The following is a 66,608-nucleotide window of genomic DNA, read 5'->3' as shown; positions in this document are numbered from 1 at the left end:
CTGCGTGACCAATACCAATAAATAATATCAAAAGACTAACAAGAACCTGGGGATGGGAGTATATCTGCAAGTATTACAGTCATATATGATGTTATTTGTTAACTTTTCTATATTAATAAAAATTGTTTTAAAATCTCAATATAAATATTAAAACAAAAAATAAACTTCTACAGATAGTCAGGAATTGGGGTAACTGAACATGGGGAAAGGAGAATGGCACTTTCTGGAAGAAATAAATGTAGCTCAGGAAATTCTCCTAAGCCAATACTGTCCTATCACCCCAAATGGATTTTATACAGTTACCTCCAACTAGGCTATTCTCACTGGTATTGTCTGCATGTTTAATGGGTGGGGCAATGCCGTCCAGTTAGACATGATGATGCCACAGCTATGGTATAAAGAAACTAATAATTGAGGTACTCCTCATTTTGCCATTCCTTTATGGATTGAATCAGACTGAGGCCATCATTTTATAACAGAGATAGATAACCTGCTTTCAAAAATTCTGGGGTACTCCTTAAAATTTCATACCCCATATCATCCTCAATCATTAGGAAAGGTGGAATGTAAAAATCTAGACATAAGAAGGACTTTAGAAAAGATGTTAAGAAACTGGACTTTAAATACCAGAAGCTTTGTCCTTGGCCCTTATAAAGATCCAGAATACTCCAGATAGGAGGCATTGGGTTAACTCCTTTTGAAATAGTTTTTGAACACCCAATGCCTTCTAGCTTCTCTAAACCTTCCATTACTGGATTAAGCAAACATCATGACAATTTAAATAAACAACTTGATACTATGACTGGCTATATACAGGAACTAACTAGTATGTTTGAAACATATCACCAACAGGTAAAAAAGGCATGGCCTCCATCAACTGGCAAGTCTTGTCGTCCCTTTTGACCAGGAGGCCAAGTATACATTAAGGTCTTCAGAAGAGAACATGTGCTGTCTCCTTGATGGGAAGGACCTTCTCAGGCACTGCTAACCACCTACCTTGCCATCAAAAAATTTTTTTAAAATCCTCTTGGATCCATGCAAGCTATGTCAGAGTAGACCCATATCATAGCTCTCAAGACAACTGGGAGGTAGTCCCTATAGGTGACCTTAAACTAAGGATTTCCAGAGTTAATTCTCAGGCCCCAGAAGCAGACAGCAATGCAAAGTAGACAGCTTTTTTCCAAGATCATGATCACCTACCTCTCCCCAACCCAGCCCCTGCTTTTAAAACTCCCTAAATACAGACATTAAAAAAAAAAAAACACCCACACATCTCCTCTTATTAAGGAACAATTTTTTAGAAAGCTGACTGGACAGTGGTCATCTCTATCCTCTCTCTCTCTCTCTCTCTCTCTCTCTCTCTCTCTCTCTCGCTGTCTCTCAGCTTCCACTATGGATTCCATTTCAACCTGTATCTTGCTCTTACTAATTCTCTCTTTTTCAATAGGTATGGCACAGACCAAACACCCCCTTATGCCAGTTTACCAAACCCTGGTTATGTTAACTGATCAATTTAACTATTGGTTATGACAACATCTAGATAGTGCAAAAGAGCCTGAAGTAGTCTTTATTCGGGTCAATGTGAACACCTAGTGAACTGAGTATGGGAGATGAATGAACAAAAGAGTATGGTATCCATGTATCCATGAGAAGACAAACATCAGTCCACTTCTTCTGGTGAGTCATCTGGGCCCCAGAAAAAATCTATAGAAGCTCCAGCGGTGTGGCTCAGTGGTTAAACATCAACCTATGAACCAAAAGGTCACAGCTCAATTCCTGGTCAGGCACATGCCAAGATTGTGGGCTCAATTCCTAGAAGGGGGCATACAGGAGGCAGCTGATTAATGATTCTCTCTCATCATCAATGATTTCTATCTCTCACTCCTTCTCCCTTCCTCTCAGAAATCAATAAAAATATATTTTAAAAAAAAGCTCATAAAGACAAGCAATAGTCCTTTAAATTGAAAACAGACACGACATTGGACCTTCGTGGGTGATATATCAGGGCAATATTGCAATCAAACTCTGCAGTGAGACTCCACAGAAGGTATTTTTAAACCTCTCAAGGAAATTATAAGTGGCTCCAGCACTACTTTTTTTGGCACAAATACCTTCCAAAAAAATGCCCTGGATGGCTCACAAGCCACCCTTGTACAACTTAGGGTATTGCAGCTGTCCCCTGGTTGAGTTGTCCAATACCACAAACTATATATGGGTGGACCGAAAACCTGGACTTACTTGGCTAAGTGACAGAACCAAGCTTTACAACTGCCAAAACCAGACTACAGGCCTCCTGTACCAGCTATTTCACAATCTGTTTTGCACTCACAGATTGACAGGAGCACATGGAAAACAGAGGTGTGTGAATGCTAACAGTACCAGTGGCAAAGGCCAGGGAATACTTCAGAGCCTAGGAATTACAGATTCTACTTTCACCCTGTGTGTAAACCACACTGGCCTTTTCATCTTATGTGGTGACACGGTGTACAAAGGTTCTCACCTAAATAGTCAGGACGATGTGGATTTGGATACCTCACTCCTGTCACCAAACACTCCATCCTAAATGGCAGCCAATAACAAACTTCTTTGCTCATCAAGTTGTGCCACATAAATGTTCTAGGCGGGAAACTGTAAAGAATCCGCTTGTGGCCTTAGCTGGTTTGGCTTAGGGTATAGAGCCTCGGCTTGTGGACTGAAGAGTTCCAGGTTCGATTCCAGTCAAGGGCACATGCTTGGGTTGCAGGCTCGATCCCCAGTAGGGGATGTGCAGGAGGCAGCCGATCAATGATTCTCTCTCATTATTGATGTTTCTATCTCTCTCTCCCTCTCCCTTCTTCTCTAAATTTCAATAAAAATATATTTTTTAAAAAAAGAATCCGCTTGTGTATCACAAATCCGAGGGTTGTGTTTTGTGTGTGTGTTTTCAGCATTAGGGGTCTTAGTCCCAAGCTTTAAAGACTACAAATTGGAAAAAGCAATCTTAAATGTCTCTATGGTAAAGGAATAAGAGTTCAATACCACTCTGTAAACTTTGAAGATACTCTATTCAGAAGTTAACAGCTTAGCCTCTATGGTTCTCCAGAATCATTGTGTCCTAGAAACACAGACTGCCCAACAAGGAGGAACTTGCGCAATCATTGGTGAAGTGTTGTCTCTATATAAAACCAAACAGGATAAGTAGTATCTAACTTAATTCTGTTAAAAGAAAGGACTACTATTTTCCATCTGATAAATGAAGGAAAGGCATTTTATCAGACTGACTTATTGCCAAGAATGGGAAACTGGTTTAAATGGAATGTGGGGATATGCTCTGATTGGTTCTTTTTGGTTTGTCTATCCTCATGCTAACCTATGTTCTTCTTTCTCTTTACAATCTCTTACCACTCAGCTACTAACTCATTTCTTCTCTCCACAGCCACCAGCTCAGATTTTGATGTGGGAAACTTCCAGGGAACTTTCAGAGGCGGGAAATGTGGGGGTCAGGAGAATCTCTCCAGAATGTGCCACCCTAGCATGCAGATTATTTCGAGTTGAAAACAAAGAAAGAGGTGTGTGGTTTTTTTCCTCCCCTTTTCCTGTAAAGAGATTTAGATAGAAAAACCTGCTTCCTAGTATACATGAATTAACTGGCAGACAGAAAGAATCCAAGTAAAAAATCTGTTCACTAGATTTCTCTTTGTATCCCATTGTTTCTGGGTGGGCCTGCAAGATTTTGTTTACCAAATGTTTGCTCTTTCTCATCTATCTGTGAATTGCCTATCTCCCTCTCCTTAGTCCAAAATGACATATATACCTTGGTTTGCCTCTCTGTTTTTGGAATTTCCATGCTTAGGTGATTTCCCCATGTGCACATATTAGAATTTGGTTTGCTGTTAATCCGCTGTATGTCATTTGACTTGTTCGACAAACCAGAAGAACTAAAAGGGTAAGGAGAAAGTTTCCCTAGCCCTGACACTTTGCTAAACCTCATCTGTAAAATGCCCACATGGGAGGCACACCTCGAGCGCCCAGCTTGAGTGATCAGGGAGGCTGTGCCACTGGACCCTACAGAACATCTACTACATTAGGCCACTCTACCAAACCTGGGAGAAGTAGCAGCTCTACTCCATACATTGAAACAAACACAGAAAGGCTGCCAACATGAGGAGACAAACAAACATGTACCACATGAAAGAACAGAACAAAATTCCAGGAAAAGAACTAAATGGAAACAAGCAATCTACTAGAAGCAGAATTCAAAACACTGATTATAAGGATGCTCGATGAACTTAGTGAGAACTCTAACAGCATTAAAAAAAAGGACATGGAAGCCATACAAAAAGGATCAGGCAGAAATGAAGGCTACACTAAATGAAATGAAGAATAGTTAACAGGGAATCAACAGTAGACTAGATGAAACCAAAATTCAAATCAGTAATCCTAATAAAAGGCTAATATGCAAATCAACTGAACAGCGGAACAACTAGTCACTATGATGTGCACTGACGACCAGGGAGCAGGTGCTCAATGCAGGAGGGAGCGCTACTCAGCCAGAAGCCGGGCTCACGGCTGGGGAGTGCAGTGGCAGTGGCAGGAGGCTCTCCCAACCTTGCAGCAACACTAAGGGAGTCTTAGGCCAGGGAGCGGGCCTAAGCTGTCAGTCGGACATCCCCCAAGGGCTTCCGGACTACCAGAGGGTGCTGGCCAGGCTGAAGGACGCCCCCCTCCCGCTACCCCCCCCCCCCCCCCCGCAAGTGCACAAATGTGCACCAGGCCTCTAGTTTGGAATATAAGGAAGCAAAAAACACCCAATCAAAGCAGCAAAAAGAAAAAGAAACCCCCAAAATAAGGGTAGTGTAAGGAGCTTCTGGGACATTTTAAAGCATACAAACATTTGCATCATGGGGGTGCCAGAAGAAGAAGAAGAGAGCAAGGAATTGAAAACCTGTGTAAAAAACTGACGAACTGGCTAGTGTGGCACAGTGGTTGAGTATGTACCTATGAGCCAGGAGGTTATGGTTTGATTCCCAGTCAGGGCTCAATCCCCATAGTGGGTGTGCAGGAGACAGCTGATCAATGATTCTGTCTTATTATTGATGTTTCTATCTCTCTTTCCCTCTCCCTTCCTCCCTGAAATCATTAAAAAAAATATTTTTTTTAAGTGATGGAAAATTTTCTTAACATGGATGGTGAAGGAAATAGACATACAAATCCAGAACGTGCAGATAGTCCTAAACAAGATGAACCCAAAGAGGTCCACACCAAGTTACATCATAATTAAAATTCAAAAGGTTAAAGACAAAGAAAGAATCTTAAAAGCAGCAAGAGAAAAGCAATTAATTACTTACAAGGGAGCTCCCATAAGAACATCAGCTGATTTGTCAACAGAAACTTTGCAGTACAGAAGGGATTGGCAAGAAACACTCAAAATGATGAAAAGGCAACCAAGATAACTCTACCCAGCAAAGCTATAATTTAGAATCGAAGGACATATAAAGAGCTTGCCAGACAAGAAGTAGTTCATCATCACCAAATCAGTATTACATGAAATAAGAAGAAAAAAAGGTTTAAAATATGAACAACAAAATGGCAATAAATACATATCTATCAACAATTGAATCTAAAAAACAAAATAAATAAACAAGTAGAACAGAGACTCATACATACAGAGAATGTTTGACAGTTGCTTGATGGGGTGGGGGTTGGCGGGATGGGTTAAAAATGTGAAGGGATTAAGAAGCACAAATTGGTTGTTACAGAATAGTCATGGGGATATAAAAGTAGGGCATAGGGAATATAGTTAATAATATTCTAAGAGCTATGTATGGTGTCAGGGATGTGTGCAAGATTTATCAGGATGATCACTTAATAAGTTATGAAACCTCTAATCACTGGGGTATACACCTGAAACTAATTTAATAATGTATGTCAACTGTAATTGAAAATAAAAAATGATTTAAAAATTGGGAAAAAAGAAATCAAACATAAAACTAATTTTCAAAGATGACCAATGTAGTGGTCAGATATCTTGCATATCTGACACATAGAGCAGATTATTTTGTTTTTTTTAAAAGCCACCCTAACCCCATTCTATAAGACAAAATTCATTTCAGTGATATCAGAAAAGTGAATAAATAATAATTATGGCCAGTATAAAAATGCAGATGGAGAAAATCTTCTTTTATTTAACTTTATATATATAAGCATGCTGATAAAAATAAAAGTTAAATATTTCAATAAAATAAAGGATAAATGGAAGCACCAATGCTTTTTTATGTATTTTTTGAAAGAAGGGGAAAATACCTACATATTAGTCTGTTTCAGAAATGAATAACATTATGTTTTCCGTTTTTGAGTGTTACTTTGAAAAATTTGTCAATGACAATCAAATTTGACCTTGTTCATATTTTCATATTCGATAGATTGTGTAGCCAGATTTATCACTATATCTTCAGAGCAAGCAACATGTTTTAATAATTTTAACTTGGAAAGGTTCCTTTCACACAAGAGCAATAGACAATAAAGAGTTAGGAAAAGTCTTAAACATGAAGATAAATTTGGCAGTCATAAAAATTGGATTTAACAAGAATTCCAGAAATTGCAATACTTTTCATGTCTATCGTCATGATTGACTTTAGACTTTCAAATGTCTCCACAATAAAAAAAAATTCCATTAAGATGTTAATTTTAGCCAAAACCGGTTTGGCTCAGTGGATAGAGCGTCGGCCTGCGGACTGAAGGGTCCTGGGTTCGATTCTGGTCAAGGGCATGTGCCTGGGTTGCGGGCACATCCCCACTGGGGGGCGTGTAGGAGGCAGCTGATCGATCTCTCTCATTGATGTTTCTAACTCTCTATCCCTCTCCCTTCTTATCTGTAAAAAATCAATAAAATATATATTTTTTAAAAAGATGTTAATTTTAACAGAAATAACTTTTTCTGTAATTTAATAAAAACTTCTTTAGCTTTTCATTTTATTAAAAAAATCTGAGAAAATGACTGAACAATAATAAATATTGGCATATTTTGATTCTTGCTTTAAAATAGGTGTTCATTCTGAAGGGTCCCAGGTTCGATTCTGGTCAAGGGCATGTACCTCGGTTGCAGGCTCAATCCCCAGTAGGGGCCTTACAGAAGGCAGCCAATCAATGATGTTCCTCTCTCATCGATGTTTCTATCTCTCTATCCCTCTCCCTAAAAGTAAATATTAAAATTAAATAAATAAAATAGGTGTCCATTATTTGAAGTTCAGACATTGACTTTTGATTTCTTCTAGCAAGGTAAGGTCTGCACCTTTCATTTTTTTCTCTTGGCATTGTTCTTTGAACTTTTATTGTTCCTTTGTAATGTAAAAGTCCCATTTCCTTGCATTTTTTTTTGTTGTATAACCTTCTCCTCAATTTCTATGTACAGATCTTCAGGGAACAATTTTAAAGTTTGGTGTTCCACCAGACATTATTCAAGTCTGATTCTAGCTCTTTGTAAATATTTTTGTATTTAATTAACCTCATATAAAAATTTCATACATGGAAAAAAAGGTAACTAAAAAGAAAGGTGCTTACATCTATCATTGTTTATTTTGAATCTATTGGTTAAAGATAGAAATATGTAAATTACAGCACTTGGAGGCAAAAACTCCCCAATGACCTAAAATAATTCTAGATCATTATGAACTTATTTTCAAAACAAATGGCATGTAGTTTAATTCTGTTGGGTCAGAGGCCAACAGTATAAGTGGAAATTCTCCAAATTAACTTCCATGTAGCATGCAAAGCTATTAAAGGATTAGTAATGAAAATGTGCTAATTAGAAGTTTATATGTGTATTACTAAAACCCAACAGGTGATGGAAATGTTCTAAATTTAGGTTGTGGTGATGGCGGTGCAATTCTGTGGATATACTAAAAGCCAAAGAATCATATACTTTAAATAGGTGAATTTTATGGTAGGTGAATTATATCACAATAAAGGTGTAAAAAAAAAACTTAAGAGGAACTGCAGGAATAGTTTAGAACTTAAGTCAATGAAAGATTTGGGGGTAGGAGTGTTTTATCACAAACATTGTTTAGAATTACTGGCGGTTTTATATCATTCTTCAGTTCTCTCCAATGATCCCCATATAGTTTTTACCCAGGGCAAACAGCACCCTTAGCTCACCACTGGCTCCATCTGTGTGTCTATAATTCTATTGTTATTACATTTTATTCTTTCAGGCTCTAAACCAGCCGTAGGCAAACTACGGCCCCCGGGCCGGATCAGACCCGTTTGAAATGAATAAAACTATTGAAAAAAAAGACCGTACCCTTTTATATAATGATGTTTACTTTGAATTTATATTAGTTCACACAAACACTCCATCCATGCTTTTGTTCCGGCCCTCCGGTCCAGTTTAAGAACCCACTGTGGCCCTCAGTTTAAGAACCCATTGTGGCCCTCGAGTCAAAAAGTTTGCCCACCCCTGCTCTAAACACAGGGGCAGCTATGTTATGGTGCCTAGATGCTAAACCACACAGTCATCCAGAGGACGGTGGAATCCAGCATTAAATGATCTACTCAGAGATGACTTCACAGTTCCCCTGCCTCTGATACTGAATTGTCTTTGTTGCATTTCCTCTGTCTGTTCTCTCTCGCTCTTTCTCCCTCTCTCCCTTTCCCCTTCCCAGCATTCTGTGTTAGAAATATCTCTGCAAATTATTCCAAGAAGCTTTATGTTCTTAAACTTGTCAGTTGCCTGAGACTTTTTAACACCAACAGAATAAGGTGATTTTTCTTTTTTAAGGTATGAAGTCTACAGCAGCTGTGTAGCTATAACATCTACATTCACACTAATTCTACGGTCTTTTCCTGCAAAGGCAAGAGAAACTTCAGACACCCAGGTTGGCTTTGTTTTAAGGTGGGTGGGATGTTAATGTTAAGGTGTGACTCAGTTGTTTCCCTTCCCCACCAGGGTGGTGGGCTGGAGAGACTTAAGAAATTAACAACATGGCAGTCACTTATGTAAGTGCACCGTTTATGGGATGTTTTTGTCAAAACTTAGAAACTGTGACTTTCTTTACCTTTTCTATTCACTTGCCCTCTCTCCATTTCCCAACAGGCAAGCATCAAAACAGCACAGTTATCCCCTTGCAAAGGGCTTACGCCCAAAGTCTCCTGCTTTTTCTCCCGGTCAAATGTACTTTCTCTTCACGATTCCCAGGCAGCTGTACTCTTTTCACTTTCAAGTTTTACAAGTGGATTGTCCCCCTCATTTCCCATCTCTTCTCATTCCTTCTATCTCCTGATCATCTAAAAGTGTGTCCCTTTCCCCCAGGACAGCAACGGATGGAGTTCTTTGACAAGTAAAAGCCAGAGAGACAGGTGTTCAAAGGGACTGGCTCAGAGTTGAGAGTCACCCATCTGCTCTCTCTGTAATAGAAGGGCTAAGCAGGCGTTTTTGGCCTGACTGTCCAGGGCCCATTAGGGTTGGCAGAGCGATTGTCAAATCTTACCCTCTTAGAGATCGACTATTCTCAAGAGAGGGGGTTATTTGTTGGGGGAGTGTGTATATATATCTACATATCTACATATCTATATCTGTATGTATATGTATATGTATATGTATATGTATATGTATATGTATATGTATATGTATATGTATATATTTAGGAAAAGCATATGATAGTGTTGTAGAAGGCAGTAAAGTACCATAGCTAATAGCATGGCTATTAACTCGGTCATATAGAGGCCATGTGACCTCATGGAATTATTTTTTCTCTTTAAATCTCAGTTACTATATATGTAAAATGGGGATAATAAGTAGAGTTGACCCTTAAACAACATGGGGGTTAGGGGTACCACCTGCTGGGCAGTTGAAAATCAATCCCATATAACTTTGATTCTCCAGAAACTTAATTACTAAAAACCTATGGGCCTTGCCAATAAGTCGATAAACACATATTTTGTATATTATAAGTATTATGTACTGTATTCTTACAATAAAGTAAGCTAGAGAAAAGAAAATGTTATTAAGAAAATCACAAGGAAGGGGAAGTACATTTACAATATTGTGTGTATTTATTGAAAAAATAAAATCTGCGTAGACGTGGACCTGCACAGTTCAAACCCGTGTTGTTCAAGGGTCAACTGTGTTTCCTTAATTGAAAGGCTGATGTTTTTGTATTTCAGTGTTTATGAAGTTGGGAGAGCTGACCATCTGTGCTGTTTTATATTACATGTACACTGGTACGTACCTCCTAGGGTTGCTATGGGGATGAAAGGTGATTGTGTGTGTAAAGTGCACTTCACTGGCGGGAATTCTTTCATGATAGACACTGTCTCTTCAAGAAGGCAGAGGAGGTATGTTAGAATCTGTGGCAACATGAGATTTTATTGCTACTTTTGGGGGATGTGGGTTTGTGTATATGCGTGGTTTTATTTTACTCAAAAATCTTCGTGTTGGGCAGAGCTCAGCTAAGATAGCAGCTTGAATAGGGCTGGGGGATCTGCTTCCTAGATGGCTCCCATATGTGGGGCATGGCATTGTTTTTAATATTTATTTATTTATTATTTTTTAAAAAAATATTTTTTATTGATTTCAGAGGAGAGAGGGAGAGAGAAACAGAAACATCAGTGATGAGAGAGAATCAGTGATGGGCTGCCTCCTGCACGTTGCCCACTGGGGATCAAGTCTGCAACCTGAGCATGTGTCCTGACCGAGAATCAAACTGTGGTCTCCTGGTTCATAGGCCGATGCTCAACCACTGAGCTACACCAGCTGGGCAATATTTATTTTACTGAGGTAAAACTTACACACTATAAAATTCACCAACTTAAAATGTACATATCAAAGGTTTTTAGTGAATTTATAGAGTACAATCATCACCACCATAAAGTTTTAGAACATTTTCATCACCCCCAAAAAGTTTATTTGTGCTTGCTTACAGTTAATCTTTAATTGCATTCCCAAGCCTAAGCAACCGCTGATCTGCTTTATTTTGGTCTTTATAAATTTAGCTTTGCTTGACATTTTATATAAATGGAATCATATGATATGCAGGTCTTTTGAATCTAGCTTTTTTCATTAACCTAATGTTTTTGATGTTCAACCATGTTGTAGCATGTGCCAATACTTTGTTCCTTTTTATTGCTTTAATATTTTATTGTATGGACATACCACACTCAGTTTATCACCAGTTGATGGACATTTAGGTTGTGTCCAATTTTTGGCCATTATGAATAATGCTGTGCTGAACATTTATGTACATACCTTTTTGCAAACATATGTTTTGTTTTTCCTGGGTAGATTTATATGTATGAAATTGCTGGGTCATATGGTCAAGTTTATGTTTTTGTTAAGAAACCACCAAAATATTTTTCCAAAGTGGCTATACTATTTTATATTCTCACCAGCAGTGTATAAGACTTCTGGTTTGTCCACATCCTCTCCTGCACTTGTTTGTCCTTAATAAGACATTTATTTTTTAAAATTGTGATGTAAAAAAACAAACATGGAAAACTTACCATCTTATTCATTTCTAAGTGTACAGTTCACTAGCATTAAGTACATTCACATTGTGCAACCAATCTCCAGAACATTTTTATCTCTTTTGTTGTTGTTAGTCCTCACCCAAGGATATTTTTTCCATTGCTTTTCAGAGGGAGAGTGAACGGGAGGGAGGGAAGGAAGAAGAGAGAGAGAGAGAGAGAGAGAGAGAGAGAGAGAGAGAGAGAGAGACATTGATTGGTTGCCTGCCACATGCACCCTGAGCAGGGGCAGGGAGCAACCCTATAATCCAAGTTTGTGCCCTTGACCATAATCACAGGAGCCAATTCCCATAATAAATCTCCTTTTACATATCTGTGTATATCCTATTAGTCTGTTTCTCTGGAGAACCCTCACTAATACACACCAGGGCTACTCAGAACTTTATTCAAATAGATTATGAGTAGAACCACAGAAGGCTTTTTCTTCTCATAACTTGTCAAATAAACAAACAAAAAATGTTTAAGCATTCTTCTGCTAGCTGTTCAAAGCTCAAAACTGGTTTTTATTAACAACGACAACAAATAGGCTATTATATGAACAGAAACAGCCTGGAAGGAAATGTATGTCATAGAAGGTTACACATAATAGAAACACCCTTGAAGGAAGCACCTGTCTATTGCTTCTGAAAAGTTTATGGTTGCCTTCACAACCATTGAGGCTCTCTCCAGTGTGCCCTTCTCAAACCTGGGGCTAGCCCAGTTTCAAGCAAAAGCTCACTCAACACTGGGTCCTAACCCTATGGATATTTACTTGGGGATAAGGAAGTTCCTGCATTAACCACAGGCCCCGGCCGGGGAATGGCCCTCCTGAAGTCTTATGGCCTGTAGCTGGACAAGGTTAGTAGGGGTGGGGATAAGGACAATCTACAAGCCAACAGCCCAGACAGCTATTCTGGAAATACTACACAATGAAGAAATCTTGAGCTACATATGTGTGCCAAATACCTGTCCTGTGCCATCCCAACGCTCATGACTGAGCTCCATCTCTTGGCCATTCTGGGTTTATAGTTATGGGGCAATATAGTCACGGGGGGAAGCGGCCTGTTGTATCTGAAGATTGTATGGCCACCATGCCCAGGATTTTCCCAGGACAAGTGAGAGTTCTTATCAGCCCCCCCAAAAAGCACTCACAGTTCAAAAGACCTGGGCGTTCTTGGGTAGGGAGGCCCTATGCAGACAAGGGGCAGACAAGGACTGTGGAGAGCACAGACACATAAATGCACAAAGAAAAAAACAAAAGCAGCTCTTCTTACATTTGCAAAGACAAACGTATTCATGTGGAGAACAGGTGGAAGAGAAGCGAAACGGCAATCAGCAGCCTGTCCCCAGCAGTACCTAAGAAATCAGGTAACATCCATTCCAGAGAGAGCAGAGCTGGTGGTGTTCCGGCAGGGCAGCCACCTTCAGCTGCCTTCACTGGGCCAGGGCCAAGTTCATGGACTGCAAACGCAGGACTCCTGGCATACGCTGTGCTCCACCCTATCACACTCAGCCAGGAATGCCTGAATCTTTCCACCAAACCCTTTCTTGGGCCAAAAAAACAAAGATGATGCTGCATCCCATGTGAGTGAGCCATTATGGATGAACCATCCTCTACCTCTAGTAGAGCCTTCAGATGACTGAAACCCTAGCTGACATTTTGACAACAATCTTATGAGAGACCTTACGTTAGAACCACTCAGCTAAGAGGCTCCCAAATTCCTGACGCACAGAAACTACAAGATAATAAATGATTGCTGACCTAAGCAGCTGTGTTAAATTATTATTATTATTATTTTTTAATTATTATTTTTTTTGCAATAAACAAGAGACCTAATTTTTTTCATGTCTACCTTCAAACATAAAGAGATCTTGTTTGGAAAAAACACCAGGCTTCTTCTGGTTCCTATTTCATGCCCCTTTCTCTCTCACTAGCAAACTTTTCCAAAATGGTTAACTCCATTTGATTTATGCCTTTCCTCCCCCCAGCTTTATTGAGGTATAATTGACAAATAAAATTCTAAAATATTTAAAGTATACATTGTGGTGATTTGATATATGTATACATTGTGATAGGATTCTCCCATCTAGTTAATCCACTATCTCCCTTTTATTTATTTATATTTATTTACTAGAGGCCCGGTGCACGAAATTCGTGCATGGGTAGGGTCCCTAGGCTTGGCTGGCGATCGGGGCCTTCTGGCTGCCAGCCGGGGCCTCCCTTTGTTCCTTGCCGCCCCCTGGTGGTCAGCACATGTCATAATGAGTGATCGGACTCCCCATCTCCCAGTTGAACTCCCGTGGGCACACTTTGTGTATTAGCCTTTTATATATATAGATTTATGTGAGAATATTTAAGTCTACTCTCTTAGCAAATTTCAGTTATACATCACAGAATTATCAACAATAGTCACTGTGCTGTTCATTTAGATCAGCCGTGGGCAAACTATGGCCCGTGGGCCGGATCCGGCCCGTTTGAAATGAATAAAACTAAAAAAAAAAAAAAAAAAAGACCGTACCCTTTTATGTAATGATGTTTACTTTGAATTTATATTAGTTCACACAAACACTCCATCCATGCTTTTGTTCCAGCCCTCCGGTCCAGTTTAAGAACCCATTGTGGCCCTCGAGTCAAAAAGTTTGCCCATCCCTGATTTAGATCCTTTGAAGTTATTCAAATTATACTTGAAAGTTTGTACCCTGTTACCAACCTCTCCCTGTTTTCCCCACCCGTAGCCCCTAGCAACCACCTTTCTACTCTTTGTTTCTATTTTTTTAGATTCCACATATAAGTGAGATTATACAGTTTTTGCCTTTTTCTGTCTGGCTTATTTCACTTAGTAAAATGCCTCAAATTCCATCCATGTTGTCACAAATGGCAGGACTTTCTTCTTTCTCGTGGCCAAATAATATTCCATTGTAATATATAAATTTCATTGTAATATTCCATATATGATATATAACCATATCTTCTTTATACATTTATTCATTGATGACTACTTAGATTGTTTCCATATATTGGCTATTGTAAATAGTGCTGCAATGGACATGGGAGAGAAGATATATATTCAATATCCTGTTTTCATTTCCTTTGGATATGTAACCAGAAGTGAGTTTGCTTGATAATATGGTAGTTCTTTTTTCCTCCGTTTTTTGAAGAATTTCCATTTTGTTTTCTATAGTGGTCATGCCAATTTACATTCCCACCAACAGTGCAAAGGGTTCCCTTTTCTGCACATGCTTACCAACACTTGTTATTTTCTGTTTGTTTGTTTGTTTGTTTATAGAGACCATCCTCATAGATGAGGCAATATCTCATTTGGTTTTGATTTGCATTTCCCTGGTGATTAGTGATGTTAATAATCTTTTCATGTTTGTTGACCATCAGTATATCTTTTTTAGAGATATGCATGTGAGAGACACATCAATTGATTGCCTCCTACACTTGCTCCAACCAGGGCTGGGGAATGAACCTGCAACCCAGGTACATGCCCTTGACCAGGAATCGAACCTGTGACCCTTTGGTGTGAGCTGATGCTCTAATCACTGAGCAACACTGGGCAGGGCTACACTGGCCAGGGTTATATAGACCCTTTTTATACGGACTTTTATACACACTTTCATCTCCTTCTTCTCAGTTCCCACTGTCTTCTTCCGAGGAACCAGAGCTTCATTTCCTGAGCCTTTCTGGAGCAGTCACCTGACTTCTTGTTTGCTTCCCTTGGCTCCCACCACACAATACTTTCTTGGTTTTCTACCTACTTTTCCACCACTAACCCTTCTTTTTCCTCTTACTCATTTACTATAGCTATTTCCCAGAATTCAATTTCTAGTGTGTTTCATTTCTCTGTTTTCCCCCTAGTCCTTTGGGGAGTTATTTGTATTTTATAGTTTCAAGTTCATCTTCTCATATACTTCCTCTCAAATCTGTATTTCCATGCCCATGTCTCTACCAGTAGGTCTTTAATCCATTTTGAGTTAATTTTGAAACCTTATATGTTTGATAACCTCAAACTGTATATGTCCTAAACTCAACTTATCATCTCCTCTCCAAAAGATCATCAATATTAGTCTTTATCCCAGTCACTCTCTCTCATAAATTTCAGTTCAAAGTTACTCCTCTTTTTTCAATTTCTTTATCTAATTGTAGTTGAGTTCCCTTGCTTCTAAGATTTTTCAAAAGATTTTTCTTTGTGTTTCTAGTCCTGTCATCCTTGTACAGGCCCTTGTAATCTTGGCCCTAAAAACTTGTTTCCCTTTCTCTATTTTCTCTTCATCTACCATCCTATGCCCCTCTATTAGACTAATTTGTTAATCAATATATCATTGTCACGCTACTACTTTCATGATGAAAACCTCCTCTAATTGCATTTAGGCTTAACTTCATATTTCTAGACCTAGCAGTCAATGTCTTTATTTGATCCCAATACTAGCTGTATTCCTTGTTAGTTTCCAATAGGAAACTTAGCCTCCTGTGGAAGATTTCATGCTAATTTCCATTTCCTTCAGTTAGAAAATTCTTCTTCTATTCCTGTTCTAATGGAAATGCTTCCCTCCATTCAATTTCTATTATCTGCAGGAGGACACTGGCGATGAGGGACCCAGGCTTGGAATTCTGGGGCACTCCAACTCTTGAGAAGAGAAGCTGGTGATGGGGAAGACCCAACTACCAGGGGGCCATGGAAGCCAGAGGGGGCGCGTGTTCGTGAAAAGCACAAGGTGGCCCACAATCAAAGGGCTCTAAAACCTCACGGAGGATAAGGAGCGGATTGGGTTCGGTAATTAGGAAAGTTCAAGCGTGACATTGGTGAAAACCGATTCTGCTCGTGCTGAAAGCAGAAGCCAAGTTTTAATGAGCACACACGTTCCTGAGAATGAAGGGCTGAGCAGTGTGAGCAGACTGCCTCGGACACGGATTGTCAACGCAAGGGAGGGAGCCCATGGTGAAGGCGAGGCTCGGAATTCGGAGCTCCAAGGAGGAGCAGAATGCGAGGGCAGCATCGGATAGAGGAGGCGCCTTCTGCAATAGGAACTGAGTAGGGGTGAATCCGTGCACGTGCGGAGGATGAGACATTCGTATATTTGAGAAGAGAATGGAGTCTGTAAGAATAACAAGATCAGCTGCAGCCCATTACAAATTCCTGCGAGCGCTTTATGAGCTCATTTACTACCCCCATTCTACAGATGGGGTACGCCGTGGTCAGCATCTGGACCCGGATCAGCCTGCAGAGACCGATTCCGGCCCCTGGCGGCGGGCAGCCGGTGGCGGTCAGCGGTGAGTCACCGGACCCCGCCCGGGGCTGGCCGCGGGGACAGGGCTGGAACTACACTTCCCAGTGTGCCAGGCGGGGCGGGGCGCGGGCGGGGAGGGCCCCGGCTCCTTCCCAGAAGCAAAAGCGGAAACAAAAGAGTCTCGCCGGCGTCCCCGCCCGCACACTCGCGCACACTCGCGCTCGGGCGCACACGGAACTGGCACGGGCGCCCGGAGCGAGCCAGCGAGCGGCGAGCCGGGGACCCCCCGCGCGGAGCCAGCCGAGGAGCCAGCGAGCCGCGCCCGCGACGACCTCCGCCCCCCGAGTCCCGCAGCCGCCCCCCGCCGGCCGGTGTCCCCGCCGTCCTCCCTGACCCATGGCGCTGAAGCGGATTCAGAAAGTGAGTGCCGGGGACAGGCCCGGGGCAGCTGGGCGGGCGGCGGCCCCTTCGCTCGCGGGCGCGGGCGGTGGTCTCCAGCGACGCACCGGGAGGGCGCGGGATGGGCGAGTGGGCAGGGGCGGGACCCGCGGCGGGAGACGCGGGCCGGGCCAGCGGGCGCCGGGCAGGTGAGGTGGGAGCAGGGGCACGGGCAGGTCCGGGTCCCGGTCCCGGTCCCGGTCCCGGTGCCGGAGGTGCTCGGGGGCAGGGGCCCCGCTGTGCTCGCGCCGGACCTGCGCTCCCAGCCCCCGCGGGGAGGCAGATGTCCCTTCGCCTCCCGATCTGCCCGGAATCTGTGCTTCGCGGTCACCGCTGGGCTTCTGCCCGACACGGGGCTCGTTTCGGCCCCTGTCACACTGTGTCTTCTCGCTCTTTCTTATTAAGCCCGTTCCCCTTCTGCTCTTGCTTCCCCGGGCTCCCGGGGAGGGCAGGGGAGGTGTGTGGTGGGCCTGCAGCCTGTTCCCTCGGAGCTGTTGGGTTTGCTCTCTCTCTCCTTTGCGGTTGGCTCTTGCTCGGATACCAGAATGGGCTGGAAAAGCCCGTTTGGGGCCGAGAAGCCAGGAGAAGCCTGCTGCTCCTTCTATTTTGGTGCCTCTCCTGCTGCCACTTTAGGTCACATAGCTGTAATGAAAACATAGTTGCTGGTACACAACAAGATGACCTCCTGGCTGTGATTCATGGCGAGGCAAGCCAAACAGGTTTCCTACCCCCCCTCATGATAAAACTTATATGTGAAGTTCAAGACACAACAGAAACGGGCACAAATTAGGTTGCTTGATGCTTTGACACATGGGCACAGAATGAGGAAGAAATGTATATATTCATTCAAGAAATATTTATCCGTTCCAGCTCTTTGTGAGGGATTGTCCTCTCGCCCAGTATTTATTGCTACTGTTTCCAATGTGAACATCTTACAAAATTGAGGTCAGGGCATTTTCTTTCTCTTCAGTTTTATTTCTTGTTGAGTTATCGGTCTGTTCCCTTAACACAAGTTTTAGGTTTTACAGTTCATAGTTCCTGTTCCTGTGGAGAACGTTGAGAATTTTCTTTTTTTTAAATTGCGTTCAGCGAGTTAAGCCAACAGTGGACAGCATGCTTTGTCAGTGGTTTCAGAGGAAATTGATGCCCACCAAAACATTTTATCAACTTTTTCTGGCATGAATCAATAGCGCAGTGAACAGAGATGTATACGTTCTATTTTCAGTCACCACTGGTGGCATCTTCTAGTACAGAGGACAGCAACTTTCAGACCTAGTCAGTTTTTGTTGTTGTTCAAACCTGTGGATCAGTGTTATTTTTTGTGCCATTTAAAGGTCCTCTTACTGTAAAACATAGCTAATAATCAGCATTTATTGATGAATATGTTATCTGGTTTGGAGATGATGCAGTTACACATTTTTCCCCCATATAATTAACCATAATTTCGAAGCCCCAGCCGGAATTCTTGCCATGCCTTCTATACTTATTAATGATGATGTCATATCGGCTGACACTTAAACAACACACATTTTCCCCAAAAAGTTGTAAAATTCCATTTCCTTTTTTTCCTAGATATGAGAATTTTTCATAAAGACTTTGCACATACAATAGCTTTTAAATAGTATAGATTTTGTCCACAGTAAGGAGACCTTCAAAGAAAAAGGACACTATTTGTAAATACCATACAGGCTCATTGTTAATCATGCTGAGCCAGTGTATTTGACTTGTATTTATAATATATGCCCAAACCATATTTTTATAGCTATTGGTTATTATTAGTGACTGATATAAAAAAACACTTAGAATTGATGTCAGTCCTGCAAAAATTGATATTTGGAAGAAGGAATTGGGGACCATATAACATCACATCTCTATGTGTTGTATTTTGGCATTCCTTTTCTGCTATCAGAAAACTTGACTTACACAAACCGCCTTTCCTTTAATCACATGTTCCAACCATTTCCTCAAACTTGAGTGGGCATTATTCTGTTGGATACCCTACTTTTCCTCTCCCTTTACCCCCCTCCTTGATTCGAAGCCAATTCCAGGGCAGGTGTGTTGTTTGCCATTTGCACAGTGATGAAGCCCTCCTTGTTATCATCAGCGTACAGATTCTGTTTGAACCTTGCGTGTTCCCACAAAAGAAGATGCATGTTAACATTCAGCGCTTCTTTGTAAGCATTTTAAAGTAACACTGTCAGATACATTCCAGGTCATGGCATGATTTTTCTGTACATAAAGTGGCAGACATTGGAGCTGTGCATAACCTCGGAGAACTCTGCAGGGGTGGGTGGAGTGGAAGGGAGAAGGGAGTGGGGTGGAGGGCGGGGCAAGGGGCACAGCGTCTAGGGTGGTGTATATGATCACTTGTGGGACATTTTCAGGCTGTCCCCACTGCAGCAAAGGGAAAGAAGTTGCATCCCTCAGATGGGTTGGGGTGAAAGAACATTGAGAACCAGAGATGTGCTAGTCTACGCACATTATTCAAAGGCCTGGAGCGGAGGAGTACTTTGTCTAAGTTAATCTCTTAAGGAGTGATTTGACTATTTGAGAATGTTAAAATGTTTATGTCTTCATAGCTCTTCACAAGCAAATATTAAATATGCTTGAATTAAAATTGTATATCCAGTATCTACAAAGCATGTGCGTATCAATGCTTAAAGCACATTTTTATACTAGAGTATATGTTAAATGATTTAACGCTCTAATTTGGACATCTAGTGCCAGTTTTGCATGTCAGCTTATAAATTTACACACCCATGCCCTATTTTTAGATCCAGTGGAACATGTTATCACAGTCACCTAAATCCCTAAAGGGAAGAAGTTTAAACAAAGTCTGAGGAAAGATACCTAAAACAAGTCTGAAAAAAAGAGGCAGTTTCAGCTGGCCATCTATTATTTTCTAGAATTAATTTCTAAGTGTTTGTTCTATAAATGCTATTTTTAAATCTTGATAAACTCTTTTGGAAATCATTTAAAAAATCATTTTACATCACAATACTTAATGTTTTGAAAACCAGAAAGAAAGAAAAAGGAAATCATAGTACAGACATTGTCATCGTCCTAGCATATAATTGACCCTCGAACAACATGTGTTTGAACTGTGCAGGTCCACTTATATGCGGGATTTTCTTTTTCTTTTTCAATAAATACTGTAATGTTTTTGATCCACAGTTAGGGGCTCGTGGATGTGCAGGGCCGACTGTATGCCAATCAGTGGATTTTGGTATTGTGTGGGGTTCCGGAATCAATCCCCCGCGGATATTGAGGGACAACATAAGTTTTGGGAAAGTCAGAACTCATGTGTGCACTTGATTTGGGTTTGGTGCTCCTAACCCTTGCATTGTTCAAGGGTTAATTGTATTTCCTTCTGGATTCTTTTTTATTTGCTAAAGAAGTTGAATTAATGTCCATGATATGATATGATAGACTGTTGCCTTTTTGGTCTATCTTTTGAAAAGTGAAGCAAAAGTTTTGTTCTGCAAATAGAGCAACACATAACTATTCCTTAATGTACAGTTCTGTCCCTAAAATGAAATATTTGTTTTTTAAAATAATAAATTTGACTTAAAATATTCATAAACATAGATTATAACACAACTTTATAAATTTTTTGAGCTGCTGAATTGTTTTGATTAGTATAATTCCACATTAAACTGTTAATATCAGTGTAGAAAAACCTTAGGATACCTAAAAACAACAACAAACCCAGCGCTCTCTGGATGGAGCTTCAAATAGGAGAAGATCTGGTTTCTATTCCTGGCTCTGTGTGTGACTTTACTGGCTTGTTTCCTTGTTCATACAGTGATGCTGCTGATAAGTACAATTACATTGTATGATACATAATGGTTACTCTGTGCTAGACACTGTTTTAAATGCTTGACATATATTAATTGGTTTAATCCTTAGTGGGTCCAAGAGGTAGAAATGATTATTACCCCCATTTTATAGATGATGACACTGAGATGTTGAGTCATGTACTCAGAATCACAGCAACGCTAGGATTCCAAACCAGGCAATTGGCTCTATAGTCCATGTTCTTAAACATCTCAGTACATCACTTCTCTTACTCAGATGGACTTATATCTATTGTACTTAAATTGAAGGACATGCAGTCAAATGAGTTTATGGATGTAAGTGCTTTGCAGACTGTTCTATTCAGATGTAAAGCGGTATTATAATGAAGACCTTGGCATATTTAATCATTCTCTCTGGCTCATCACTCAGTATGTTGATTATACATTGTAAATCTCTGTTCTGAAGTAATGTACACTGGATCTTTTCACATGGTGAATAAATAATATAACTTTGTTAGCTTTGTTCCATCACTTAAAATTTTTTTCCTCCAAAAGGATTTAGAAAAGATGTTCTGTCAAAAGCATCATTTTCTGTGGGGTTTTCATTTGAGGAAACTGTTTATGAATTTATATAGCTGTTTAGTTCCTATGGTGGCTTTGAGTAGTAGTCAACTGTTTAGATTGCACATGTATGTTAGAAAGACTTTCAGATTACAAGGTTAAATCTAAGACTCTAGGGTCTTTCAATAAAGAAGGATATAATTTCAAAAAATATTTTTTAAAGGAGTAACATACTATTTATGCTTCTTGGTAGATAAAAAAAAAAAAAAGAGGGGGAGGAAGTGTTCTTTTTTTAAAAAGCCACCATGTGACTTTTTCTGCATTTAAATCTTTGCAATTAAACTGTCTTTCGTCCCCCTCCCCCTGTACCGTGTATTTTTCTTTAACATAAAAAAGGTGTAAAAGGACGAGATAGCCTATTAATAGTTAAGACGTTCTGAGGTTCCTTCTCTGTGGAAATAAATAGCATAGATCTAAATAAGGTTGTTTTATGCTTGCTTTAGGAAGCCAAGCACATATTAGAAAAACCAAGCCTAGCAGGATGTGGAATTGCCTTCAGAAGAGCGGAGTAGCATCCTTACTCACTTTAGTTCCCTGAAAAAACACAGAGAAAACATTTAATGAATGCCACTGATCAAAATGGTAAGACTAAGACTCCCCATCAAGCTGAGTTAATGGTTGTCTACACCCTCTTATCCCCAGGCCCCTTTCTACACAGTGGATGAACTGATATTTTATGTAATTAAAACAGGTATTGAGATACGGCCCTTTCTCTTACCCCTGTGATGCTGGAATAAAAGTACTAGGATATATAATAGAACCCAGATTTGCAAGATTGGGGGTTGCGGAGGGGGGGTCCTCCGGCCACCTCAGAGCATCTGCCTGAGGGCATGAGAGGTTCTCTTTCTGGCCTTAGTCCAGCTGGCCTCTGAGAAGCTGAGGTTTTCCTGCATTTAATTTGGTTCTGGGTGACTCTATGAAGCTTCAATTACAAGCTTCAAGTGGACAGCAGTAAGAGGCACTGTGTTCCAGGAGTTGTCCTCAGTATGGGGAGGAGGCCACCATGCTGAAGCCTGCAGAGTAGTGCTGCCCATCAGCTCACCACCACGCGCTGTAGCTTCTGTTCTTGCCTCTTTCCGGATGTGTCCCCCACCGCTCTCTAGTCAGGTTATCCTGTTTGTGTGGCTGTCTCCTCCTTCGATGACACCAGGTTGCTGATTAGAGTCCTAGTCTCCTTTCAGATTTAGGAAACCCTTTCCCCTTTCCAACAGGGGTGAGGTGGGGGGACTGGTTTTTTTTTTCTTTTTTTTTTTTTCTTTTTTGGTTAGTCCTCACCCGAGGATATTTTTCCATTGATTTTTAGGGAGAGTGTAAGAGAGAGGGGAAGACCATGAGAAACATCGATGTGAGAGAAACACATGGACTGGTTGCCTCCTGCACGAGCCTTGACCAGAGCCCTAGCCAGGGAGGAGCCTGCAACCAGGGTACGTGCCCTTTGGTCTGTTGGCCGATGCTCTATCCACTGAGCCAAACTGGCTAGGGCTGGTTCTTTCATCTTAACCTTCAGTAATAATAATCGATGGTTTTCACTCCAAGTGGCCACCCTCCTTATGTGAATAGTTTGGATTGTTCTAGAAGGAACCAAGCAGATCTGGTGGCTGGGCCCATTCTCCTCGAAACCAGTAACACTCTGCCTGTGATGTTGCTTCCCTCGATATGTGTTGTATTTTCATTTTTATTTAGTTAAAAATACTTTCTAGTTCCCTTTTGACTTCTTGTTCAGCCCTTTGGTTATTTAGAAGTATATTATTTATTTTCCAGATATGTGGGATTTTACAGATAGCTTTCTGTTATTGATTTCTAATTTAATTCTCCTGTTATCAGAGAAGATCTGTTATCATTTTACTCCTTTCAAATGTTTGAGACTTGTTTTATGGCCCAGAATATGGTCTGTATTTTTTTACTTAATAATAGTGCCCTTCAGGTGCTCAACATAGCTTTTGAATGAATAATATTAAATAATTTCTAGACTTCATCTTACCAGTTTCTGGTTGCTGTCTATGGGGCCTAGGTTATTTCTAAGGAATGAAGGCCACACTAAGGCTTACACCTTCCCAGTGTCTTTTTTGCACTTTTATGAGCTTCCAGAACAGGGTGGCAAGTCAGTTTAGTGGATCACAAACAGCATTTTAAAAAATGGAATGTAAAATAGTAGTGCTTTGAGTGTAGTAAGGGTGGTGTTACCTCATGAAACTTTTTTAAAAAATATATATTTTATTGATATTTTACAGAGAGGAAGGGAGAGGAATAGAGAGTTAGAAACATCGATGAGAGAGAAACATCGATCAGCTGCCTCCTGCACACCCCCCACTGGGGATGTGCCCGCAACCAAGGTACATGCCCTTGACTGGAATTGAATCTGGGACCCTTCAGTCCGCAGGCCGTCGCTCTATCCACGGAGCCAAACCGGTTAGGGCGTGAAACTTTTGTTTTAGTTATTTATGAATTGCTATAAGGAAAGTTTGAAAATCACTGTTCCATACATAAGTTCCTTAGTTAAAATAAATATTGTCAAAACACATTCCATATATTTATACATATATGTATATAGAGAGAGCAAATGAACATATTTGTACACACAAACACACTTACACTTATGTACTTACATAGATACATACGCTTAATGTAAAATGTTCTGGCCTTGGAACATTTTTGTTCGATACAAACTGTCAGTGCCAATTCCTTTCTACTACATGTAGCAGTAGTTTACAGTTACTGATACAAACTATAGTATTCAAGAATAGTACTGGGTGGTACTAAGAGAGATTAATTAATTTATTATGCTTATAAATGACCATTATATGCCAGTTATTAGGACTAGAGCTATAAGAAGTGATACTATCAAATATTTGCTAAATATTGGCAGGTTTGTGTGTGTTTTAAGTAGGTTTAAAGAAATAGCCTGTTAGCTTTTTTTCTTTCGTTTTCTTTTCTCTTTTTTTTCCTGAAGCACCACCTTTCTTGGTTACTATGAAGTAAATAGTAACTTTTGATAATGTTTCATTCCAAACGCTGTATGTTGCATGTTCTGTTATGTGTCAAAATTCTATTATGTATTTTGAAAAGTTTTATGTAATTTCCTATCATGTTTTTCTTGCCTCTCAGAGGTCTTTGAACACAAACACGCTCCTCAGGAACTTAGGAAGTAGTGTTCATTTCTAACCCTTTAGAAGGTTATAAGGCTCCTGGGAAAGATAAAAAAGAATTCCTTTTCATTCCTTCACTCATCACACTTTTGTTTCTCTTGAGCGTGGCTGGAAATGTGCAAATGACCGTAATTCAGTACTGGAGCCCTGTTGGCTCTCATGTTGATTGAGAATAATGTGCTCTAGTTATTATAGCCTTCAGGTGACTATTGTTTTGGGTGGGAGCAGTGCTGCAGTGCAAGTCAGATGGTCCTGGGCCTTTGTCCTAGATTTAGCTTTGTGACCTTGGTCATGAAACGCACTGTCTTTATTTTCTTGATCTAGAAATTTAATGAACTAGATAATTCGTGTGGGTTATAATTTTAGGCACACCTAGATAATGTTATTTGCTATTTGTTTTTGTTCAGCCAACAGCAAAAATGATCACAAAATAAACATTGAGCAGTGGCACTGTGTCTGCTGCTGTAGGAAACTTGAGTTAAAATTCTATTTACTTTGAGATGTCAGAATTGAAATAAATGTTGACGTCTTAATGTATAAGATTAATGAGTCCGTAACGATGTATTACTCCCTGATTAAAGAGCAATGATTTGTGATGCAAATAAGGTATATTTCTGTTTTTGTACTGGTTACATCCTTTTCTAATTCCATTTAGCTTCCATCTGTTTCACAGGTGTCTTTTGTACTTGAAAGATTGTTTTATACATATATTTAGACAACTGCCATACAAGTTAATGCATTTATGGAGCACTTTTTGTATGTAAGGCCTATACAAAATGAAATGAGATATATAGAAAAGTAAGGTATAACATAACCAGCATTACCTAAGAAATAGAAAACAAGGGTAAGAAGAGTACCATAACAACTATGCAGCTTTAGGAAAATGCCACAAGGAAAATACAACATCTTTGAGCAGGAAGGAAGTCAAAGGTGGGAGAGACAAAGTTATATGGGGAAAATAAGGAAAAATTCTATGGAAAAGTTGGAATTGGGTTTGGAAGAAAGGGTAGCAATTTTAAAGACAGGACAACCAGGTTCATAGAGAAAGCTACAGAAATAACAGCACTTGAGAGTATGTGGTTTATTTGGGAAGAAACAGATAACCCTGCTTTTGGGAATAGTAGACCATAAAAGTTTATACTGTGGAAGGCCTTGAAAGATCCATGCTGAGAAATGTGAACTTAATGCAGAAGTTTGGGGAAGCTAGCAGAAGGTTTTTGAATAAGGAAGTAACATTCTTACCGTAATCACAGTGTAGGTATGCATTCTTGCTATTTGTGATTATAAATTTGATAAATGCCATGAAAAGGGAAGTGTAGCATAGTACTCTGGTAATATAGCAGGGACCCTTTGAAGAGGGTCAAGGAAAAGCTACTTAAGGAAATGATGTTTAAGATGGGACATGAATGCCTCCATTGCCGCACACTGCGTCGCTGACGCCCGCCATGTTCCATGCCGCCCCCCTAGTGGTCAGCACACGTCTAACTCCCGGTCAAACTCCCGCCCATGGAGACAATTTGCATATTAGCCTTTATTGTATAGGAGGATATCTGTGTGTGTGTGTGTGTGTGTGTGTGTGTGTGTGTGTGTGTATTTTTTTCTTTTTAAAGAAAAACATGGAAAGTTTTTGACATGGTACTTTAAGAAGATGATTTTGACCACAGTATGTTGTTGGTAGAAGAAATATAAGAGGACAAAAGGTCAGTGAAGATGTCATTGTATTTGTTCAAGTGAGATTTAAAGAGGGTGTGAGCTAGGATGGTGGCAGAGGATATTTGGAAAGAGGGGTATGTGAGAAAAATAATAGTGTATTTGTTCCACATAGCCTTTTTGAATTGGCCTGACCCACCCAATCCTTGACTTTAGGTCAAGTCTCTAGGCTCAGTGGTCTGGGCAGTCTCTTCAGACTCTTTCTCCAGTCTGTCCCAGACACTGTAATAGTGTCTCTGTGGTTTGAACCTTTGTCTTGTCTTAGCCTGAAATGTGTGTCCTCTGGCTTTTCTCAGACTCTTCTGCCCTTTGGACCTCGATTTTTTTTTAAATTTCTTTATTGATTAAGTTATTACATATGTGTCCTTATCCCCACATTACCCACCCAACCCTCCCCCTCCACTCATGCCCTCACCCCCCTGTTGTCTGTGTCCATTGGTTAGGCCTATGTGCTTGCATATAAGTCCTTTGGTTGCTCTCTCCCCTTTTCCCCCCCCTCCCCTACCTTCCCTCTGAGGTTTGACAGTCTGATCGATGTTTCTCTGTCACTGGATCTGTTTTTGTTCGTCAGTTTATGTTGTTCATTATATTCCATAAATGGGTGAGATCATGTGATATTTGTCTTTCTCTGACTGGCTTATTTCACTTAGCATAATGCTCTCCAGTTCCATCCATGCTGTTGCAAATGGTAAGAACTCCTTATTTTTTACCGCAGTGTAGTATTCCATTGTGTAGATGTACCTCAGTTTTTTATTCCACTCATCTACTGATGGGCACTTAGGCTGCTCGATTTTTTTTTTAATACTTATTTTTTTAAAATATATTTTTACTGACTTCAGAGAGGAAGGGAGAGGGGGAGAGAGAAACATCAATGATGACAGAGAATCCGATTGGCTGCCTCCTGCATGCCCGACATCAGGGATCCATCCCACAACCCAGGCCTGTGCCCTGACCGGGAATTGAACCGTGACCTCCAGGTTTGTAGTGGACCTTGATTTTTCTATGGGGTGGGCTTCCTCCTGAGACCCTTTCAGTGCGAGGGATCTGGATGGAAGGAGAATCTGAACACCTGGTTACTGATTAATGTGAGGAGGAGGGAAGGCAGGGTGGGACCTGGAGGGAAGAAGGAATCAGTTGGTGAGTCCAAGGTTTAGAGTTTGGGTTACTGGATCAAGTGCATTTTTACTATAATACTTAATAAAGTAGACTCAAATACAGTTTTTATTGAAATATCCTGGATTTGTGTAAGGTGTATTTTTATGTAATTTCTGTGATGGAGATCCTAGATAATAAAAGGCTAACATGCAAATTGACCAAACGGTGGAACAACCGGTCACTATGACACTCACTGACAACCAGGGGGCAGACGCTCAACACAGGAGGTGCCCCCTGCTGGTCAGTGTGCTCCCACAGGGGGAGCACCACTCAGCCAGCATCCGGGCTCACCGCTGGCGAGCGCGGCTGCAGTGGCAGGAGCCTCTCCCACCTCCACAGCAACGCTAAGGAGGGCGCAGCATGGGCTGAGGGACCCCCAACCAGTGCATGAATGTTGTGCACCGGGTCTCTAGTATTATATATATAAAGAGGTAATTTGCCCTGACCGGTTTGGCTCAGAAGATAGAGCGTCAGCCTGCAGACTCAAGGGTCCCAGGTTCGATTCCAGTCAAGGGCATGCACCTTGGTTGCGGGCACATCCCCAGTGGGGAGTGTGCAGGAGGCAGCTGATCGATGTTTCTCTCTCATCGATGTTTCTAACTCTCTATCCCTCTCCCTTCCTCTCTGTAAAAAAATCAATAAAATATATTTTAAAAAAAAAGAGGTAATTTGAGAATCTTCTCTTTAAAAGGAAGCCATGTTTTAAATTACAGGCAAACCCTAGCTGGTTTGGCTCAGTGGATAGAGCGTCAGAGCTGCAGACTGAAAGTTCCTGGGTTCAATTTTGGTCAAGGACACATGCCCAGGTTGTGGGCTTTATCCCCACTTGGGGGCGTGCAGGAGGCAGTCTCCCATCATTGATGTTTCTATTTTTCCCTTCTTCTCTGAAATATTATAAATTACAGGCAAGATAGTATTTGGGGAAATTGAAAAGTCACCGTGGCTGCCGTAGAGAGCACTGGGGGAAAGTGGCTACAGGTCTGAGGCATTGGGAATCCTAATCCTAATCCTAACCTCAAACCATTGTTCTAAGTTGTGCTCTCTATAGTTCAGATTCAATAGATACTAATTTGATGTGCAAACTCAATAGTGTCATTGCTTCCTCCATCTTCTTTCTTTTGTGTGGAATTCGGCTGCATCATCATCATTATTATTATTTTTAATAGACAGTCTTTTCCAGAGATATTGGGTCCAAAGAGGCAGTGAAGCTGCCAGGACCAGTTTGTTGAAGGGAGTTTGGTTCCTATAACTTAATTAATTGGATGTCGTCAGCATTTTGAAGTCTTCCAGGAAGAATCTACGTGGTTTAAAATAAAGATGTTCTTTACTTCAAGGCCTTATAGAGGGTCTGTGTTTGGAAACATTTCAGGCCATTGTTGAACATCTTTCTATTTAAATAGCTCTAGTCAACTGGATAAGGAGATCAGAGTCTGAGCTGTAGGCCCATGAAATGTTTATTTACAGACAACCAAATATAGCTCATATGTCCCTTTAGAGACACATCAAAAATGCAGTCCAGTAAGAATCACTGCCTTGTTTTAGGAGTTTTGATGGTTGTGTCATATTAATTAATTGCCTGTTGAGCCAGGATTTTTGAAATAATGCCTTCATGTGCTTTGGATTTAGTAATTTAGATTATGGACTGTAAATCATTCGCTCTGCATGGGCTGTTAAACGTCCTTCCCACACACCCAGTGGGGTATATAGTCTACCTACTGCAGAGATGTAGACCTTCTGAATGCTGAAGCTACAGAACAACAAAGCATTTTCAGTGTGGTCAGCATAGTTTTTTAGAGAATATTTACTGGATAGTGTCATACGAAGTCTGATGGTAAAATAAGGCCGCTCTGACTTGTTAGCTTTCATTCTCCACTGTTCAGATTGGACTGTTACCCTTCTGGGAGCTGAGAGATTAATGCAGGCCTCTCTTCTCTGACATTCCCTTCTTTGTTTCCTTTTATTTGTTTACTTTCTTTGAATTAGACTGCCTCATCTACTTTTAGATTTTAAGTCCCCAGAGGCAGGGACTGTGTCTAGGTTGGTTTTATGGAGAACACTCAGCATATTGTGGGGGGTGTTATAAACATGCCATCTGTGCCAATTTAAAATTCAGTTTCAGACCTTTCAGTACTTTTCTTTGTGTTTATCTGGTTATAGAAATCTGAACTAGAACAGTCCATGAAGTACACATTTTTGAGGACTGACAGTGCTTTTATGGTCCCGGTTCTAATTCAGGGACAATAACTTATAATCTATTTTTAATTACTACATCATATATATATTTTAAAATTTAAATGCCCTATTAGTTTTCTATTTTATTTTATTTGAATGTTAATCACGTTAGAATAGCAAATTGCTTCTCTGACACAGACTGCTTTTGTCTGGGGCATACTTTCTCCACTTTGATAATAATTATTGATTGATCTATGTTTAGGCGTAAGGTTGGTTGATTTTAAGTTTACTTTATCTCAAAGAAGAAGAAATTGGATCAGCTATGTATTTCCATTTTAGATTTTAAAAGTCACTAGAAATAAAACAGATACACACATACACACACAATATATGTACATATACACAGTGTGTTTACTATAACAAGTCCTTTTCCTATATGGATTTAGAACTAGTCTCATTATTTGATAGCCATCTTTGACAGTATATGAATTCTACATATTTCTTTTAAGTATGTACCTGGCTGTAGAATTCTGGGTCATGGAGTATCCCTGTGTTCACATTTAGTGTTAACGGTCAAACTTTTCCTCTTCCACCAGCAGCATGTGAGAGCTCCAGTTGCTTTACATCTTTACCAAGTAGTATTCCATTCTGTAAATGTACTTTCTTCTGTCTTTTTCTTTTAATTTTTATTGAATTTATTGGGGTGACATTGGTTAATAGAATTATATAGGTTTCAGGTGTTCAATTCTATAATATATCATCTGTATATTGTATGGTGTTCACCACCCAAAGTCAAGTCTCCTTCAGTTACCATTTATCCTCCCTTTACCTTCTTCTACCTACCCCCACCCCCTTCTTGCAATCACCAAACTGTCATCTGTGTCTTTAAGTTTTTTCTTTCTTTTTTTTTTGCTTAAACCATTCAACTTTTTCACCCAGCCCCCCAGCCTCCCGTCCTTTGACAAGCTGTCAGTCTGTTTTCTGTACCTATGAGTCTGTTCTATTGTGTTTGTTAGTTCATTAGATTCCACATATAAGTGAAAGCATATGGTACTTGTCTTTCTCTGACTGGCTTATTTCACTTAGCATAATACATTCCAGGTCCATCCATGCTGTCACAGATGGTAAGATTTTCTTATTTTTTATGGCTGAGTAGTATTCCTTTCTGTAAATGTACTGCAGCTTTTTTATCTGCTCATCTACTGATAGGCACTTGGGCTGCTTCCAAACCTTGGCTATTGTAAATAACGCTGCAGTGAAGATAGGGGCGCATACATTTTTTTGAATTAGTGTTTTGTGTTTCTTCAGATATAGTCCCAGAGGTAGAATTACTGGGTCATAAGGCAATTCTAGTTTTAATTTTTTTTTTTTTGTGGTAACTCCTTATTGTTTTCCACAGTGGCTGTACCATTTGCATTCCCACCAACAGTGCACAAGGGTTCCCTTTTCTGCACACCCTCACCAATACTTGTTTGATTTATTCATAATAGCCATTCTGACAGGTATGTGGTGATATTGTGCTTTTAATTTGCATTTCTCTGACGATCAGTGACATCGAGCATCTTTTCATATGTCTCTTGGTCATCTGTATGTTCTCTTTGGAGAAGTGTCTATTCAGATCCTTTGCTCATTTTTTAATTGGATTGATGTTTTTTTGGTGTTGAGTTGTATAAGTTCTTTATAAATTTTGGATATTAACCCCTTATCAGATGTATCATTGGCTGAATATGTTCTCCCATTTAGTGAGTTGTCTTTTCATTTTGTTGATGGTTTTCTTTGCTGTGCAAAAATCTTCTGTCTTCTTCATTTTAACAATTCTGTTGGATATGTGGTGGCATAACATTTTGGTTTTAATTTGCATTTCCTTGATGGTTCATGAAGCTGAGCCACTTCCGATATGTACTGGGTGGGGCAAAAGTAGGTTTACAGTTGAGAGTATGCAAAAACAATCTATTCTTGTATTATTTTCAGTGTTAACAACTGTAAGCCTACTTTGGCCAAACCCTGTGTATTGCCTTTTAAAAATTGATCTGCAGGAATTCTTTTTTGTCAGATACATCCTATTTGGTGGCTTGCCTTTTCACACTTTAAATGTGTCTCTTAATGAACAGATGTTCTGAATCTTAATCAAGTCCACATTTTCCACTTTTCTCTCATGATTAGTGTGCTTTGTGTCCTCTTTAAGAAATCTCTGCCTTCCCAAAAGTTATGAAGATATTGTATGTTTTCTTTCAAAAGCGTTATTTTTTTACCTTTTATATTTAAACCTACAATCTCGTTAGAATTGATTTTTTTGTATGATTTGAGGTAGGGAGGAAGGTCAAGGTTCACTTTTTCCCCCATATGGATACCCAGTCGCCCTAACACCATGTACTGAAAAAATGCTCCTTCTTCCTTCACCAGAATGTCATTGTCTTTACTTTTACTTTTTAAAAAATATGTTTTATTGATTTTTTACAGAGAAGAAGGGAGATAGAGAGTTAGAAACATCGATGAGAGAGAAACATCAATCAGCTGCCTCCTGCACATCTCCTACTGGGGATGTGCCCGCAACCCAGGTACATGCCCTTGACCGGAATCGAACCTGGGACCTTTCAGTCCGCAGGCCGACGCTCTATCCACTGAGCCAAACCGGTTTCGGCTACTTTTACTTTTTGAATTCCACGTTTGCCATTGTTTTCTTTCCATTCTCAGCACATTGATGAAATCAAGTTAAAATAAGTGCTTATTCTCCACTCAGATGTCAAACACTGTCACTTGCTTCTACATCAAAAGTGCTATGTGTTCATTCAAAACAGTGATACCATCCTAGGTTGGGCTTAAAGGTTATGTTGTCTACTTCTTTTTTCGTGTGGTTTTCAGTAATGGAGCTTTGTCGAGCACCAGAGGGCCCCACTCATATTGAGGTTTGTTTGAATGGCACCCCTTGGAATTGGCGCACACAGCCTGTGTGACAGAATGCAGCAGCCCTGACTGCTATTTGTAATAATTGGCAAATACAAAAAAAAAATTATTAACTTTTACTGTGCTCCAGCAATCTACCTGCTAACAAATACGGGTTGTTTTTATTTAAGGTCGGTATTGTGTAGTGTGGGTAGAGTAGGAAATGAATTCTGAGGCATCCCGTGTGGCTTTTCAGAATTGACCATATCTCATAACTTTACTTTTTAATGTTTCGTATTTGTGTGTATTTTTTATTGAGAAGGTAGTTTGTGTCAGTGAAGGTATTTATACCAGTTTTTTACTGCATCACATTTCTATCCTAGGGGGAGCTTTCTTTCCTGGATTCCCAAGTGTATCTGAACTGTAATGAACACATTCAAATGATGACCCTTAGGGTTTATAGCTTCTCTTACATGTATTTTCTTGGAGATACAATTACTTTTAAGTTTCTAAGAATCCAGAGGGCCTCTTTCCTATACCTTTTAAATCACATCTTAGAAAGTTATGCCCCCCCAACCCCCGCCCCCCAAATCAGTTCTCCTTGAATTTCATGCCCAGTTTAATCATCAACAAAATGTGCCTGACCAGTGATTTGTGAGAATGTTTATTAGCATCATAATCGGATACAATTAAATTAAACCTCTGCAATATAGGGGAGTGTAGAGTTGGGATGAGAGTATAAATCAGAATCCTGATCCCTGTTAGGAAGGATCTGGAAGTGCTTCATTAACTTCCGCGATGGTTAGTGCAGCTGCTTAAACTGAGCATGGAACAACAGCAGCAACAAAACATCTCTGTGTCACAAACTGCAGCTCTGTCACCAAGGATTGCCGGTGGTTGGAAGATTGGGTCAGCTCAGCACAAACCCCTAACTCCTCTAAGAAAAGCAACCCAAAACTGTGTCCTGAAAGCAGGTCACAGCATCCTAAGTAAACAATAAAGACGGACTATTTAGAGTCTTGAGGTCTTCTAAACTGGAAAAACCAAAACAAACATTTCTAACAGAATCTCACACATTCTGTAAATTGAAAAGAGTTGTGGCAATAGCATGTATTTTATTTTTAAGATTTTTAAAAATTATTTTTAGAGAGAGAGAGAAACATAGATGTGAGATTGAAACATTGACTTCACAAAAAGGTTCTCAAACATTTTGGTCTGTGGACCCCCCTTATATTAAAAGTATTGAGGGCCCCAAAGAATTTGTATGGGTTATAGCATTAATGTTTGCCATATGAAAACTAAAAACAAATTTAAATATATTTAGAATTTAGAAATAATGATAAACCCATCACATATTAACCTAAATAACATTTTTATTAAAAAGAACTATATTTTCCAAAACAACAACAAAAAAGTAGAGTTGCATTGTTTTATACCTGTTCAGATCTCATCATTAGGTTTATAGTGACAGTTGATATGATATTCACACAACATTCTTTAATGTCAATATATAGAGATTTTGCTCATTCTCTTTAGTGACTGCACAGTGTTTCCTAATATGGTTATCTCATGAAACCTTTCCTTATTGATGGACCTTTAGGTTATTCTCAGGTTTTCATAATTATACAAAACACCTCACTAAACATTCTTATGTATGTATCTTGGGCTATTTGGACAATTATTACTAAGAGGTGAAATTACCAGGTCAGAGACTTTCACAGACATCTACTTTTACATTCATTGTTACTATATCATGTCATTAAACTGGAAAGTGCCACTGTATACTCATGAGATATTGGGAATGAAAGAGGCAGATAACCTCTTAGTTTTATTATGAAAGTAATTTTGATCTCACAGACCACCTAAAACTGTTTTAGAAAACCCAAGAGGGTTCTTTGGAAAATACTGGGCACGTTTGTGAGGGGGAACCCAATTGAAAGTGTAACGTTGAGACAAGATAATGAAAAGACTTAACGTTGGTTGAGTTTGATCTTTAATATGCAATGATGAGCCACTTAAAATTTCTAAGTAGAATAATGAAATGAATAGAGTTGTGCTTTTAAAAGATTATTATGAAAGTAATGCATAGAGTAATGGGAAGCAGTTATAGTTGAAATATAATTAATTTACTATGGTAAGCAATGTAATGGATATTGAAGTAAATATATTGTAGTACTCTTCATCTGACTATATAAGAGTCAGAAAGAGAAGAATCAAATCAGTGCTGCCCTAGCTGGGCAGTTCAGTTGGTTGGAGTATTGTTCGGTATGCCAATGTTGGGGGTTTGATCCCCAGTCAACACACATACAAGCATCAACCAGTGAATGCATAAATAAGTGGAACAACACATTGGTGTTTCTCTTTCTCTCCCTCTCCCTCTCCCCTTTCCTTAAAATCCTATATAATAAAAGCCCAATATGCAAATTGTCCCCTGGACCGGGAGTTCGACCAGGGGGCAGGGCCGGTCAGCCAACCCTGCTCCTGATCAGGCCCCCCCTCACCCCATCGGCGCAGGCTGGCTGGACCCCACCAGTGCACGAATTCATGCACAGGGCCTCTAGTCAATAAATAAAATAAAAAATCTTGAGATTTTGAGCCTGGTGACTGGGAGATTAGTATTTCATTAATAGATATAGGGAAAGAAGCAAGTTGGGGAAAGAAAATAATGAATTGTTTTAAACTATATATAAAGCTTTATATTATTTTTTATTTTGAAATAATTTTAGTTTTGCAAAAATAACAAGTTTTTTTTACCCTATCCCTAATCCAGTTTGGGGTCATGTGTTAGATTTAGTTGTGTGTCTTTAGTACATGTATCCTCTAATCTATAACAATTCCTTAGTCTTTCCTTGCCTTATGAAACTTTTTTTTTTTATGAAACTTTTTTAATGAAAGAGAAAATGCTTATAGTATATGTGATTTTAAAAAAAAGCAGTATCATTTCATCTCTTTTAAAACACACAAGGGCCTGAATAAAACCATTATTTTTTTTAAATGTTAAACATTCATTGTAAAAAACTGAAACAACGTAGAAGACGTAAATTAAAAGAGACAACCCACTCCCAGAGATAACTGCTGTTAATAATTTGGTGTGTATTATTTATTTCCTATGTATTCATAATATGTTTGTATATTATGGAATTTAATGGGTATACTTTACTGCAACTTGTATTTTTCAATAAAAAACTATATGATATTCACACAACATTCTTTAATGTCAATATATAGAGATCTTGCTCATTCTCTTTAATGACTGCACAGTGTTTCCTAATATGGCTATCTCATGAAACCTTTCCTTATTGATGGACCTTTAGGTTATTCTCAGGTTTTCGTAATTATACAAAACACCTCACTAAACATTCTTATGTATGTATCTTGGGCTATTTGGACAATTATTACTAAGAGGTGAAATTACCAGATCAGAGACTTTCACAGTTATTACCGTACTGCCCTCCAAAAGGTTGTATCTCAACTTACACTCCCTCCAACAGTGCATGGCATGCTTCTTTCCTACCAGAGCTGTGGATGAAAGTGTTCCAATAGGTTGGCAGTGATTTGGCTGGGTAGTGGTCTCGTGGGTTTTTACCTATTTATACATTGCTCTTCCAACTTTTCCCCCTACAAAACACGGTTTTGCTTTTATAACAAACACACACTACTACAATGCTTAATGAAAAATTAACCAGTTTAAAGATTTTGTCTTTCAGACCTTTTACTTTCAGTCATGGGATAAAAGCATGGCCATGAAGGCCTGGACAAGAGGCCCGAGAGGTTAGCGAAACAGTTATTGGAGGCTATCTAGGGGTGCGTTCTGGATTTCAGGGTAGTGGTGGGATAATAAGAAGTGTTCAGGAAATGAGTGTCAGTGTCATGAACTGTTCTTTGGAAGGGGCTTCCATTAGCTGTGAGTAGAATGGAGTTCATCGTTGGCTCTTATAAGGATCCTACGGACTTGAGCAGTTTGTCTAATTCAGTGTTATTTCTTACAGAGAGTGGAGAGAGGAACAGAGGAAGGGATTACTATCCTAACATTTCCTTCTGGAATAACATAAGAATCACTGAATTATTTCTGATACTCTATCTGTGATGCTAGAATTGGATAAATAACAATGCTAGTTATGCCCAGCCGGTGTGGCTCAGTTGTTGAGCATTGACCTATGAACCAGGAGATCACAGTTTGATTTCAAGGACCACTTATACTCATTAAATTCTCCCTTTTAATACATTTATTCCAGGTTTTCAGAATCTACTTTATCTGATTTATCTTTTCTCAACTATAAAAATATTTTTATTGATTTCAGAGAGAGAGAGGGAGAGAGATAGAAACATTAATAATGAGAGAGAATCTTTGATTGGCTGCCTCCTGCACACCCTCTACCGGGGATCCAGCCACCAACCTGGGCATGTGCCCTGACCCGGAATCAAACTGTGACCTCCTGGTTCATAGGTGGACGCTCAACCACTGAGCCACGCTGGCTGGGTGTGCTCCTTGATTTCTTAAGTCTTATCTAAAAATACACTGGCTGCTCCGCAGACTAAGGGCCAAAAAGGTGGGGTTTTGTTTGATTGGTTGGAGTTTTTGTTTGTTTTATATCTTTACCTTCCTAGCACATCTCAGAATTCTTTATTTTTATTTTTTCAAATTCAAGATCTGTATTTTTAAGGGTGAGTATTATATATATACTGTGCTTTTAGATTTTTTTTTTTTTTTTTGTCATTCTGTCTGTACCTAAGCACTGTAGTTTTAGTTACATATTTCCAAACAGTGTAACGGCATATTTCCAGGCATGGTTTGACAAAGGGAAAGAATATTAGAAATTGAGACCCTCCTAAAAAGTCTAGGATGTGTAAGCATTAGTGCCATTATTAGTAATGGCCAATGTGACTATTAAGAATGTTTGATGGACCATCAGCTGCCTCTTTCCTATAAGTGAGCTTAAGAGCCGGGCCTTTGCAGGAGTTCCACTGTTAGATTTTTCTCTCTGGTCCTTAGCTCTAACTTCTCTTTACAGAGGAGGTAGAATCAGGGCACAAAAATATAAGAACAAGATAACCTGTATTTTTCTGCAATATTTTAATGGGATTTCAAGAACTATTTCACATTTGAAATCTGAACACGATTCAACTAAAATATGGTTTGGATTTTATTTTTTGTTAGTAAACAAAATAAATTTGCATGTACTTATGTATGATGTATGATTTATTCATATGCATTATCTGTGTAATATATATGTATATATGTGTGTATATATATATATATGTATGCATGAGAATAAATCATATATATATGAATCATTAGTTTTTAAACCACAATTAGAGACTGTATTTCTAATGAACTAGTTTTCTAGTTAAAAATAAGGGCAAATAAATCCCATTTACCCATATATACTAATGTTTATAAAACGCCACATGATGAATATTTTTAGAAGCAATCTCCTAAGAGCCCAAATTAGAAAACTTAAATAAAGCACAGTCCTTCTAAAATGGGGCTGTGACTTGGGAACTGCTCCTCCCCCAATCATTTAAACTAGTTAAATAGTTATAGTCTGCTTCAAGAGAATTGGATGGTTCTTACCAATTTTACATTATTTTAACATTTACTTGAATGCTTCCTGTGTGCCAGAGACTGCTATACACTTTACATGTGTCATTTCACTTGTTGGTCATAGAAACGACGGATGAAAGCAGCAGTGTCCCTTACAGGAAAGAAAACTGAGATTAGGAGAGGGGGGGGGCGGAAATGTTTTGCCTAAGGTCACGCTGCAAGTGTGTGACCTGGACTTGAACTTCACAGCCTTGCTTCTTAACCACTATTGCGAAAGCAGAGACTGAAATCTTCCTCTTTATTGCTTAACTATACCTGGGCGGAAGGAGCTGCTAACTCTGTTAGTTAATTCTTGTCTGGAAGAGAAGCACTGACCAGCTGTGGAAACCACAGCAAGGAAACCAAAAATGAAAGTACCCAAGTGGGCTGGAGGACTTGGAAGAGGGAGACCTGAGTTTGCACTTGGCTCAGTTGCTTAGCTCCTATCACTTTCTCCAGAAAGCCTGTCCCTACCACCTCCTCCTCTTGTTTGTCTCTATTAGAATGCTGAACTCGCTGCAATAATCACCATCTTGGAATGATTCTAAGGCGCACATCATTTTTATTTTAAGTAGAATCCTTATGCATCTTATCGTAAAATTAATTGGCAGCATTCCTCCTTAATTATTGGTGCCTAAAATAAGGATGTGACTTATGGTGGCATGTTAGATTTGACCAAATGCAGTACAGTGGGGCCTTGACTTACGAGTTTAATTCGTTCCAAGACCGAGCTCGTTAAGGAGCTCGTTAACTCAAATTACTCTGTCAACTCAATGCAAAAAAAAGTCGGGACACTCCTAAGTCAAGGCCCCACTGTATTTGTTTTACATGTGTTCCCAAGAAAATGTTTACATCTTCCCCATGGTTTTAAATACCAGGTATAGACAATGATTTTCCAGTTTCTAGCCCAGTATTGTTTTATGCTCCAGTATTGTTTTATGCTCCAGTCCTATAAAATTTCCCTTGCTGTCTCCGGGGTCACAGATTCTATGTCTACTTTCCAAGTCAGCTTGTCTTCTAGTGTTCCCTCACCTCAGAAAACGGCATCTACATTAGTACATTTGTGAACTAAAAAGCCACAAGTTCGGCTTCCAGGGTTTGAATCCCAGTTCCACCCCATACAGACCAGTGTTGTGAACACACGGTGAAGCGAGTCATCGTGCTCCTCATCTGTAACGTGGGGAGCATTATCACACCTACCTCTGAGGATTGATCGTGAGGACAACAAAACATCGAGTGCATGCTAGCTGCCCCTGACCGTCATATGTATCTGTGACCTCTCTGCTTATTCTGCACATGTAATTAATTCATCATCACACCCTCTGGTAGGTAGGCCCTTCAGAGTATCTCAGATCCCTCCACTTTCATCTTGTTGCCACTTCTCCAGTCCAAGCCCCTATTTTTCTTGCCTGTAGTAACTAATCTTGTAGCTTCTACTCTTTCCTGTCTCTAATCCATTCAGGTACTTAGACCGCTAGAGCCATCTTTTTTTTTTTTAATATTTTTTATTGATTAAGATATTACATATGTGTACCCTCTACCCCCCCCCCCCCCCCCGCTCATGCCCTCACCCCCCCGTTGTCCGTGTCCATTGGTTAGGCCTATATGCTTGCATATAAGTCCTTTGGTTGATCTTTCCCCCTTGCCCCCACCCTCCCCTACCTTCCCTCCAAGTCCCGACAGTCCAATCAATGCCTCTCCGTCTCTGGATCAGTCCTTGTTCATCAGTTTATGTTGTTCATTATATTCCACAAATGAGTGAGATCCTGTGGTATTTATCCGCTCTCCAGTTCCATCCATGCTGTGGCAAATGGTAAGAGTTCCTTTTTCTTCTTCCTCTTCTTAAAGAATACCTTTCAGCATTTCATATAATGCTGGTTTGGTGGTGATGAACTCCTTTAGCTTTTTCTTATCCGTGAAGCTCTTTATCTGACCTTCCATTCAGAAGAGAGTGGCAAGAAATATTCAAAGAGATGAATAGCAAGAACCTGCAACCAAGATTACTTTATCCAGTAGAGCCATCTTTTAAATCAGATCATGCCACTGCTTAAAACCCTCCCCAATGCACTAGTATAAAACCCCAAGTCCTTAACATGGGTATACTGTTCTCAGTTTTATACCTGGCCTCTGCCTACTTTCAACCTCATTTTATGCCACTCTACCTCATTTCTCCCAAAACTCCCACTCGGTTAGATTTCAGCTTAGGTCTCTCTTCCTTGATCTTCCAAATTAAATAAGGTTCTTCCGTCCTAATGTATAGTTCTTTTTTTAAAAAAAAAAATGTTTATTTTATCTTATTTCAGAGAGGAAGGGAGAGGGAGAGAGAGGTAAAAACATCAATGATAAGAGAGAATCATTGATTGGCTGCCTCCTGCAAGCCCTACTGGGAATCAAGCTCACAACCCGGGCATGTGCCCTGACCGGGAATCAAACCGTGACCTCCTGGTTCATAGGTGGATGCTCAACCACTGAGCCGCGCTGGCTGGGCATAATGCATAGTTCTTTATAATGTACATATGCTTTTTGTACTTGGAGGTGATCAGTTCCTCCCCAACTGAAGGTAAGGGAATGAGGTGATTTCTCCAAGGTCATAGAGCTAGTTGTGGTAAAACTGGAATGCCAATCCAGGACTGGCCGACCTAAAGCTGTGCTATCTCCATGGTCCTTCCTTTGCTTCCTGGATGGCAAAAAAGAGAGTATGAATCAGTGTGCTAGGCTTCAAAATGTGGCCTTCTTTTCATTTAACTTGTGGGTTGTTCCTTTAATAGCCATCTCTGTGTGAGCCTTCATTCTCCCATATTAGATTGCAAACCTGTTGAAGTAAGACCTATTTCATATAGATTATATACCTAGTACTTATATAAATTACCTTGCCTATAGTAGATACTCATTAAAGAAGAACTATTTTAATCCATTTAGTCTTTTCAAGGTTTGGAGCTGTGTCATGAATTACTCTTCTTCCCATAAGTGACAGAGTACATTTTGTTGTCTTTTTTATGCTAATGCAATGTTTTGTTTATTCTGTCCATTAATGACTAATGTTTGAGAACATTTACAGTATTAAGGGAACTTAGTCTAAGAGAAGTTCAGCTTAACATTTTCAACATATTTCAAAAATATATCAAAAATTATAAAAAATTATGTTAATCTACATACTTTTATGTAAAGTTCTTTGACTGTAAGATAGAACATTTGGTTTACTTCACTGATAGGAATATCTCTTAATGCTGGGATGGCCTCTTTTGGTATTTCTTCTGCTCTTAATTTTTGGCATAGTTATGTGTGATTGTTTGAATGGAGTTGTGGCCAGGTACTCATCATATTTACTCCAAATAAGAGTACATAACTGATTACTACAGTAATTAGGAGGTAGATGGGCAGTGCAACTGCCCAATACTTTTGAGGCCAGTCGGTTCAACCTGAGGAATTTGGCCAAGATTCGGGAATAAAAGCCCGTACGAGATATAGTATGAAGCCAAATTCGGAGCTTAAGCAAAGAACAAAGCCATAACTCGATCTTTCTGGGAATGGGACAGTGAATTTTCCACCATTTCTCTGTGACTTTAGGTAATCAGTGTGGAGGCCCTGCGCAGGCACGGACCCCCAACCCCGGAGCCCAGGGGCGAGAGAGGAAACACTGAGCGGGAGACTCAGTGGCCACGGCTCCCCCACCCCCCGCCCCCCACCCCCCACCCCGGGCTTAGGCCACAGTTTGTTTTTATATTTTGAATTGAACTAGGTGCCTAAACTGGTTGTATAGTGAGGTTGATAATTTGTGTCTTCATGGATTATTATGCTGTTTCACTGGAAAAAGAATTAACCTTAACTATTTTGTTTCGCTTCAGGAATTAAGTGATCTACAGCGTGACCCACCCGCTCACTGCTCCGCCGGACCTGTGGGAGACGACTGTAAGCTTTGCTTTATTGCTAGCATTTTGCTACAGTTAATAATACAGGTTCCAACATTTGTTAATAACTCCAAAACTCCTTTATTTGTTTCAGTGTTCCACTGGCAAGCAACTATTATGGGACCTGTAAGTATGATTCCTATATATGAAATTAGTCCCCTCAGCCATACTTAATTCTTGCCCTTTCACCTTTGATCAAATATTTGTGGCTCAGGTTGAATTTTCTTGTATCTGAATCACCCAGGAAGCAAAATGTAATCACAGGGTTTATGGTAATTGTCTACAGCACTGATGGCGAGTACTTCTAGGATCATTGTCGTGTGTTTTCCTTTGCCAAATCCTTGATCAGTTACGTATAGTTCTGGATCACCCACAATTTGTAACCAGGCTGTGTGTTTCCTTTGTCTTTTTTTTTTTTTTTAACACAAAAAAACAGTGGTTCAGAACTAAGCATAATTATTCTCACATCAACAGTTTTAGTAGGTCAGAAATAAGTGTAAGTAACCCAATAATGAATTCCTACAAGTAACAAATACCAGTTTGCGCTAAGTTTTATCACTTCCTATTTGTGAGAGAGAACTGATAAAATACTGTAGTGGGTCTATCTTTGCCACCTCATGAGTTTGCTGCTTTCAGTTTTCTTGGATTATCCTGAAGTCAAAATTACCTGCTATTTTATGAATGGCTTTCTCAACACTTAACTGCTTTTGTTAAGATTATTTGTTTCTACATCCAAGAGGCAGTTATGACTAGAAAGAGGCTTTCCTTTCCATGAGCAAAAATCCGATTGCATAAGACTGGGCACTGATAGCTCAAAGATGCCTTCCGGGAAACATAGTAACATGTTTCCATGAACATCTTTCTCTCTTCTCTTCCCCCAAAGAGCTTTATCTTGTCTTTAACTTAAAAAAAAAACACAAAACTGATTTTTCAGAGAAGGAGCACTGGGCAAGTATCTCAGTTGCTAAATTGTTAGGTTTGCCTTTTTTAAAGGGTAAAATGCAGCATATTTATTTAAACAACGTTTAAGAATCTGGTTGTTTGTTTTCCATTGCTTACTAAGAACCTTCAAAATACTATCTTTTAAAGACCCGTTCTTACCACTTGAATTATAGCCCTTCAAAAATATTTCTTAGGTGAATTACATGTAGCAAATGGTTATAATTATGTTACTCATAGTCCCTTTATTTTAGTAATGTAAACATGTTATTCTGTCGTATTACTTGAAAATCTAAGCAGACCATGACTGTCAATTGTAATGTACTTATGTTTTCTACATTCCTTATTATTTTTTATGAACTAGAATTAAGCAATACATGTAGTAAGAATAATTATACAGTGCAGTCCTCTAATATATATGCAGAAATTAAGGAAGAAGTAATGATAGGCTTGCTATTATAACCAAAATGTTAGTATAACATGATAAATTTAATTAAATATAAGGGAATTAAAATAAAATATTAGCTATTGTTTGCTACCTTTTAAAAAAAAGTATCTTTTTTCCCTCGCTTGTAGCATATTTTCTAATTGCCATAAAGATTCCTGGCCAAATGTAGATTCTTCTTGTTGATTCCTAATTTGATAATTTCATGAATATTGAATTTATTAGTTTTCTTTGGAACCTTTTCACATTATTTTACAAATTATTATTGAGTGAAGATTTGCGGTCTAAATTGTGTAATGCTGTTCCTTAGCCTATCCTTTTCATAACTTGTTCTCTTCAGTTCATCTGCATTATTTTTTTTTCTTAATATATTTTTGTTGATTTCAGAGAGGAAGGGAGAGGAGAGAGAGATAGAAACATTGGTGATGAGAGAGAATCATTGATCGGCTGCTTCCTGCACGCCCCATACTGGGGATCGAGCCCTCAACCCCAGGCATGTGCCCTGACCCAGGAACCATGACCTCCTGATTCATAGGTTGACACTCAACTACTGAGCCACACCGCTGGCTCATCTCCATTCTTGCCCCTTGGAGGACTATTAGGACTTAAGTTTCATAAATTAGAAGGTAAATACTAGCCCCAGCCCTTTTTTTCATACTGATTACTGCCACAGAAAATTATTCTTTTCTTACAGCAGTCTTGTGTGTATACTGATATTTAAAAATCTATACTTGTAAACAGATTTGATTGGGCAAGTCACACAACTGTGTGTGTGTCCTATGTTTTATTTGCTTTAACTCTATGATGTTGACATGATAGTTGGAAAATCCTCCTTCATACGTGCAAAAGAAAGTCTGTTTTCAAGGTAAATGATTTGAATTTTTGACAAAATGATGGCATGTTTTTCAAACTGACATATTTTGGTGGGGAGGGAGGTCATTTGAGGTTATTAAATGAATGTAGTAATCGAACACTGATGCAAATGTTTTGTGATTTCAGCCTGATAGCGCATATCAAGGCGGAGTCTTCTTTCTCACTGTACATTTTCCAACAGACTATCCTTTTAAACCACCAAAGGTATTTTTATTTTTGTGATTGATGACAAAAGGGGTATAGCCAGAGATATTTTTATTATGTCCAAGACAGGTTAGCGTGTTCAACTGTTCTGTAAAACTACTGAGTCTAAAGTATGTTTCTTACTCAAACAATTGTATTATGTTTGTAAAACAAACGGCAGTGTCTGTTATGCTGTAAACTAGGTTCCTTTCTTTTCCTCTTCATTAGATCTCTGTAGTTTGGGTTTTATGGTCAGGAATCAGACTTTTTCATTTAGGGAATTATCTTTCCAAAGTTGACTTTTTTTTTTCAGTTTTAAGTATTCAACAAGCATTTATTGAACACTTACCATGTTCTGTGACATTGGAGAATACAAAAGTAAATAAGACCACAGGCCTTTTATTTAGTGTGGTGGGAGGGATAAAAACATGTTCTTATTCAATTTAATTTAAATTAGATCTAAAGAGGGAACAAATGATGGGGATATCAGGAGGGAGAAAATCATTAACAACTACTGTCATTCAGGAAACAATTATTTCAATTTATTTTAATTTTTTCAAATTATAAGAGAAGCTTATTTAGAAAATTTACAGAGGTAGTAGAAGTGAGCCAGCCAGGCTGCATAGGCTTGGGAAACAAGTTACAGGAGCAAAAGACGGCCCGTGGAGCTTAGGAGGGAGAAAGGCAGATGTAACGCACCCGGGGAGGCGGAAGGGCCAGGGAAGGCCCAGTGTGCTCCGGAGAGGAAGAGCAAATCATTGTTTTAGATTTTAAAAAATACCTGAATGGCGTTATATACACATGAAACGGTATAACAAAAAGTCTTGTGGGAGATTAGGATTCCTGGTGGATTTCTTAGGACAGGTTACAAACTCAGGCCCCTCCACTTTCCCCCAGAACAGGGTCAGCACCCTATTTTTAGATCCTAGTCTCACTTCCAGGTATCCTTGATAAGCAAATGAAGAAAAGGATTACTTTGGGGGATCGTCAAAGCCATGGTTAATTACTTCAGCTGCTACTCAGCAGTCATATCAGCTCTCATACTGCACTCTCCAAAATATTTCTCAGGTTCTTGCTGGAGGTGGCGGGGGAGAGCGGTGGGGGAAGCGGGGGAGTGGGAAAACTTACTTTATCTGCTTTCACATGCCTAGTAGCTAAAACTTTGTGCACACAAAGTGGATGTTCTTTCAATTTGTGTTGAATACATTTCTCTACTGGGTGCTAAAATTTAAAGACATTTTACCCTAGAGTAAGTTGGCTCTGTTTTGCTCATTGTTCATGGATTGTCACATTTTTATTTTGTTTTGTGTTATATTTAGATTGCTTTCACAACAAAAATTTATCATCCAAACATAAACAGTAATGGAAGTATTTGTCTTGATATCCTGAGGTCACAATGGTCACCAGCTCTGACTGTATCAAAAGGTAATTACATTTATCAGATATATGACAACTGATAATAGCGAAACAGGAAAAATACAGAAGTATCTAAGGCCCAAAGTTTAAAAAAAACAAAACAATCTACTGTGTTTTATCCTGCTTTGATTTTGCTTTGCTTTCATAGCTCTTATATGTATTCTTTTTAGCTTTTTTTATATGTTTTTATTTATTTCAGAGAGGAAGGGAGAGGGAGAAAGAGATGAAAACATCAGTGATGAGAGAGAGTCATTGATTGGCTGCCTACTGCATGCCCCCTTCTGGGAATCAAGCTCACAACCCAGGCATGTGCCCTGACTGGGAATCAAACCATGACCTCCTGGTTCATAGGTTGATGCTCAACCACTGAGCAACACCAGCCAGGCCTCTTTAGCCTTTAACAGTTAATTTGGTGGGGGTGGTGTTGGTAAGCACATCTAAATGATGAAGTAAGAGAAATTTAAAATGTTAGAGCTAGAAATTTGGGGATAAGCCTCTCGACGTTTTACCCTTTAGTTTTAGCTTATCTTTAAGAAGAGAGAAGTAAATATATAATTCTAGGACCCATTGTCCCATTTATTAAATGGAATTACTGACATAATGATTAAAGGTTTACATTTGTTTTCATCTAAGAAGAAATATCAGATTAGGTTGATAAAATAAATGATTTAAGACATATTTCACATTTTAGAATGATGCAGTACATCTAACGTTATTCTAAACTAGTGATTTTCAATGTTTTTCATCTTACGACACACATACACTAATTATTAAAATCCTGTGGCACACCAAAAAATATTATTTTTCCTGATCTGAGAAAAAATACATGTAATTTTGATTCATTCAACACAACATATTGTTGTGTTGGCTGTTGTCATTTTTTATTTGATAATCTAAGGAAAAAGATGTCAGTGCTCCTGACTAAATAGTCTGGTATTGTGTGTTTTAAAATTCTTCAGCATACCAATTGAAAATCACTGCTCTAAACTTTGAGTAATCAATAGCATTATCATAATGACTAATACATACGCCATGTAGATTCTTAACGTAATCTGTAACATTGTTCTTTGCTAAATTATCAGATGGGTACATCTGAAGCCCTTTTTGTTATTTTAGCAAATACTATTTGCTGTGTGAATCCTCTTAATTCAAGTCTTGTTTCTCTAAACAGAAGAGCACCTGACAGTTGGCAAATATTGTTTTGAGTTAGAAGCATCTGCCCCTGAAGTAACTTGGTAGATTTTCCTTTTATAAAATTCAAGAAAATTGTTTCTCTTGAAGGATTCACGGAGAGATCCATAGTCATTTAAAAATTAAAACAAAAGAAATAAATGCTATCTGAATATATGACTTGTTTTTAAAAGTGATGAGGTTTATAGGAAACAGAGTCTACAACCATAATTTTTTCAAGTATTAGGTAAATAATAGCCCTTTATGTCAGTTAGTTATTTGTAAATGGCAGTTTTTCTGACCTAAAATGTTTGTATAAAATGTTGATGGATTCCATTGTCCTTTAAAAAATCTTACACATGGTAGTGTAGCTGTTATGCACTAGATGTAGGAAAGAGTCTATGTCAAATGGTTATTCAAATTCATATGTTCTTTCCTGGAATGGTATCGGAAAATATAATTCACTTGGCATAAGCAGGTAACACTTACACATACACTGGTAAAAGAAATGGCAGACTGCCAGATGTTGAACATTTATCTTCTGATATTGGTAGCTTTATATGTAATTGTATAAAGAAGAAAGATCATTATCTAATATGGTATTCTCTTTTCAATATAGTTTTATTGTCCATATGTTCTCTACTTTGTGATCCTAATCCAGATGACCCCTTAGTACCAGATATTGCACAAATCTATAAATCAGACAAAGAAAAGTAAGTATTACCAATATATTTAATAAGTACATTTAGTTATACTTATTATACTTAACACTGACTTTGTTTTTCTTTCCAGTGTAGTAAACCTTTCTTTTTAAACTCGTGTTTTTTTACAAAAAAAAATCTTGTTCTTTTTCACATACTGTTCAATCCTTTACTTTTTAATAGTACACGTTCTGTATTTGCACAGTAGGTTATGTTTTTGGTAGGGAAGAATTATGTATAATTCTTGGGAGTAAATGTAAAAATGAAAGAATTTGGTGATTTTGAAGTGTTGGATATTATATTCCTAATCTCCCAGGAAAAGAAGTTATCCCTAACCCACCCAAACTGACCTAGTTTTCAAGCTGTTTCATCTTACTGGTACCATTGATTCATTTGCAATTTACAAATAATGCTCATTGCCTTTTATAGATTACTAGGGGCCCGGTGCACGAAATTCGTGCACTGGGTGTGTGTGGGGGGGGAGTGTCCCTCAGCCCAGCCTGCCCCCTCACATACTGGGAGCCCTCAGGCGTTGACCCCCATCACCCTCCAATCGCAGGATCGGCCCCTTGCCCAGGCCTGATGCCTCTGGCCTAGGCGTCCGGCCCGAGCAGCGGGAACCTGCAGTGGCAGCGGGGGGCGCCGCGATCGCGCGGGCTCTACCCCTGCCCCTGCAGGATGCCTCTGGCTGAGGCGTTCGGCCCAGGCAGCGGGGACCCGTAGCTGCAGCGGCCCCTCGATCGTGGGCTTCGCTTTAGGCCCAGGCAAGGGGCCCCTAGCTCCTGGGACTGCCAGCTTCGACCATGCCCAGCTCCCATCGCTGGCTCCACCCCTACTTCCTGCTATCACTGGCCAGGGCGGAAAAGGCACCTGATTCTCCGATCATGGCTGGGGGGCAGGGCAAAGGCGGCCCCAGGGCCGCCTTTGCCCTGCCCCCCAGCTCTTAGCTCCCCCCTGGGTTTCCGATCACTGTCAGTGGCAGGGGGCTTCTTCCCGCTTTCCCTTTCGCCTCCCTGCATTGTGCCTACATATGCAAATTAACCGCCATCTTGTTGGCAGTTAACTGCCAATCTTAGTTGGCAGTTAATTTGCATATAGCCCTGATTAGCCAATGAAAAGGGTATCGTCGTACGCCAATTACCATTTTTCTCTTTTATTAGTGTAGATTACCATAAATTGTTTTCTTTTTCATTTTGTTATTTATAATTTAGGTATGTTTTCATATAGGTTGTAGACAAATCCATCAGGTAAAAATTTGACTTAAGTTTTCTGTTTTATTTATGCATAAGACGAAGTCACATTGAACCAATAATTGGTATATGTATGATTACTGCAAGTAAGCATGGGAGGGTAGAGTATACTGTTTTATGTAGATAGATCTTCTACAAGATTCAATTTGTATGTTTTTACTGTATCCCTTTTGTATGCCTACAGATACAACAGACACGCAAGAGAATGGACTCAGAAATATGCAATGTAAAATAAAAATAAATTTCATATATACCAGAGTACTGTAAAATCTAGGTTTTTTTCAATATTAGCAGTAAATTGAGCACTGTTTACTGTTTCATTGTATCATGAAATCCTTTGATTTTTATCCATTTTAAATGTATTTCTGAAGCAAGACTAAACAAACTTCCAAAAATACCCTTAAGACTGTGATGAGAGTCTTTTTGTATGCATTGAGAAAGACATTTATTATGGATTTTAAGATACTTGGACATCTGCATCTTCAGCTTACAAGATCTACAAAACATCTGAAAAGTAACCAAATTATTTTTTGCTGAAATTAGATGTTTTTACATGAGAAATACTGTATGTGTTGTCTGTGTCGTCAGTTTTATAAATCTATTCAGATTTCATTCTTTGTTAGCTCACTTTATAATTTGTATTTTTTTACTGTATAGACTAAATATATTCTATTTACATGTATGTCAACTCATTACTTTTTTCCTGTGAACAGTATTGAAAAAAACCGAACAGCTGATAATTAAATGAATTAACTGTCTGTCTCCCTTGTCTTAGGGTTTTCTGTGTAGATCAATTGCAGATTTCTTAAACCTGAATGATCTTTACACTGTAATTCTCAGTATACTGATTATGGAGAAACACTTGTTTTGATTTTGTTATACTTGACTTAACTTTATTGCAATGTGAATTAATTGCACTGCTAAGTAGGAAGATGTGTAACTTTTATTTGTTGTTATTCACATTTGAATTTTTTTCTGTATAGGCAATATTATAATGACACCTTTTACAGATCTTAATGTAGCTTTTCCATATAAATAAAATGCTTTTTCTACTACTTGTCTTGATTACTTAAAAAGATAAAATAATACTTTATAAGTAAAGGATCAAAACTCTGTGTTAAATTTTGCATGAAAATTAATTCCAAATTGTGAGACTAAGGTCTGTTGATTTGGCTAATTAACCACCATTAATTATATAAATTTTATTGCTTTAGCTTTTTATCTGTTCACTACATTGTCAGTCTAAAGGTGATATAGATTGGTCCCTTGTTATAGAAGAGAATTTAGAATAAGTTAGGGTTTGTCTTGGATCACAACTAAAATGGATTAATTACTGAAGTACTAAGATGTGTGCATATAAGATAGTGTCACCCACCCTGAAGAAAAATCTGTATAGACCTGAAGAATAATTAGATTAATTCATTAAAATACCACTCTAGATGTAACTGACATTGCATTTCTTCACATTTTAAAATTATAATTTCCAAAATAGAATTTTAGTGCCATCCACTTTGAAAAAGAGCATCCTTTTTTTTTCTTTTTCTTTTTTACTATAGAAATTAGGGAGAAAATTCTAAAATGATGCTTCTCCTGGCTTTATAAATTGCCAGTAAAAAGTAGTTAAATAAGCAGGTTATCTTTGCAGATTTTAAAGAAAGCTTGAAAGTATTTTAACTTGGGAAAAATACATCTCTAATTATTAGCATGTTTACTAAACTTCGGTGAGTGTCATTTTTAAGAAGAGTGATAGCTCTTCTGATTATGCGGTAGCTATATAAGTGTGCAAGAATCTGTGACGGATGTAGTCATTAGCAAGACATTTAAATCACTGAAGTATTTTACCATGGTTCATTATTATTAAAACACAGAATAACCAGTTGTTAGAAAGTGTGTTTTTATAAATGAATGTAAAATATTTAAATGAATTGTGAAATGGATGTTTAAGAAAATATAGGTTTAAAAGTATTATATTAAGTGATGTTTTGAAACAGGCATATTATGAAGAACACTCCCAGTTATATTATAAGCTGCATTCTCCCAAAATTTGAACACTCAACATCATTAGATTTTAGTATTTAGGATATTTTGATAGGGATTTTGTCTCATGAATATCTTACACTTTTTTATAAACTTTCATTTGTGTGGCATTTATTTTTGGAAGTGTCTTTTTTTTCTTTATTAAAGTTTTTGAAACTTGCCTAACTCTTGTTTGCCTTTGCTTACATCTGAATGGTACAGCCAGACTCCTGAGGAGCGAACACAAGTTCTTAACTAAAATGTTCAGAGTTCATCGGTGGCATAATGATCGGTCAAATCACCATTTGGTGCATTGTTTTTGCTTAATTCTAACAAAGAGTACACCAATTAACGTTTATAACTGTAAACCCCAAGCCAGGGGCCTTCCTCCACAGACTAACCATTAACTGAAGGACCTCCTTGGAGTGAAGGAAATGAGTAGTCTTTTGGAGATTTAGGATCCTACTCGAAGTCCTGTATGCTTCGAGATCTAGTCGTAAGCTGTAGTTAAGCCCTAGCTGGTTTGGCTCAGTGGATAGAGCGTCGGCCTGCATACTGAAGGGTCCTGGGTTCGATTCTGGACAAGGGCACATGCCTGGGTTGCAGGTTCAATCCCCAGTAGGGGATGTGCAGAAGGCAGCTGATGAATGATTCTCTCTCATCATTGATGTTTCTATCTCTCTCTCTCCCTTCCTCTCTGAAATCAATAAAAACATATTGAAAAGAAAAAAAAAGGGAAACTATAGTTAAATTGTAATTGACCCATACACTCAATCAGCAATACATGTTGTAAGGGCAACCTCACCCTCGTCCCCCAACTATCTACAAAGCATATGATTTCTGAAATTTGGGTTTTACACATGCCTATGTAAAGCATATATTACTAATTTTTGCTTTAAGTTACCCACCCATCTCCATGCCAACTGCCCATCCTACTATAAATTTTGTTAGGGAAAATTAAAATTTTTCTTTTTAAATCAACTACTGATCAATTTCAAAGGTTCAACAAGTATTAAGTAGACACACATAAACAGTACACAAGGCAACCCTAAGAATATTTATGAGTGACTTTTAAAAAAACTTGATAGAAACAGTACTACATACCGTTTTCATTGCTCTTATTATTACAACTAGAAGCCCGTTGCAGGAGGATTCCTGCAAGAATAGGGCTTCCTCCCACCGATCGCTCCGCCAAGCCCCGCCACCCAGGGCCGCAGACGGGGGTCCCGCCTGCCCAGGGCCACACACGGGGGTCCCGGCTGGGAGTGGGGCTTAGGCGGCACACAGGGGCCCAGATGGCGGCTCACACTGGCCCGCCCTGCCTGCAGTATGCAAATTAGCCACCATCTTTGTCTGTGGTTAATTTGCATATCAGCGCTGATTAGCCTATGGGAAGTGTAGTGAAGGTATGGTCAATTACCATGTTTGTCTATTATTAGATAGGATGATCCATTTATCTTTGTACATTATTCAGTCATTGATGTTTCACAGGATCCTGCCCTCTCACAGTTCTGTATTTTTTTAAATAACGTTTTTATTTTTCAATTACCGTTGACTACACTACCATATTATTTTCAGATGTTTAGCCCAGTTATTAGACATTTAAATAACTGATGAAGTGATCACTCCAGTAAATCTAGTATCTATCTGACACCATTTTAAAATGGAAACATTAGGGCACATACCTTGCTCCCAGGCTCGATCCCCGCTCCCAGGCTAAATCCCCGCTCCCAGGCTAAATCCCCAGTTGGGGTGCATGCAGAAGGCAACCAATCAATGCGTCTCTCTCACATCGATGTTTCTGTCTCTCCCCATCCCTTCCATGCTCTCAAAAATCAATGGAAAAATATCCTCGGGCGAGGATTAGAAAAGAAAAAGGAAACGGGCAAATTCTTTTCTCTAAGATTAAAAGAAATTCCTGGTCTTCAAGCTATTTATATCATGTTTATTTATTAGTAGTCAACTTGAAATAGACTCAAAATCCAGTCCAGCGAATGATTTAAAATTTGAGTTCTGCAGTAGAATCATCAGTCCTGTAACTTATTCTTATTAGGACCAACCACGGGAAATGTGATTAATGCTTTAGCCGTGACCATATAAACAGGGCTTCAGTGGACTCAAACTGTTGACCTTGGTCTGTTAAGATATAACAGAGCACTGCTTTTGTAAGAAAAAGTGTATTTACAACTTTCAAGTGATTATTAAAACAATAACATCTGAATGTTTAGAGTTCAGTTCTATAACTATTAACTGTAAACTAGAACTTTCAAAAATATTTTCTTTAAAGCAGAAGTTTAATTGCAATTTAAAAGCCCTAAAATGTAATGCAGGTTATTTGTGAAAGTTCTTGTTTTCCATAGGGCTTCCCTTTTACTGTTGTGACAGTTGTATGACACAAATGTAAGGCAGTAGTTAGATATTCATCTCATTTCACTTGTGAAAAATCCTATGCATTGTCATTTCTACTCTTTTTGATATGGAGTGATAGCTACAAACTTCCCTTAAACTGTAATTGATGCACTTTCACCAGGAGATTTTTTGGGAGTGGTGGTAACTGGACATGAGTGGGCAGCTGATATTTTTGGTTGTAGAAATAAATTGTAATGTATTAGTCGTGGTGGTTTTATGTCACACGGAAATTTCTGCTCCCATTGTCCTGTTATGTTCGGAATGTGGTTTTAAGGTATAAATGAACTGAACTAATAAGAAGGAATATTCACCCAAAATTACTAGCATTTGGGGGTATTTTTGTGTAATAAGATACATTTCTTTAAAACTTTATTTTAACATTCCCTTAGGTTCTACTGTTCTAGAGGGAGGGACGTGCCTTTCTTACCTCGGGAGGAAGTTGTTTTTATTGGCACAAGGTCCGAGCTATGCTTTCCCCATATCATGTACGTGATTGTGTAAGCCCTCTAGTGCAAAGATCATTGTGAGTTTGTATGAAATATTTTATATGTAAAGTGAGGAACAGATAACACCACTTGTGTTATCACTTCAGATACACTTGTTTTTGCCGTCCCACAACCACCCATGCATTCATTATGTCCGTAGAAGAATTCGCAAGACTAAGCATATGGTCGCACTCACAGTTTTATTTATTGTAGTGACACGGCAAAGACACACAGCTGGATGGGTCAGTAACGGGAACGGAGATAAGGCAGAGTCTGGAGGAATCCATGTGCAGGCTTCCTATGTTCTCTCCGAAGAGGCACAGAGAGGGACTCTGAAATGCAATAACACAGCACAGTGTTTCTGTCCAGGAAAGTCTGTTTGAGATGCTAAGTCCAGGTTTTGTTTTTTGGTGGTTTTTTGGGGGCCGGGGTGGGGGGGAGGGGGCGGTCCGGGCAAGGAGGGACTAAATCATGTAGATACTCTGCCCTTCAAAATTCTAATCTTTCAGAAGAAAAGTAAGTGTTCCTCATAAGTCACATTATTTAAAACGTCTATAGTCAGCACAGCAGACACAATGCCACATAGGGAAAGCGACAAAAGCCAGGTTCCTAGATGCCAGCTGAGGGCCAACCTGGGAAGCAAAGCCTTCTAAAGGTCAGGTCTGCGCCATTTGTTGAAAAGACAAATCTTTCCCCCTGAAAGGTCTTGGTACCCCCTTCAAAATCAACTAACCATAGAGGTTTATCTCTGGACTCTCAGTTCTATTGATTTCTACACCTTATGCCAGTACCAAGCTGGCATTGATTATTGTAGCTTTGTAGTGACTTTTGGAATCGGAAGGGGCGGGTGTTCCAACTTTGTTCTTTTACGATACTGTGTCGACTACTCCAAATGTATTTTAGGATTGCATTTGCTAATACTTCGTTGAGGATTTTTGCATCTATGTTCATGAGAGAAGTGGTATGACCCACAATGCACATATTTGGATTGTGGTGCCCACCAAATGAAAACTGAATTAACTCAATATCATGTACAATAATAATTATGGGCATTTCCTTCCATTGAACCTGATCATCCAGACATACTCAGAGGCTCAAAGAGGCTGCTTCTGGGCAGTTTAACATTCTCAGGATACTTTGTGTCTTGATTATTTCCCTTAGCCACACATGGTCATGAATGCTTCTTTAAAAAATATATGTATATTTTTTATTGATTTCAGAGAGGGAGATGGAAACATCAGTGATGAGCGAGAATCATTGATCAGCTCCTCCTGCACGTCCCACACGGGATCGAGCCCACATCTGGCCATGTGCCCCAACCAGGCATCACACCATGACCTCCTGGTTCATAGCTTGACACTCAACCACTGAGCCACACTGGCCAAGCCAGTTTGTCATTTTTTAATATCTTTTTAAAAACCAGTTTTTAGTTTCATTGATTTTTTAAAAAATTATTTTCTGGTCTGTATTTCATTTACTTCTAGTCTTTGTTACTTCCTTCCTTCTGCTAACTTTGGACTTAGTTCCTCTTTTTGTAGTTTCTTGAGGTGTAAAGATGGGTTGTTTATTTGAAGTCTTTCTGTTGTGTAAATATACACATTTATCACTATAAAATCCCCTCTTAGAACTGTTTCCATTTTTGTTAACTTCAGATATGTTAAAATTTCACGTTTGTTTTCTTTTGACCCTTGGTTTTTCAGGAGTGTGTTGTTTATTTATAAATCTTTGTGAATTTTCTAGCTTTCTTCCTGTTATTGATTTCTAGTTTCATACAATTGTGGTCTAAGATCCTGGGTAAAATTTCAGTCTTCTGAAATCGGCTAACATTTATCTTGTGACCTATCATGTGATCTATTCTGGATGATGTTCTGTCTGGAAGATCTATTTATTATGTTGAAAGTGGTGTTTTGAATTCCTCTACCATCTTTGTATTGTCCATTTCTCCCTTCAGATCTGTTAGTGTTTGCTTAATATATTTATATACTCCAGTATTGGGAGCATATATATTTCAGATTGTTATATATTCTTGATGAATTTACCCCTTTATCATTATACAATGACCTTGTCTCTTGTTACAGTTTTTGGCTTAAAGTTTCTCTCTGATATAACTAGCTACCCTGCTTTCTTTTGGTTTCTACGTGCACAGAATATCTTTTTTGATCCCTTCACTTTGAGCCTATGTACATTCTTATGGCTGAAGTGAGTCTCTTTAGGCAGCATATAGTAGGGTCTTTTAAAAAAAATTCATCTAACCATTCTATGTATTATATTTTTAAAATGTTTATTGATTTCAGAAAGGAAGGGAGAGAGAGAGAGAGAGATGGAAACATCAATTATGAGAGAATCATCAATTGGCTGCCTCCTGCACAACCCCTATTGGTGATCGAGTCTGCAACCTGGGCATGTACCCTGACCCAAAATCAAACCAGCAATCTCTTGGTGCATGGGTCAATGCTCAACCTTTGAGCCACACTGGCTGAGCCACACTATGTCTTTTACTCGTAATTGGATGTAATCCATTTATACTTAGAGTATTTATTTTTAATCTTCACCTGAGGATATTTTTTCCCCATTTATTTTTCAGAGAGAGTGGGAGGCAGGGGGAGAGAACTTAATAATTTAATATGGTTTCTTTTGTGTTATCCTGTAGATCACATAGGCTTTCTTCACTCCTTTTTTTATTCTCTTCTGATTGGGTAATATCAAAGTTCTTGTCTTCTAACTCACAGATTCTTTTTTCTGCTTGTTCCATTGTCTTGATGCTCTCTGTTGCATTTTGTATTTTATTTGTTGAGTTCTTTAGCTCCGAATTCGTTTTAGTCTTTTTTAATATTTGTATTTCTATATTAAGCTGTTTGTTTTGAAAATGTATTGCTTTTTTGGTTTTATTGAGTTGTCTTTTTTTTCAATCTTTAATTTCTTTATTGATTAAGGTATTACATATGTGACCTCATTCCCCCCATAACCCCCTCCCTCACTCATGCCCTCGCCCCCCTGTTGTCTGTGTCCATTGGTTGGCCTTATATGCGTGCATACAAGTCCTTTGGTTGATCTCTTCCCCTTCCTCCCACCCTCCCCTACTTTCCCTCTGAGGTTTGACAGTCTTATCGCTGCTTCTCTATTGAATTGTCTTGTATAGCACACTGAGTTCTCTTAAAACAGCTATTTTGAAATCAGGTAAATTTCAGATCTCTATGTTTGGAGATGGGTTCCTGGAAGGATGTGATCCTTGATGGCATCATGTTTCCTTGATTTAAAGTAGCACCCCCTCTAGTCTTGACTAGTTGCCTTCAGGAGGGGGAAACTTCCATCAGCTCTGCTAGGGATTCTGAGGCTTTCTCCGACCTTCTGGGCACACCTGCTCCATGCTTCTTGCTCCCTCTTGTGGCAGAATTCTTAAGCTAGTATGCCTTCTCTCGATCCTCATTAGGTTGAGTGTTGACAGTGTATCTTGATTGGACTTAGTTTGTTCCTCTTCTTGTAGTTCCCTGAGAGAGGTTGTTTATTTGAAGTCTTTCTGTTGTCTTAATATGTGCACTTATCACTATAAGATTCCCTCTTAGAACCGTTTCCTGACATTCTGGATGGGCTGAGAGAGAAATGAGTCCCTTTTGCAGTGTTCCACACAGCTGGGGAAGCTGGGTGCTCACTCCCATGCTCTCACTTTTCCTCATTGGAGAAATCACAGGCTCAGAAGATCTCTCGGCCTTAAGTTGTGCCATTTTGGCAGATGGGTGATATGGGTAAAGTCAAACTGCTCGTCTTACCTTCTCCAGTGTGTCTAAACTTAAGTTTGCTTCAGCATTGTCCTGGAGTTCTCTGCTGGAAACATGGACTTCCACAATGGCTCTTTCATCTGTAAATGATTGTCTAAGACAGTGAGTGTTTTGCAGGGGTTCCTGGACTTTGGACAAGAGGGACTGGAGCTGGTTTACGGGCCACGGCAGGACCAAAACCTGTATGCCTATTACCAGATGTGTGGGTGGGCAAGACTCCTGGGTCCTTGGCATCTGGTGCTAGAGTCCATGGCTCTCACAGAGGCATTTGTGTCTGAGGATGGATGCCAGGTTGTTGGGAGCGGAGCATGAACGAGGGGTAGCTTATTCTCTCATAACACTGATGTCACTCTACCCCCAGTGTGTATAATTAATTGCCCTTTCCATGCTGTATTGTCAGTATTGTTAATTGTGAGATCCTTTGCATTTCCTGTTTTTGACTCCCTAGGACCTAGCACAGTATTTGGCACATAAGAACTCAAGTATTTATTGAATAAATAAATGAATGATCTAGGCCTTGGAAAAAAAGGATCTGAAGTGGGAAGACATTAATTAAAATGAGAGAAACCACACAAAGATAATAAAGTAGAAGTAAAAATAGCCTTGGTAGGTCTGTGTGCAATTAATGAAAGAAAAGATTAGGTGGAAAAGGCAGATCTACTGGGTGTGAAATCTTGATTTGATAGCCTCTACTTTCTCAGAGTAAGTTTTTAACCAGCAAAGTGATGTGAGGAAAGCATTTGTTTAGGGATATTTGTTCAGCAGAGAATTTGAATTGAAATAATCTGTCATGCTAGAAATCCTCAGAGTCATTCTTGGCTTCCATATGCTGAACTGGTCAATGAAATTCTGCTGATTAAAATTAGAAAGGCTTTTGGAGTGTGAACCAGTATGTTAGTTCAGATTTTAGGCCTCTCTTCCCTGTATTACAGTAGTAGCCTAACTCATCTTCTCAACAGTCTCCTCCGCCCCCACTCTTTGTGCTCCTACCAAAGATTTTTCTAAAAACAAGTTTAGCCTGCCTAAAAAGTTACTGGTCTTGGCTAACTCCTTGGCATGTTATACAAGGCCTTTCACGACCTAATGCCACCCAACCTGTTTGGATTTGTCTTATTTCACTCCTTTTCACATGAATATGTACATATATGTATGGGTACACCTTGTTCTTATATATATCTATGACTTGCACATATTGTTTCCTTTTTTTGGAAAGCACCTCCACCCTTCCCCATTTGAGAAAAACCACAAACCAGTTCAAATGTTACCTATTCTATGAAGCCACCCTCTACTCTCCTAGGCAGGTTCAAGCAGATGGATCAGACCTTAGTCATTCTTGTATTTTTAGAACAGTATTACAGTATCTATTATGGTGCTGGCTTCTACTAGGAACTGAGTTTTTAAAATTTATGACAAAAGATGAATATTATTGTTTGATTTTAGAAAAAAAATACAGATCTATATAAAATAAAAGATGAGTACCATCTATCACTCCTGAAATACTCAGATATAATCACCATTAAACCTAATTTTGTGTATATTACCTTGCCCACTTTTTATGCAAGCACACCCATGCATATGTGAGTGTAATTTTTAAAAACTCAAGCCTAAGTGTTTGAATGAATGAATGAATGAATAAAGGAACTTAAGATGTTATTTAAACAATCCACTCATTAAAGTCAAGAAAGAGTCTTTATGGGAATAGAAAAGTAATAATATAATGTGAGCAAGTGTTAGAAAAACAAAACTGCAACTTCATGGCTGATTTCTCTATGCTATGCTTACATAGAGTTAAATATAATTTCAAGGCTGCAAACTGGATTCATAGGTAAACATTTTTAACAAGATGCAACAAAGTTATTTCTTCCTCTACATCTCTCTGAATATCAGTTTTCATATCTCTACAATAGAAATAATTTATCCTCATAGGATGTGTAAAAGGATTAAAGATAATGTACTAAAATGTTTGGCATGTAATTGAGCAATAAAATATAGTTTATTATTTGTATTGATCAGGTGTTTTACAGTAACATGAGGGCAAACACTGTAGGTTATACTATTTATTAATAGCATTATTCCATCAATATAATTCTGGATTTCTCCATTCTTTAAGTCAGCTTTCAGGAATATCCAGCAACATGAATTTGGGTTTTATAAATTTGCATAAAATTATAGCTATCCTTTTTTGCTTGTCCTACCTCCTGCTGACTCATAGAATCAGCTTTAAAATAGAGAGCTATATTTATTTTGCATGATGCTGCTACAGCAATGTCTAAAAATAACTGACATGCTCTTAATAATTAAGGCTGCATGCAGACTTGTTCTAATTGAGAAATCACTCAAACTAATTTGAATATCTGGGAACTATTAACATCTGATAGCTCTTTCTAATTTTTCTCTCCCTTCCATCCTTTTGTATACGGATTTTATTTCTTTTCTTCCCCTCCCCCCCTCTATTTTGTATACTTATTTAAAAGGCAAACTCCAATGAAGTGATAACAGGACTTAAGTAAAGGGGAAAAAATCATACATTTTAGTAAAATTTACAGGAAAGATAAGGTAGGAAATATTCAGATTATAAATTTTTCCCTCTATTGCTGCAATAAATTATAATACTTTCGTAATTTTTTGCATGTTTATTCTTTGTTCCCACAGGAACAATGTCTTACTTTTTTGTGCTTATTCAATGCCTATCACAGTACTACTTAATTGCTGATGTGTAAATTGTCTTTAAATATGGTGTTTTCAGTATAATCTTATTTCTAGAAATATATTTTACTTAGGAGTTCAGAATTACATATATATCCTCTTGTTAAACCTATTAGGTGATTGCTTCAATTATAGCTGAATTATTTATCCATTGTAATTACAAAAGCATTACTGGTTTCTTTTAGGAATGTTTTTTCTCCCAGTGATAGCTATGCATCTTATGTACCTAACTCCTTTGTTCATCAGGGAATTACCTTGGTCTCTGACTGCTGCTGCTATTTATTGGTGCTACCTTCGGCTTTACTAATGTGCAAGTGTCAATGAACCATGCTTATTACTTTCATATGTATATTCCAAAAATTCACATGGTTCCCATCTTCATACAAAACTGTGCTTTCTATGGGCAAATAACACTTTTAATAGATAGTTGCTATTTTCTGTGGGGTCAAATTTGTACATAACTGATTTGTGCAGAAACCAATCCTATATAATAAAGAGCTAATATGCTAATGGTCCTCATGCCCTTGCACTGGGGCCAGGGGACCTGAGGCTGCACTGGGGGACCTGAAGCTGCGCCCCCTGCCCAACAGGGCTTGACGGGGAACCTGAGGCTGCGCTCCCCACCCTGCAGGGCTTGAAGGGGGTGGGACCAGCTGGGTCTGAGTCTCACGTGATTTCTAGGTGTGCGTGAGTAGGCGGGAAATTGACTGTGGGTCCCACGGCACACCCCAGACTCTAACAGGAGGGAGATTTTCATATACATGTTACTAATTTTCTTTCATCTCTGACACTTCTATTATAGAGAAAGGGCAAATAGCAATATTAAAATACTTCCTCTAACTAATTCCCTTTTAATGTGCTTGAATTTCGTGCACTGGGCCACTAGTTTTTCATATTTTCTTTCCCTCCCTCCCTCTCTCCATCTGTCATGCTCAATGTAGCATGATAGGTATTATAGGAGAATGAAAGAAATAAAACACTTGGTCTTGTCCTCAAGTACTTTACCATCTATTGAGAAAAAAATATGTACACATAAAAAAGCATTACAGCCCTAGCCGGTCTGGCTCAGTGCATAAAACATCAGCCTGTGGACTGAAGAGTCCCAGGTTCGATTCCAGTCAAGGGCACATGCCCGGTTGTGGGATCGATTCCCAGTAAGGGGCATGCAGGAGGCAGCTGATCAATGATTCTCTTTCACATTGATGTTTCTATCTCTCCCTCTCCCTTCCTCTCTGAAATCAATAAAACTATATTTTTAAAAAAGCATTACAACCCAGAGTGGTATATGATATATCACAAGTAAATAATACAAGCTTACGCACTATAGAAGATCCAAGGAAGATATTATGGACTGGAATTATGTGGTTTCTTGACTGAGTCTGAGGGATAGTTTGATATAATGGGAAAAGTGCAAGACAGTGAATTGGAAGACCAGGTTTTCAGTACCACCCCATGCTAACTATTGTAACCTTATGACTTGGGCTTTCTGAAGTTAATTTTTCTCGGATGTAAATTGGGAACCATGATGATGATATCTTTTCTGCTTTACTTCAATATGTAAATCATAAAATAAAATGATATAAAATCTTTTGAAAACATTAAAATATGATTACAACCTAAGGATGTGTTGTTTTAATTTTTCATTACATACCATAGTATTTATTTTTTTAAAAAATATACTTTATTGGTTTTTTACAGAGAGGAAGGGAGAGGGATAGAGATTTAGAAACATCGATGAGAGAGAAACTTTGATCAGCTGCCTCCTGCACACCCCCTACTGGGGATGTACCCACAACTAAGGTACATGCCCTTGACGGGAATCTAACCTGGGACCCTTGAGTCCACAGGCTGACGCTCTATCCACTGAGCCAAACCAGTTAGGGTGCCATAGTATTTATTTTTATTTTGTTAATCCTCAACCGAGGATATTTTTTCCATTGATTTTTTTTTTTTTTTAGAGTGGAAGGGAGGGAGAGAGAGAAAAACATTGATTGGTTGCCTTCTGCATGTGCTCCAATCTGGGCCGGGGATCAAACCTGCAACCCAAGTACATGCCCTTAACTAGGATTTGAACCTGAGACCCTTTGGTGCATGGGCCAACACTCTAACCACTGAGAAACACAGGCCAATACAATACCATAGTATTTACGCTGAAACACTAAGAAATGTTGAAAAGACAATAGGAAGAGAGGAGCAATGCTGACATATAGTATGCATGGATGCATATTATTTAATAGGGAGAGGAAATTAATGACAGGGCTGTGATACAAATCTGACTTTTTTGTTTGGGGACAATTCATACTATACCTATAATTATTTAGAAGCTAATAATAATTGTTATGAATGATGTAAGGATAATTATAGCCACTATTTATTGAGCCTTTACTATAGGCCAGGGACTCTGCTAAGAGATTTTCATGCATTTTCTAATTTCATCTTCACAACAATCCTAAGAATCACCTATTATTGTTCCCATTTCACAGAGGGGAAAACTTGGGTCAGAGAGGTTGTCATTTGGCAAGGTCACACAGCTAGTCAGTAGCAAGGCAGGATTTGAACCTAAATCTGCCTAACTTCTAAACCAGTAATTCCCATGACTTGGGAATATCACACAAAATGCAATGGTAAACTCCGAGCCAAATGAAGTGGTTCAATGTGTTTATTAAATCAGAAGTAGGTCTTTAAATAATAATTTTTTTTTAAGCAAAGGTGAATTAAGGAATGAAGTTATAGAGGAAACAGAAAGACCAGTTCCTGGAAGACTTTTGTGCCATGTCTGAGAATTTAAACTGCTTCTGTGGGTAATCAGGAGCCACTGAAGGCTTCAGGTACAGAAATGTAATCATCGCCTGCCTGGCACAGAGGTGGAGTTCCATACATACCTAATGAACAATGGGATTTGTCTTTTAGAAAGAGTGACCTGGAGGCAGTGTGGAATACGGTTTGGAGGGAAGTAAGACTGAAAGTAGGACAGCTGTTAAGAGTTTGGGTAAAGATGGCAGAGCCTGAACTGCTGGCATACAGGAGCTGGCTGGTACTGGGCTGGAGAACCAATTATGTGTATCTGCCCAACTTTGGGTTCAGTGACATCAAGGTGATAGTTTGAAATCAGCCATGGTGGGAGTATTTAAGCCACAGATGTTGGCAAACACTACAAAGTAGGTCTTTTTTTTTTTTTTTTTTTTTGAGAGCTGATTTACCAACACATTTGGCCTGAAGAAAAGGTTGGAGAGGAGGAAATATTTATTGGAGGGGTTCATGAGGAATCAGCAATACCTAGCATCAGTTGGTTTGGGGGAGGAGCATCAATGGGGGGGATTATGATTTATCAAGTTACCAGAGGCCCGGTACACAAATTTGTGCACATTGAAAGGAAATTAATTAGAAGAAATATTTTAATATCGCTATTCGCCCTTTCTCTATAATAGAAGTGTCAACCAAATTCACGATTGACAATGACAGATCGAAATGTGTGATTGGCGCCAGCCAGAGCTCTATATGTATCACGCATGCACGAGTCAACTTAGCCTTTTATATATAGAGAAAAAACGTGCTTAATTAGACCTGCTTTCTTTTTTTTTAATTAAATCTTTATTGTTCAGATTATTACATTTGTTCCTCTTTTTTCCCCCCATAACTCCCCTCCTCCCAGTTCCCGCCCCACCATCCGCCCTCACTCCCCACCCACAGTCCTCATCCATAGGTGCACAATTTTTGTCCAGTCTCTTCCCGCATCTCCCACACCCCTTTCCCCCCCAAGAATAGTCAGTCCATTCTCTTTCTATGTCCCTGATTCTATTATGATCACCAGATTATTTATTCACTTGATTCTTAGATTCTCTTGTTGATAGATGCATGTTTGTTGTTCATAATTTGTATCTTTACCTTTTTCTTCTTCTTCCTCTTCTTAAAGGATACCTTTCAGCATTTCATAAAATACTGGTTTGGTGTTGATGAACTCCTTTAGCTTTTCCTTATCTGTGAAGCTCTTTATCTGACCTTCAGTTCTGAATGATAGCTTTGCTGGATAAAGTAATCTTGGTTGTAGGTTCTTGGTATTCATCACTTTGAATATTTCTTGCCATTCCCTTCTGGCCTGCAAAGTTTCTGTTGAGAAATCAGCTGACAGTCGTATGGGTACTCCCTTGTAGGTAACTGAGTTTCTTTCTCTTGCTGCTCTTAAGAGTTTCTCTTTGTCTTTTGCTCTTGGCATTTTAATTATGATGTGTCTTGGTGTGGTCCTCTTTGGATTCCTTTTGTTTGGGGTTCTCTGCGCTTCCTGGACCTGTAAGTCTATTTCTCTCACCAGGTGGGGGAAGTTTTCTGTCATTATTTCTTCAAATAGGTTTTCAATATCTTGGTCTCTCTCATCTTCTGGCACCCCTATAATTCTGATGTTGGTACGCTTGAAGCTGTCCCAGAGGCTCCTTACACTATCTTCGTATTTTCAGATTCTTTTTTCATTTTGCTTTTCTGGTTGGGCGTTTTTAGCTTCTTCGCATTTCAAATCTTTGCCTTGATTCTTGCGGTCCTCTGGTCTGCTGTTGGGAGTCTGTATAATATTCGTTATTTCAGTCAGTGTATGTTTAATTTCTAGTTGGTTCTTTATCATAACATCGAGGGTCTCATTAGATTTGTTGAGGATCTCAATAACTTTATCGGCGGCTTCTAGACAGTTCTTGAGAGACCTTAAAAGTGTGGTTCTGAACTGAATATCCTCCATTGACAGTTTTGTCCTGTTTCTTTGTCTCCGCATTTTTTATGCTTTCTTGGTGCACCCCCTAGTGGTCTTTGTGTGCAGTCCTCCTGTAGTTAAGCCTTGATTGTTGTAGTTAATACTAGGGGGATTTGACCTCCAGGCCAGCTGGCTGTGAGAATCAGCTGTGTCTGCAGTGGGAAAACTTCTGTCCTCTGGGGAGGTGCTAATCTAGCCTTTGCCTGAGGCTATCTGGCAAATGGCTCTGCGCAGGGCTTGGGCGGGGCGGGTGGGTCGCTCGGGCTCGGGATCAACAGGGCGGGCCAGAGAGAGCAGTTATGGCGGCTCTCAGTTCCGTCCCTAGGTGCTCTGCCTCACAGAGTCCCAGCAACCGCTGCAAACCTCGGAGAGAAAGCTGCCTCCGAGTTCCGACCAAAGCCAGACAGTCCCGCTTCTCCTGTTTGAGTCTGGGTCCCTAGAGACTCGCCCGGATCTGGAGCTCAGAGTCTGAAACTCCCTCCCAATTGAAAACAACAACCGCGCCCTCCGCCGCCAGCCCACTCTGCGTGCACTCCGTGCCTGAGTATTTCACTTCAGCACTGCGCCTCCTCTGAGTCTGGGTATGAAATTCTCTTTCCTCCTAGTTGTAGAATTTCCACTCAGCCAGCCTTCCTGTGGTTCTGGATGATGTCTGTTCTGTCTTTTAGGTGTATTTTGATTTGGTTGTTCAAGGCAGCAATCTCCGGCGTTAACCTATGCCGCCATCTTGGTTCTCCCTTCACAGAAAAATTAGACCTGCTTTCTGATTTAGCTAAACTTTTTCCAGCCCAGTGAAGCACCCAACTTCTCTTTCAGGTAATTGTCAGCAACACAGCAGTAAATATCAACATGAAGCAGATTATTATTGTTATATATCATGCAGGGAGAACTAAGGGTAAAATATTTAACTACAGCAGTATTTGACTATATTCTGTGCTGTGAGAAAACCTGAAGTCATTTTCAAGGTCCACCATTCTTTTCAGTCAGGTCAAGTTTCTAAACTTTCTAAATCTCTGTTTTCTGGCTAATGAAAAGAAAACAGAATTCCACCGAGTCTCCTATCCACCTACTCCAGGACTTCTGTGAGGATCAAATGAGATGAGGCACGGGAAAACATTTCACAGACATTTAGTTAGAGTGTGATATGTTTCCACCTGGCTATAAAGCAAGCCGTGTTCCTGGGCTGAAGAAACTCCAAGGAGGCTAGTCACTAGGGAGAGGAAGCCGGGTATTGCTATGTCATTACCTGGCGCACACAGCGGCTGTTTCTGGGCTGGGCTGGGCTGTGGGCCGCATTTTGTGCCATGGGGGTCTCGGCAGCATTGGCTGTGATTTGGTGGGGTATCACTCGGGGTGGTGGTGGGGCCTGTGTCTCACTTG

General features: G+C 39.2%; 1 protein-coding gene and 1 pseudogene across 4 annotated transcripts; one reads left to right on the top strand and one right to left on the bottom strand.

Moving 5' to 3' along the window:
* The first annotated feature begins 16,870 nt into the window (after nucleotides 1-16,870).
* On the top strand, nucleotides 16,871-50,156 carry UBE2D1 (ubiquitin conjugating enzyme E2 D1). 4 transcript variants are annotated; one of them, XM_059662685.1, is made up of 8 exons: nucleotides 16,878-17,130; nucleotides 39,201-39,541; nucleotides 42,062-42,125; nucleotides 42,219-42,250; nucleotides 44,508-44,585; nucleotides 45,884-45,989; nucleotides 47,770-47,863; nucleotides 49,141-49,260. In XM_059662685.1, exons 4-8 carry the CDS (start codon nucleotides 42,242-42,244, stop codon nucleotides 49,226-49,228), a joined length of 375 nt encoding a protein of 124 aa, XP_059518668.1. In that variant the 5' UTR covers nucleotides 16,878-17,130; nucleotides 39,201-39,541; nucleotides 42,062-42,125; nucleotides 42,219-42,241; the 3' UTR covers nucleotides 49,229-49,260. The 4 variants fall into 4 exon arrangements, with proteins under 4 accessions (XP_059518667.1, XP_059518668.1, XP_059518665.1 ...); XM_059662682.1 differs by lacking the exon at nucleotides 39,201-39,541 and having other exon boundaries at nucleotides 49,141-49,258; XM_059662683.1 differs by lacking the exons at nucleotides 39,201-39,541; nucleotides 49,141-49,260 and adding an exon at nucleotides 49,286-50,156 and having other exon boundaries at nucleotides 16,883-17,130.
* Nucleotides 41,355-41,767, bottom strand: LOC132214609 (phosphatidylinositol N-acetylglucosaminyltransferase subunit P-like; annotated as a pseudogene).
* Nucleotides 50,157-66,608: the final 16,452 nt, after the last annotated feature.

The sequence above is a fragment of the Myotis daubentonii genome, chromosome 13 (assembly GCF_963259705.1).
Source record: "Myotis daubentonii chromosome 13, mMyoDau2.1, whole genome shotgun sequence".
Classification (NCBI taxonomy): Eukaryota; Metazoa; Chordata; class Mammalia; order Chiroptera; family Vespertilionidae; genus Myotis; species Myotis daubentonii.
This window is presented reverse-complemented; position numbering and strand designations above follow the sequence as displayed.

Coding starts and splice junctions, on each gene's coding strand:
- UBE2D1 (XM_059662682.1), top strand. CDS start 17,107: ATGGCGCTGAAGCGGATTCAGAAA. Junction 45,990..47,769: donor AGCTCTGACTGTATCAAAAG/GTAATTACATTT, acceptor TTTTCAATATAG/TTTTATTGTCCATATGTTCT. Junction 47,864..49,140: donor TATAAATCAGACAAAGAAAA/GTAAGTATTACC, acceptor TTTATGCATAAG/ACGAAGTCACATTGAACCAA.